The 64,526-nt window shown below is 40.1% G+C and overlaps 1 protein-coding gene across 2 annotated transcripts; it reads right to left on the bottom strand.

Annotated features, from left to right (window-relative positions):
• Nucleotides 1-27,508: 27,508 nt before the first annotated feature.
• SLC25A17 (solute carrier family 25 member 17) lies at nucleotides 27,509-63,467 on the bottom strand. 2 transcript variants are annotated; one of them, XM_026479574.4, is made up of 9 exons: nucleotides 63,279-63,467; nucleotides 43,570-43,630; nucleotides 41,070-41,136; nucleotides 39,501-39,652; nucleotides 34,176-34,292; nucleotides 32,934-33,079; nucleotides 32,750-32,845; nucleotides 30,609-30,691; nucleotides 27,509-28,888 (listed from the first exon to the last, which is right to left on the bottom strand). In XM_026479574.4, the coding sequence occupies exons 1-9, from the start codon at nucleotides 63,330-63,332 to the stop codon at nucleotides 28,741-28,743; spliced, it is 924 nt and encodes a 307-aa protein (XP_026335359.1). In that variant the 5' UTR covers nucleotides 63,333-63,467; the 3' UTR covers nucleotides 27,509-28,740. The 2 variants fall into 2 exon arrangements, with proteins under 2 accessions (XP_026335359.1, XP_044248254.1); XM_044392319.3 differs by lacking the exon at nucleotides 63,279-63,467 and adding an exon at nucleotides 49,925-50,080.
• Between the last annotated feature and the right edge of the window lie 1,059 nt (nucleotides 63,468-64,526).

Genomic DNA, 64,526 nt, shown 5'->3' with positions numbered 1-64,526 from the left:
AAAGAAAATCACCCAAGAACAGGGGGAGTCGGTAGGACTACATAATGACTACCACATAGGTGTACTGGTGACTATACGCCAGGTACTGTTCTAAGCACTTACATGTATTCACTCATTTAGTCCTACTAAAAACATTTTACAGAGGAGCAAACTGAGGCACAGAGAGGTTAAGTAATTTGTTTAAAGTCACCACACCTAGGAGTGGGCAAGTTGGTATGTCACCAAGACAGCCTGGCTTGAGGCTGGACTTGAGCTTGGACCTTTCAAGGAAGGGGAATGGGAAAGTCATGGAAAGAAGTTAAATGTACATAAAGAAAGGAACGTTATTATTTCTAAATGCACATTGATCAGTGTATCAAATAACGAGAGACAAGGTTTAAAACAATGGACATTTCTTCTCTTATGGTTCTGGAGGCCAGAGTTCAAGATCAAGGTGTCAGCAGGACCATACTCCTGGTGGTGCTAAGGGAAGACACTTCCCTGCCTCTCCCAGTTTGTGGTGGCTCCCAGTGTGCCTTGGCTTGTGGCAGCCCAACTCCACTCTGTCTCCTCCTCTGCAGGGCCCGTGTCTCTCCCCTAGGTGTGTCTCTTATAAGGGCACCTGTCATTGGTTTAGGGCCCACCTGGATAATCCGGGATGATATTGCCTCAAGATCTTTAACTTAATAACATCTGCAAAGATCCCTTTCCCAAATAAGGTCACATTCACAGGTTCCAGAGGTTACGATGTGAACATATCGTTTTGGTGACACCCGTTTAAACCACTATGGTCAAAGAGGACTTCATGATGTTGTAAGAAACAGAAAACTCATCTCCACCTGGCTGAACAAAGCAGATCTCTTGGCTCACTTGGCTGAAAGGTCCAGGGGAGGTCTAGCTTCAGGTCAAGTGTGCAGGGCTGGCTCCATTCTCAGGTAGGCTCTTCCCTTACCGTCTGAAAGGGCTGTCAGCGGCTCCTGGGGACACATATTTCCTGTTCAAGTCCACATGGATGAGAGTAGCTTCTCCCTCCCAGAAACCCCAGTCCATGTTCCCGTGCCTTCCATCAGCTCTGCCTAAGCTACGGGCAGTCGGTAGACAGTATCCCTGTGACTGGGGCAGGGGAGCTACATCGGCTGGCCTAAGACAACCAGGAACCACGCCTGGGGGTAGAGATGGGGTTCCCCACTCAGGATGCGTGGCTGCCAGTGGGAGAGTCCCCAACTTAAGGTACTGTTAGGAGAGGACCAACCAATGTCCACTCTGGGCCCTGGGTCCTTCCTTTGACTTTCTCAGGAGAGTGTGGCTTCTTCCATCTTACAAATGTTGACATGAAGATTCAGAAATATGGGCTAACTTGGTCAAAGTCACTCAGAAAAGGGGCCGAAGCAGGCCTGCCACTCCGCTCTGCTTGGCGGCAGGGTCGTCCCCTGCAGGCAGCCATTGCCAGGGCCGGGTCTGCCCTCCGCCGCCCGGCAAACCTCAGCTGGTCTCCTTGCAGCTGTGCCAGGATGGGTAAGGGCGGCTCAGCAGAAAAAGAAAATGAACAACTGTCAAGGAGACTGACAACGACCACATAGCTCTCCAGAGAACTAATGGAAGGGTCTGAGAGAGAAAACGAGAACCACAACCCAAAAATTAAATACTGCCTCACCTTTTACTAAGGTTGACGGCCACTGACAGGTTCATTCCCCAAGCTGTGCGTCTCCTCACGTTCTGACAAACTTCCTTGAAAAGCCGCGTGCAGAGAGCGGAAGTGTCCTGTCTTCCGGCCTCTGTGCTCTCGGCTGCGGACACGGGACGACGAAGGAGACGTGGTCGTGCGGAGCGCGTGGCAGTGAGACCCACCTGCTGTGCCGCCGCCGGGGCTCTAGCACCGTCGGGAGTCGGCCTGGGGCAGACGGGGCGCCGCTGCCGAGCCAGAGAAAGTGCGGCTGGAGCGCCCAGCCTGAGGTGAAGCACCAGGGGCGCCAACCTGCGGCGCCTGAAAACCGTGTGCGCGCGCATCCCCGCGTGGCGCCTGGGAGGGAAGAACCCCTAACTCGACCCGCAGCTCTCCGCATCCAGTCATCTCGAGGATTTGCAGGATCAGTCGCACAATAAATGTGCTGGTTAGAAAAAAAAAAGTGATATTCAGTGTATTCATTTCTGCCCTCCCCATGGTATCAGTGAGAAAATTCTCTTCAGGACCCGCGGAGCCTGGCTCCCTTGCCATTTGCCCTCACAGAGGCAAGCCAACCATTCTGGTGTCGCTGGGCAAGAGAAGTGACAGCAGGATGCGGTCCTGGAGAGGGTGGGGTTCGCCAGCACCAAGGAGTGGTGAGGTTTATCAAACCTATTATTATAGAAGGAACGCTAAAGGGTTTCCAGCTCAGGGGCGCCCGGGTGGTTCAGTTGGTTAAGGGTCTGCCTTCGGCTCAGGTCATGATCCTGGGGTCCTGGGATTGAGCCCCTCATGGGGCTCCTTGCTGCGTCTCCCCAGTGCTCGTGCTCTCTCTCTCTCAAAATAAATAAAATCTTTTTTTTTAAAGATTCTATTTATTTATTTAGAGAGAGAACAAGCAGGGAGAAGGGGCAGAGGGAGAGGGAGAAGCAGGCTCCCCGCTGAGCAGGCCTGGATCACAGGACTCTGGGATCATGACCTGAGCCGAAGGCAGCCGCTTAACCGACTGGGCCACCCAGGCGTCCCAATAAATGAAGTACAAATTAAAAAAAAACAACAACAACCTTGTCCAGTTCATCCATTTACATAATATAGGGATCCCCTTTACTTCAGGCCATGACATTTTGAATGTATGTAATACTACTGAACTGTACACTTAAACATTGTGAAGATGACAAATTGTTATGTGAATTTTACCACACACACACACACACACACACACACAAACCGCACAAAAAAACACGGAAAATATTTTTTTGTGGAAGTTTTCTTTCTGGGCCAAACCTGGACTAGATCATTGCCTGTTGCCTATGGCAAAGCAAAATGGATGTCATAGGATCCTTTAAGAGTGTGTGAACCAAAACAAGTGTCTGTCTTATTCTATTATCCTGGAGTTCAGAAGACACAATTACCTACAAATCAAAAAAATGGGGAGATGGGTGTGGCAGTTGAGGTCCCACATTAGCAGGTCTCTTTTCCAATGTCACCCAGAGGGCTGGGTGAGCTCACAATCACATGCTTCCGGGGAGCTATAGCTCCCTGCTCCAGGCACTTGGTATAGTGAGCTCTAATCGACTGTATAGTGCTCTGTCTCCCCTCCAGAATGGGAAAGGAGAGGGCAGAGCCTACCTTCAACCCCTGGCGCTTGGTCCACAGTAAGCACTTGGTATGTGTTTACTGAATAAATGCATGAATGAATATCCCTGCCCCAAGGCAGAATGTACTATTCTAGCGACCACAGATTTGGCATCTCATCTCCCTTGGTTATAGCACTGGACAGCTTTTTGTTGTCCTTTTCCTCCAGTGCAAGTAGAGAAGTTCCTTCCAGGCACGTAGTCCTTCCTCAGCTCACCAGTGTCATTTATTAGACCCTAGCTTGCTTTTTTTTACATTCTGTTTAGTCTGACAGAGACGACACTCCTATAGCTATGATTAATTCCAGCAAAGTTCTGCTTTGATTTAGAAGACACCTCTTCCCTGAAGGAGTGGGTCTAATCTTAACCCATTCGGTAATGCTTTCACTAGTTTAAATCCTCCCTGGGAACCTCGATCTTTCAGTTCCGAGGGGCCTCCACCCCAGGAGGAACTGAATGTTCCTAAGAGGAGCTGGCAGGGGGGAAGTGTTTGTGAGGCAAAGGATGGGTTCTCTGCCACCTTTGTCCCTGCCGTCCCTAACTCAAACCCTGGCCAGCACAGGTGTCATGTTGCCATCTCTGTCCCCCTCAAGAAGAAGGTGTGACAAATCTATTCATACTTGAGTGATAGAGAGTGTGTTACAGCCTCTTAAAGAGAGGCATTGTCATTTTGCAAACCTAACTAATTAATTAGTCTAGGCAATTACCATCAGTGGCTGCTAACATCACAAAGAGAGAGATAATCAAGCCGAATAGAAGAATAGCGCTACCCAATCTTGACAAAAGAATCAAACCTGAATGTGATCAGGCCTCTATAGCCAAGTAACATTTTACAGAAAATAAAGGGGACAGAAGAATACATTCAAGTGCCACCGTGGGGTGCAATCAGCACAGTCTGTACCATGGAAAATGCTACGGGACTGATGAGCTAGTTCCTTAAATAACAGGGAGAGAATCAGACATGTCAACCTATCACAGTGCATGGGTCTTATTGATTCTGATTCAAATAGTTTTTTTTTATTTAGGAGCTAACATTGATGGAAATTGAACACTGACTAGATATTTGATAATATTAAAGCATGACGGTTCATTGAGAGGGGTGAAAATAGCATTGTGGTTATTTTTCTAAAAAGAATCCTTATCTTTTAGATAGATACCCTGAAATATTTGCAGATGAAATGACGTGAAGATCTGAGATTTGCTTCCAAGTACACTGGGGCAAGGAGTGCGGGTGGGGGTGGGGGATGCCTACATCCAGTTAATTATTCATTAAGCCCTGTACATTATATCCTTCTAAATATTCCTCAAATTCATCTTTTCATTTCTCCTTGAGGCCCCTTCTAACAGGTTGCCTGATTCTAATCTTAAACCCCTGATCCCTCCTCCTCTAGCAACTAGATCCAGCTATCTAAAATGACCATGCCACTCTCCTCCTTAAAACCTTCCAGTGGGGGTGCCTGGGTGGCTCAGTCAATTGAGCATGCACTCTTGGTTTTGGCTCAGGTCATGATCTCATGGGCCGTGAGATGGAGCCCCTCACCCCCCACAGGCTCTGTGCTCAGCGGGAATATGCTTGAGAGTCTTTCCCTCTGCCCCTCCCTCCACTTGTGAGCACGTGCACATATACTCTCTCCCTCTAAAACACACACACACACACACACACACACACACACACACACAAACCTTTGGGATGCCTGGGTGGCTCAGTTGGTTAAGCATCTGCCTTTGTTTCAGGTCATGATCCCAGGGTCCTGGGATGGAGTCCTACATTGCCATACCTCCTGCCAGCACCACCCCTTTCCACCTTGCCTAGCTAACCCCTTTTCCTACCTCTCTTACAAGCTCAGTGTAGGTGTTACTTCCTTCAGGGAACATTCTTTGTCTCCTTTCCTCATCTTCACCTTCCACCCTAGGCTGGCTTGGGAGCTCATCCCCTGTTTATTTCCACACTTGAACTTGAACTTACTACATGGTAATTATTTGTTACACACTGTGAGCTCCTTGATGTGAAGGACCATGTCTTACTTATGTATTCATCTCTTTGTTCCAATAACTAACACAGGGCCAGGTGCATAGTAGGTGTTCAATAAGTATCTGGGGCAGGATGATACTTACTTAATACAGATGATTCAGCTTCTGGTGGGTGACTTTAAGACGGTAACAAGGAAAACTGATAGGAGATGTCTTCCTGGTGTCCTTCAAAATCCACAGGCTGTCACCAACCATGCCTAAGTGTACAGCCTGCCTGGCAAGCAAGTGTTAAACAGCAGAGGGGTCGCTGGGATCTGGAGGCTCAAGGACCTGCCCTGGTTTTATTTTTTATTTTTTTTTATTTTTTTTTTTAAAGATTTTATTTATTTATTCGACAGAGATAGAGACAGCCAGCGAGAGAGGGAACACAAGCAGGGGGAGTGGGAGAGGAAGAAGCAGGCTCATAGCGGAGGAGCCTGATGTGGGGCTCGATCCCATAACGCCGGGATCACGCCCTGAGCCGAAGGCAGACGCTTAACCGCTGTGCCACCCAGGCGCCCCTCAAGGACCTTCCCTGGTTTTAGTACTTGGAGTAGGAAGGTGCTTCTCTTGAATTAGTTGGGGAAACAAACTCATCATCTATGGGAGTTTGAGTATTTCCTTAGGCAGGTATCACCAGGTAACAAATGGAGTTTACAGTCGATTTCCTTTTATGAACCTGCTTCTTAACCCATATCCCAGCTCCTACAATTCCCCCGCACATTCTATTTATTCTTCATATTGGAACAAGAGTGACTCATTACATGTAAGTCAGATCCTGAAAGGATATTAATTACTTATACCATCATAAAATCAAGGCACAGTGTAAAGACATTATACATTTTATCATTTCACTGATACTCTTTTGATATATAAAAAGTAGTATAGGGGCGCCTGGGTGGCACAGCGGTTAAGCGTCTGCCTTCGGCTCAGGGCGTGATCCCGGCGTTATGGGATCGAGCCCCACGTCAGGCTCCTCCGCTATGAGCCTGCTTCTTCCTCTCCCACTCCCCCTGCTTGTGTTCCCTCTCTCGCTGGCTGTCTCTATCTCTGTCGAATAAATAAATGAAATTCTTTAAAAAAAAAAAAAAAAAAAAAAAAAGTAGTATAAGTCAGAAGACCAGGTACCAGTCTCACCCATTATAATCACTTTCCTGCTGGGTGACCTTGGATAGGAAACTTGGCCTCTCTGAGCCTTAGCTTTCTCGATAATAAAATGAAGCTGCAATTTTTAAATTTTTAATTAATTAATTAATTTAGAGAGGGAGAAGGAAAGAAAGAAATGGAGGGCGGTGGGAGGGGCAGAGGCAGAAGGAGAGAGAATCTTAAGCAGACTCCATGCCCAGCATGGAACCCATACAGGGCTCCATCTCAAGATCCTGAGATCATGACCTGAGCCAAAATCAAGAGTCAGATGCTTAATCCACTGAGCCACCCAGGCAGCCTTGTAGTTTTTTAAAAAGCAAACTCTAGGCCCAACGTGGGACTTGAACTCAACCCCAACATCAAGAGTCACATGCTCCACTGACTGAGCCAGCCAGGAGCCCCTAACATGAAGCTGTAATTTTAATTTTGATAACATTTTAGAGTACTTCCAAGTCTAAAAATTTAAGATTTGATGGCTTTGATTCAAAGTCGAAAGCTTTAAGAGCACTAATTCTTGTGGTCTTGAGGTATAAATCCCCATGTGGTACCAATCCAGAGAAATAGAACCAATAGCAATTGGTTCATGCAGTTACGGGGGTTGGCAAGTTGGCGATCTATAGGTCAGATTGGCAGGTTGGAAATTCTGACAGGAGTTAATGTTGCCTCTTGAGTTCTAAGACAGTCCAGAGGCAGAATTCCTTCCACCTCTGGGGACCTCAGTCTTTGCTCGTAAGGCTTTCAACTGACTGGATGAGGGTTATCTGCTTTATTCAAGGTCTCCTGACCGAAATGCTAAGCACATCTAAAATAATATCTTTACGGCAACATCTCGACTGGTGTTTGACCAAACAGCTGGGCACCCTCGCCTAGCCATGTTGACATAAGCTTAACCACTACACCGATACAGCCTTCAGGTAGAATCTTTGTCCTCTTCTTTCCATCCTCATGAAGACCCTGTCCTTGTCCTTCAGGATCTCCCAGTCCAGCTAGGAGAAGGCTCCCACAGACTCCTGCCACTGAATGGAGGAGTGCATTGGACTGCAGGAGCCCAGATGAGGGGCCTTGGAAAGGTGTAGTCTTCTCCTCTGCTGTCCCTCTTGGTCCCCCATGCTCCCAGGAAATGCAGAAAATGATTCTCTGGTTAATATATTATTCTCTTGTGAGTTTGGTTTGTGGCTCAGATGAGCCAATCCTCAAAAAGGGCCAAATTAATTTTGTGTTAAGCATATTGCTAAATATATAGTATGTAGTCAAAAATATGGAACTGGGCAAGTAAACCAACAATTTATTATTTTTTTTAAGATTTATCTATTTGAAAGAGAGCACAGAGGGAGAGGGAGAAGCAGACTCCCCTCTGAGGCAGACAGCCCCATGCAGGGCTCAAGCCAGGACCCCGAGATCATGACCCAAGCCAAAGGCAGATGCTTCCCTGACTGAGCCACCCCGGTGTCTTGCAAACCAACAATTTAATAGAGGGTTCTGAGGAAACAGGTTTGGGGGTGGGCAGAATCTCAAGAAAGCTCTCTAGAGAAGGTGACCTTTGAACTGAATTTGGAAGGTTAGATAACGAGTTATCCAAGTGGCAAATGTTTGGAAAGGCATCTCCTGCAGGGAACCAGCAGGTGCGAAAGAAGGGGCGAGGAGCACATGCCTGGCCAGCTAGACCATGGCTGTATGTTCCCACAGAGTTCTAGCATATCCCTGACCAACCCTTTCTTAGTCATTTGCTCCATGTCTATCTCCCCCACTGAATCACAAGCACACAGAGGTCATTTATTTCTGTATTCCCAGCACTTAGAGGGGAATATGCCTGGCACGTAGTTAGGATACCTAATAAATGCTGATCAAAGGGCACTGGGTTCAGGTTCAGATTTTGTCATAGTGTGGGTTCACCTCTAACCCCTCCCAGACTTTTGGCAAGTCCTTGCAGTCCACAAAGAGGACTGAGAGAGAGAGGGAGATCATTCATCACAGCTACTCCCTCTTAACTGTGAAAAACAAAGTGTATATTCTACCATTGGTGCAAAAGTAATACCAGAACAGTTTTTGCAAATATGGATATTATAAATATGTTTACACTCAACAAACTTTTAAAAAAGTGGGGGTGGGGGGTGGAGGGCCTGGCCATTTCAGTCAGAAGAGCGTGTGACTCTTGATCTTGGGGTCGTGGGTTTGAGCTCCACGTCGGGTATAGAGATTACTAAATCAAAATAAACTTTTTTAAAAAAGTAGCCTCCACATCCAGCATGGAGCCCAACGTGGAGCTTGAACTCTTGACCCTGAGATCAAGACCTGAGCTGAGACCAAGAGTCAGACACTCAACGACTGAGCCACCCAGGCATCCAAAAAAAAAAAAAAATAAACTTAAAAAAAATTTTTTTTTAAATGTGTTCACACTCATCTGAAAGCCATCCATTCAGTAAGTGTTTTTTGAAGACATAAATAAGCATATCCTGATGGCCACAAGGTGTAGGTGCTATGCTTAGTGCCATGGATCATTTTGGCACCAGGGTATTAAAACATGGAGCTCTCTCTGTGCTGTCTTCTTTAGTTTTACATCTAATGCCTTAAAAGGACAAAAGATACTGTTGGGGATCAGGGGAATCAGCTCTCAATAATCCCAGCACTGTCCCAGGGGATTCAGAACCACAGTGAAGAAGAGAGAAACCAACAGTCAGCACTGCCCCTGCCTTCTCCACGCCACGGGCCTGGAGGAGATTTCAGTTACTATAGCTACAAGCCTGTCTCTTAGGAAGCGCAGCACACCACGCGGTAGGCTCCCTAAAAAGGCCATGCTGGTCACATGAGCTGTAGATCTCTGCCTAAATAGAGACGTTTTCTCTTGGAACTTATAATTAATGAAGTGACACTCAGTAGTGTGCACATGACAGAACAAGATACAGTAAAAATAATGGGTCTGCTTCCCTCTGATGGAAATAAACAGGCTAGTCCATTATGAGAGCTGAGAGGAAACAAAACGCCGGACCCTGTAATTATCTGTTCATTGTGAAACATCTTCGGCTGTAGGACATGGCATGCTTCTGCAACGCGCGTGCAGGAGACACGTTGGGGGAATCAAAAAAACCCAACCCCCTTTCAGAACATGGTACTCCATCTAATAAACAAGAATGACATATCTATACAATGCCTTTTAATTTCTACATTTTAAAAAAACATTTTATGTATTTATTTGACAGAGAGATAGAGAGAGCCAGAAAGCACAAGCAGGGGGAGCGGCAGAGGGAGGAGAAGCAGGCTCCCCACTGAGCAGGGAGCCCGACGCGGGACTCCATCATGACCTGAGCCGTAGGCGCCCCATATAACATTTTCTGGAGCTACTGAATTTAATGTAACCCTGTAACATCTTTCTGGGGCTGGTAAGAACAACACCCACTCCCATTCACACCAGATGTCCCTTTAAACCCGAGCTTCGAAGATGCCATGTGGTTTGCCCAAAGCCACCCAGACGATCAGTGCAGGGACTGAGGAAGCAGCTGGGACTTGGACCCACATCTCCCGACCCTCCATCCAGAGAGCTTGCTCTTGCATCCAGGGATGATTCAAAAAATAACTCTTTCCCATCTGAATCCTTGGAGAAACAACTTAGATGAAATGATTTTCTAGAAGCAAATACCATGGATGTGATCACAGAACTCACAGAGATGGCCGCATGAGAGGGTTTTACAAACTGGCATCTCAAAGCTCTGTGGCGGATTTATCAAGAGGAATCAGTCTTTTGGCATTTTTGAGGGAAAAAATTAATCATAGCTAAGTTTGTGAAAGGATTTTCTTCCCTGACTCTATTTCTTCTCCTTCTGAATTAAATTTTAATATTCACACTGAAGCAACACATTTGTTCCTGAGTAAAATAAAGGGCCATCTAAAGGCATAAAAACTGTTAATTCAGAGCAGAGGCATACAAAATAAAAATACTGCAGTCCCCTAACTTCCCTGTAAGACCTCTGGCCATAGCTAAGAAAAATAGTCAGCACTTACATAACACTTAGCACATACCAGGCACTGTTCTGGGCACTTTACATACATTAACTCATTCAATCCTCCCTAAAACCCTAGAACGGAGGAACTGTTACCATCTTGACTTTGTGGATGAGAAAACTAAGGTGAAGAAGTTTGCCTGAGGTCCCACAGCCAGTCTGCAGGGTAGCTGAGCTTGGAGCCTGAGCCGTCCTGGGGCCAGTCCAGGTCCTAACCACAAGACCGAGTCTGAGATGTATTTGACTCTTCTTCCTGAGGGGAGCAGTTTGGACAGAAAACTTCTGGGTTTTCTCCTTACCCAGACACTGGTTCCTAGTTTGTGAGATGTGGAGAACGCCAGCACTCACTGGGCTACATTAACAATGCAGGGGGCCTTTAAAAATCATGCTTGCCGACCATGTCATAACAGGGGAAGCAGGAGTAACCTGATGTGCAGTAGTAAACATAAGATGCAAATTCTACACTCTGATGTAGAACTGTACTCATGTACATCTCAATCTCAGCTTTACACACACACACACACACACACACACACACACACACACACACGGATACGAAGACAAATAAATGAGAAATAGACTGAACATGAACACTGGCTGTTTTGTGAGGGGGGTAGAAGCCTGGGTGATTTTTTTTTTTCTTTATCCATTGATCTAATTGGCCCAAGTTTTCTTCCGTCAGGAAACCTGTATAATGAAGGTATAGAATTTTAAATCATGTCACAATTGGGAGTAATACAGGTAAAACTCCTCTGGGAGTAAGGAGTGTCGACTAGAAACAGTTTCAGGGATGCCTGGGTGGCTCATTTGGTTCAGCGTCTGCCTTCGGCTCAGGTCATGATCCCAGGGTCTTGGAATCGAGTCCTGCATCAGGCTCCTTGCTCAGCAGGGAACCTGCTTCTCCCTCTGCCTCTGCCGCTCCCGCTGCTTGTGCTCTCTCTCTCACAAATAAATAAATAAAATCTTAAAAAAAGAAGGAAGGAAGGAAGGAAGGAAGGAAGGAAGGAAGGAAGGAAGGAAGGGAGGAAGGGTTTCAAAGTTCAGGTTGCCATGATGGGATTGGTTCTTGAACTTGGCATTAGATGGTGGGCTAGCCTGGGAAGAAAGCATAATAAGGGGATACAGGGGTTGCACACAATCCCGCTTGCCATTCAGAGGACCACACAGGTACCACACTGGGGGGTGTTGCCAGGTGTCACCACAATCCCACCTGAGCCAGAGAACCCAGTTTTCTTTTCTGCTGTTCGGTTACACATGCTGAGACAGGGAGGTTTCACAGGCACCAGAAGGGCACATCTCTGACTCTCACAGCTGAATCCAAGGATTCCTTGTCACTTTCCTGCCTATTTGGCTGCAGTCAGAGGGAAGGGAAGAGGAAGAACATACCTATGCTCTGCAACTGGTCCCATTCTGTTCTGTTCGTACCACCTCCTGGTAGCGCACAAAGTCCTCCCAACAAATCTCTGACAACTGATGCTCTATTCTTTTTCAGATGAGCCCAACTGTTCATTGGAGAGACAGGCTTAAACTCAGGAACATTATCTTCTGTACAACTCAGCATCATCCTAATCCAAACGGAGCGCTTCTCCGTTGGAACATGTGATGAAACATAGGGTACAGTCTCTGTTCTCCTGGAGCTTACAGTTCAGCTGCATGAAGAAATGGCACTACAGGAAGATTTATAGATACTAATTTTAAAGTAAACAACCTTGTGTTGCTGGTTGTCTTCCACAATGTAAGCTTCTTGGGCACTGGGATTGTTTTGTGGTTTTTCACACACCCTGTGGTGTCTCCAGAATGCCTTGAATACAGTAAGGCTATTTCATAAATGTTTTGGACTAGAAATTATATGTCACTCCTAAATGTATAGCCGGCAGGTGCCTCTATCCTAAGGAAGGTGAGGTGCTTCCTCTCTGAAGATGACAAAATCAAGATGACCTGGCTACTCGTGGACTAGAGAAAAGCAGATTTTCATCACTCTTTGGAAAACAAGGACTCAACGTGAGGCGAGTCCTGATTGAAGTTAAAAGAGCAGTACCTTCCAGAAGCCTCTTCTAACTTAAAATGTCAGGATTCCTTTTCCTCAGAAAGGGATATTTTTTTAAAATGTGCCTTGAAATTCCTCAATAAAAAGGCTAGGTGAACATTATTTAGGGAATAAGGAACTGAAAACATTGGATGACTATGAAGAAAATAAGTAGATTTAAATTCATAGAAGGGAATTGTTGGGTCATATGGTAACCTGTTGATGGGAGTTATTTTTGGGTGGAAGGCATGTGAAAGGCGTACATTTGTATTGTTTGAAGCCTGTACAACCAGAATGTATTCATGTATAAGTTCCGCCAATAAAGAAGAAAAGAGAAGAGGGAAGAGGATAGTGGGGAGGAGGAGAGGCTACCATCATCGGTAAGGAAGGGCAGGAAATGTGTTATTTAACTGGGTACATGGTCATGATTCAACAATACAAGGGTTCTACTGCTAATGACGGAAGAGGAAATGCTCTTAGTAAGCAACTGAGCAATCTCTGCTTGGGGGAGGAAAACACATACGGAGAAAGGGAGTCATAGGTAGCACAGTGTAGCTGGAGGGTTAGTTGACATAAAGAAGCAATGCTTAGAGAGGAAGGCAGGGATTAGATGATAACCAAACCAGTAAGTCCCTGTACCCGTTGACCAGCCACTTTCAACCTAAGCCTATGTGATTCTGAATCTACTGGCCTCTGGTAAGTCTTAGGATTTGCTTTTTCTTTAAGCTTTCCAGGTGAATCTGGTTTAGATTGACTTGCTCTAGGGCAGTGGTTCTCAACTGGATGGTTTGTACCCTTCAAGGGCATTTGGTAACACATGGCTATATATTTTTTTTAAAGATTTTATTTATTTATTCGACAGAGATAGAGACAGCCAGCGAGAGAGGGAACACAAGCAGGGGGAGTGGGAGAGAAAGAAGCAGGCTCATAGCGGAGGAGCCTGATGTGGGGCTCGATCCCATAATGCCGGGATCACACCCTGAGCCGAAGGCAGACACTTAACCGCTGTGCCACCCAGGCGCCCCGTATATTTTTGATGTCCACTAAGGGTGGGTACTACTGACAGGTAGTGTGTAGAAGCTAGAGGAACTGCTAAACACCCTACAACACACTGGATGGTCTCCCCAACATGTCAACAGTGCCACTGCTGAGAAACCTTGCTCCAGGCCTTAAACTGTTAAATAATACCCAGTCACTTAAATACCTATAAAGTGGTTTCTATGAGCCAGGAACTGTTTTAGGCACTAGGGATACAGTGGTGAACTAAACAAAGTCTTGCCCTCAAGAAGCTAAAACTAGAGGAAATAGACCATGACAAGATAAACAAATAAATACATAATAAAATATTAAGCAGTGATAAGTGCTATGCAGAAAAAAAAAGCAAGCTAAGGGAATAAGAAGTAGCTGGAGCTATTTTATTTTTTTAAAAGATTTGTTTATTTATTTCACAGAGAGAGCATGCACGTGTGGGGAGGGGCAGAGGGAGAGGGACAGGGGGAGAAGGAGATAAGCAGATGCCCCACTGAGCAGGGAGTGTGACACAGGGCTCGATCCCAGGACCCTAAGATCACAACCTGAGCCGAAATCAAGAGTCAGAGGCTCAACCAACTGAGCCACCCAGGCACCCTGGTGCGATTTTAGATAGAGTGGTCAGGAAAGGCCTCTGAAGATGACACCTGAGCAGTACTGAGTGAAACAACAATGTAACAAAGTGACAGAAGGACTGGCAAGTGCAAAGACCCTAAGTCAGTAAGTTGTTTGAGTCTGGTGAATGTGGCCAATGTGGCTGAAGTTGTGTGTGTGTGAGTGTGTGTGTGTGTGTGTGTGTGCCTGCACATGTGTGTGCACAGGTGGGATGAAGCTAGAGAGGTAGCCAGGGGTGAGATCATGAAGGGTTTTGGGGGACATGCAAAGGATTCTGCACTCTATTCTGTTTGTTGGAAGTCATTGTAAGGATGAGAGAAAGAGAAAAACAGAGTCCAACTTACATATAAAGGGATCTTTCTGGTTCCAATATGGAGAAGAAAATTTGTGGGGAACTGTAGAAGCAGTGGGATCAGTTAAGAAGCTATTGTTGTGGTCTTAGGGTGCCTGGGTGGCTCGGTTGGGAGTCAGACTCTTGGATTTGGCTCAGGTCATGCTCTCAGGCTTGTGAGATCAGGCTCCACACTCAGTGGGGAGTTGGCTTGAGATTTGCTTCCTCTCCCTATGCCCCTCCCCACTCTTGCTCACATGCACACATACACACTGTCTGTCTCTCAAATAAAAAAAAAAGCTATTGTTGTGGTCTAGACAAGAGCAACGGAGGCTTGGACTCAGCAATAGAAGTAAAGGTGAGAAATGGTAGGATTGCGATATATTCTGGAAGGATTTGTTATAGTGGAGCAAGGAGGAGAAAGAATGGTTCCAAGATTTTTGTCCTGAACAGCTGAGTGAATGGTGATGCTGCTCATGGAGGTAAGGAACACTGGGAGAGCAGCGGATTCTTATGTAAGAATAGAGACCAATTTTGGACATGTTGAGTTTTAGAAGACCACTAGGCATCCAAGGGGAGATCTCTATTGCCTGTTCTGCCAGGCTCACCAGTGTTTTCTATTCCAATAAATGGCACCACCATCTACCTGGATGAAGTGGTCATCCCTCAATCACCCCATTTGGTCAAACCAGATATGTGACTCACTGGACACGTGGCAGCTGCCTTTAAAAATTAGAAGTGTTGTCACCGAAAGAGTAATATGTCTTTTTGGTTCCAATGGACAGAACTGGGACCAGAAGATAAAAACTTCAGTGAGACAGATTTCAGCTCAATATGTGACAGTGAACTGCTTTAAGTGTTCTATGTGTGCTTGAAAATGTATTTTCTAATTTGGGGGTGAATAATTACTAGATATGGTTCAAAAAGTCTTTAGCCTACCTAATTTTCAGGAAGGAGGTATATTAAGATCTCCATGTGCTTGTAGGATCTGTCAGTTTCTTTTTATAATTCTGATGATCTTATGCATTTGAGTCTACTATTAGGTGCACCTAGGTTTAGGACTTTGACCTCTTCCTGGTGATTTATCCATTTTACCATGACCTCATTACCTTTCCTATCCTGCAAAATGCTTTTTCCTTTAACATCAACCAGATTTCCATTGGTTTAGTATTTGCTTGGTATATCTATCTGCACCTCTTTACTTTCTACCTTTCTACCTTATTTTAGTCATGTCTTATGGCCCCTATCCTCCTCCCTAAAGGTAAAAGCTGTCTTGACTTCTAACACTGTTTTTGCAATTTATATAAATGTAATCATGCATTAAGTAAAATTTTATGTCTGGTCTCTTTTGTACAACGCTGTGTGATTCATCCACGTTGCTGAATATAGCTCTAATTTGTTCACTTTCATTGCTACAAAATATTCTATTGTACTAATTAATATGACAATTATTTATCTGACATTAGGTTGTTTTGATTTTATGGCGATTATGAATAAGGCTGCTATGAACATTCACATACTGGAGGAGTAAGAGAAATAGGGGAAGTTCAACTCATGAAAACTGACTAGGAAGAGGGATGAGGTGGGGGGAACTAGTACAAGCCTCTAAAAAATAATTTGATATAGAAATACCTCACACCTGACAATGATTCATTCAGAACAGAACTGAGCACCTAGGAAATGAAAGGCATTTAACGATATAGAAATACCTCACACCTGACAATGATTCATTCAGAACAGAACTGAGCACCTAGGAAATGAAAGGCATTTAACCAAACAAGGTATTGGAAAGTTCATGCACTTAATTCACAGAATTTATTCCTCAGTTTATTTACTCTTATTTTACAAAATCTTCTAAATATTTTGGTTGTCTGGCAGCCTGGTCCTCAGGAGATTAGAAATCGCCTATCAGAAGAGAATGTTCTCAGAGGCAGGCGTATAAGGTCAGAAAAAGTGCCAAATTAACAACTAGGGACAGGACAATCTGTATTTATAAAAAGCAGACACAGATACTCAAAACGTACAGCAGTTTGGATACTCTTTGAAGAGCCAAACTATCCAATAATCTCCCAAAGGCAGCCCCATGTTATTAGCTAGCACGGTAATACATCACAATTATGTCCAAGTTTTAAAACAACAGTTGAATTATATGTATTTATTATATAAAATATTTATTATATATATGTATATAATATTTATTATAAACATACGTATATATTATATGTATTCTATTATGCTTAAAGTAGCCAGGAACATTTACCATTTTAGAAAGATTTCTGCACAAATGATTAAGACAAAACAAAGCAATAAATGAAAACATTTTAGTTCATAGAGAAGTAGCATTGCAAATGATGCTAGAAATAGTGTTAGCGTCCTATCGCGTGTTTCTGAGAATAGCTAAAAGTGCTGAGTGCTCAGTCCAAGCTTAACGGACTGATTGCAAGTAAAGAAACAAAGAAGGGAATCTACAAAAAAACCACAGTTAACATCATTCTCAGTGGTGAAAAACTGAACGCTTTCTGTCCAATATCAGGAACAAGACAAGGATGTCTGCTTTCGCCATTTCTATTTGACATTGTACCGGAAGTTCTGGCTGAACAATTAGGCAAGAAAAATTATTTTAAAAAGGCATTCAGATTGGAAAGGAAGAACTAAAAAGTCCCATATGCTCAGATGATACACTCTTGTACATAGGAATCCACTAAAAACCTGTTAAAATCAGTAAGTTCAGCAACGTTGCAAGGTATGAGATCAATATACAAAAGCTAATTGTGCCCACTTTGTATAAATACTCTCTCTCTCTTATAGGGACACTGGTAACTAACATATCTGTTAAAGCATGTTAGGTGAATATGTTCCCTGCATTATGCCCTTTACAGCACTTATCTGTCCCAAAAATCACCTTACTGGTTTAGATGGTCATCGTCTGTCTCCCTCCATTGCAATTCAAGTCCCACAAGAGTAGGGATCTCATCTGTCTTATTCACAGTGTATCCTGCTGCTTAGCAAAGTGGCTAGCATATGGCAGATGCTAAAAAATTGTTGACTTCTCAATTAGCAGAGTATCCTTGGTATAAGCAACAATACTTCTCAAGCACCATTATTAAGTCTCACTGTTAGGTCCTGGAGTCACAAGAATGAAACCTGCACTCCAGGAACAGGAGCACTAGACGACCAAATAACATAATGTGATAAGGATGATGTCAGCCTTCTTGCTTTAATTACATTGTATTTTTTTTTGCTTACAAGCTCTTAAGCTATTAATTTACTTCTCAGCTCCCTTCTGCCTGGACACATCCCGCACTTTATTCAGTTCAGACTAAGGTAAGCGTGCATGTACCATATTGTATCTAATATGATGAAATTGCTAAGGCACCCAAATATTAGGGAAGTTATGTCTTACTTTTTGGTCAAAATATATATTATCATAGGGATTGCAACTCTAGGTACTCTGGTTTAGAAAAATCCAAATTCAATACTATGTCCTATCTCCCTCAATATATAAATCCATTGGACCAATAGTCACAGAGTACCATTAAGTCCTAGGATATAGTAATGGTGATGAGGATTTAGGGTTAGGGTTAGGGTTAGGGTTAGGGTTAATCTTAATCTATTGAGGGAGGTAGGTAAGTAGAGAGAAATACAACTTAGTGCAGAAGGTACTGGATAGAGCTCTATGCAGGGTATTATGTTCCAAAAACAACTAAAGAAATAAAGCATTTTGTGTGAGGGACAGCCCTACCCCAGCTTGATACCCAAATGTGGGCCTGCTTTTTTGTTTTGTTTTGTTTTGTTTTAACATGGGCATTACTACATAAACCATACCTCAGGGAAAGATGCGGGTACTCAGAGACCTGAAAGAGTTAAATTCTCAGCAAATATGTCAATCAAGTAGTAAAAAAGAATCTCCCTTTTTCCCCATTGCCTGCATACTGAACTTACCCTTCCATTTTTGGAAAAAAGAGAAAGAGTACTGGAAAGTTTTTGAACTTATTTTCTAAGTAGCTTATTTTACTAAACAACTAAAACCATTAAGTAGCTATAATACACCATTTTCAACCTTGAGTCCTTTGGTATATTATACCCCTCAAGTCCTCCCTGGAGAGTAACAGGCTCACTTCCTCCAGGAAGACAGCATGGTGCTGTGGGAAAGGATGGGATTTGGAGTCAGAAGACCTCTTTCTGTTCACATCCTACTCTGTCACTGGTTGTGTGTCTGTAAGTCATTTAACCATTCTGAACCTGTTTCTACCCTTAGAAAATGGAGATATCATCTGCCTAATTCATCCCAGACGTATGAAGTGAATACTAACTAAGATGGTAGATGCCAGATTGTTTTACAAACTACAAAGCAATATATAAGGAAGATTATCGTATCTGCATGCCAGTGCTTAGCAGGTGCCTGGTATGAATGTACTCCATAAATGTTTGTGAAATAAATTAATATCACAGATCAATGAGAGCTCCGGCTGGCTACAACTTAGAAGCCTCAGCAGTTACACTTCAAACAATGTGGAAAGATTTCCTTGTTTACATGAAAGCCCCTGTTTAGTAAGGGTTTGAATTGATTTTTGAAGTTGTGGGTTATCAAAATGCCTTTTACCTCTTCTCCCTCCTGCTGCCTTTTAATCACTTTCCTGCCTATTGGCACTTCCACCAGATGGTGGACAGAAACAAGGGAGTCAACTGTGGATCAGTCAATTTTGCAAGTTTTTATTAGTGTCAATAAAGACCAGGAAAGCGGTAGATGCTACTGGCCAAAAAACTATCCTTTGTTTCCTTGACTTCAATTTCTATTGATATTGAGAGCTACTGGCTTTATTATCTGGCCAAGAGAAGATTATAAATTATGGACGGCAAATTAGAAGTGTTAGGCTTATGCTTGGTGAAAGGAAAAAGTAAAAGAACATATTTTCAGCAAAATACCTCCTACTCCATCCCTTGCTTTTATAGATAAAAAAGGTGTTTCAAGGTAGAGGTCCACCAAGTTCAAGCCACAGTTCCTATTCAGATTGCTAAGTGGGGCTAAGAATGCTTCTTTTTTTGGTTTAATTGAGACCAAATTTCACTAAGCATCTCTTGACAGCAGTGATTTACAGTGAGGATGACTGCAAGGCCCTCTGGTGGCCTGAAGATTTTTTTGCATCTGCAATTGCAAAATGAAAAGAAACCCAGCCATTTTCTATCAAATAGGAGCTTATTTATAAATTAAAAAGTCAACAAAACAGATGGAGCTAGAATGTATTATGCTAAGTGAAATAAGTCAGTCAGAGAAAGACAAATACCATATGATTTCACTCATATGTGGAATTTAAGAAATAAAACAGATGGGGAAAAAAGGGAGGCAAACCATTAAACACTCCTAACTATAGAGAACACACTGAGGGTTGATGGAGGGAGATGGGCAGGGGGTGGGCTAGATGGGTGATGGGGACAAAGGAGGGCACTTGTTGTGATGAGCACCGTGTGATGTTTGTAAGTGATGAACCACTAAATTCTATTCCTGAAACCAATATTCCCCTGTATGTTAACTAACTAGCATTTAAATAAAAACTAGAAACATTAAAAGTCAACACAGATAACTTGAAAACTCGTCATTGATTTCAAAACTTTCATAATCATAAAGCGTTTCTATAGAGACCCCAGCCCAATGTAACCCCATGTTTATGGTAATTCACAAAATGATGAATAGCAAGTCCCTGCCCCCTGGAATTTGCCATCTAACAAAGGCACAGGAACTAGGATGCAGACGTAGAAACAAAGGTCAAAGGGGAGAACTATAGAAAGTACATGGGCTTGGGGCACCTGGGTGGCTCACCTGGTTAAAAGTTGGCCTTCAGCTCAGGTCATGATCCCAGAGTCCTGGGATTGAGCCCCAAGTCGGGCTCCCTGCTCAGTGGGGAGTAAGCTTCTCCCTCTCCCTCCGCCCCTCCCCCTGCTTGTGCTCTCTCTGTCTCTCCCTCTCTCACAAATAAATAAAATAAAAAAAAAGAATAAAGTATGTGGGCTTTGAAATCTTTGTAGGGTTCAATACGATAATAGATGCAAAGCATCTACTACGGCACCTGGTGCATAGTAGATGCTCAATAAATGGTAGTTATTATTATCGTACTTAAGTATGTGACACGTAAGTCATCTCAGCTACCTGCTGCAAGAACTCTAATTTTCAGCTCTAAACTCCTCTAGAACTTTTGATATACCTCATTTAATTCTGTATTTCATAGAATTAAAATGAAAAGCATCGAAAGCCCACCCTGTGGCATACAGCACTTCTTCCCTGTCATACTCCAAACGGAATTTCTCTTGCAGCTTGGCCAAGTAGAGGTGAAGGGAGACATAAAGTGTTTATATAGTCCAAAGTGACAATGAACATAAAGGAATAGATAGGTGAAGTTTTAATTTAATAATATAATGTCACAGTAGGTATACCTTTTGACCCAGTAACTGGATTCCTGGACATTTTTCTTAACAAAATAATCAGAAAAGGGCAAAAAGATGCATATATTAAGGATCTTATCACATTATATATAATAGCAAAAAATTAGAAACAACCTAAAAGTCCGTCAATAGGAGTGTAACTAAATAAGGATACAACCACACAGTACAATTCTATGAAGGAACTAAAATTATGACACAGATATTTGACACTAAATTTGAGATGAAATTTTACAAAATTAGGCAGTTTGATTTTATTAAAAAAAAAAAAAACAACCCTACCTATAATATATCTGTGATTTCATTAAGCAACAACAACAAAAAACCTATCTAGGGGCACCTGGGTGGCTCAGTCAGTTAAGCATCTGACTCTTGATTTAGGCTCGGGTCATGATCTCAGGGTTGTAGGATTTAGCCCCAAGTGGGGTTCTGTGCTCAGCACGGAGTCCGCTTGTCCCTCTCCCTCTCCTCCTCCCCCTGCTCATGTGTGCTCTCAAACAAATAAATAAAATCTTTTAAAAAAAAACTATCTAAACACATTTCTGTGTACATATATATACATATACATATTTAAACAAGACTGAAAATAGATATACTAAAATATTAGCAGTGATTTCTAGACATTGGGGATATAGGTATATATACACATATATATAGAAATATAGCTATATTTTCATTATTTTCTACAGTTTCTGAAATTTTTATGATGACTATGTATTATTTTTATAAGAAAAAACAAAAGAAAAAAGAAAAAAATTAAACCAAAATAGAAAATACGGTTATCTCAAAGCGAGTGAAAGATTGCTAGATAGAATATCAGGAGGTTTGAATTCCTGTTTCTGACTTCCAATCCTTTGCTATGTGACCTAAGCCAGATCTGTGTCTCAATTTCCCCATCTATACAGTAAAGAGGTAATTTAAACAAATCTCACAATAGAGAATAAAATGAGAATGAATGCGTTAGGAAAAACATCTGTAAATGTCACACCTAGTTGCAAATTAAAAAACAGAAGACTTCCTCAATTTTTAAATTCTCCTTAGGTCTTCACTGCTTTTAAATATATATACACACACACATATATATACATACATACACACACACACATATATTTAAATTTATTTTTTTAGTAATCTCTACATGCAACATGGGACTAGAACTCATGACCCCAAGATCAAGAGTCACATGCTCCACAAACTGAGCCAGCCAGGTACCTCTGCTTTTAAAGTTTTTAACACACTAACAAATGCATGAGAAAGCATTCAGGCTCCAAACTGTTTTTCAAGTAAACGTTTCCATGTTGATCAAGATAAAGAGTACGTCTATACGGTAACAGCAGTTCACAGTAAGCCTGAACTGCTCTTGCTGGCCTATCTTCACAGAGGTGGAACTAAATGATTCGTGTTATGTCTAATTTTCAAAGGACGTGTAAAATGACATTTTAAATTCATAGAGTATAGGAATGTATCTTCCTTCTTTAGATCCAAATGCAACTGTAGTCAAAACTGTCAAAAACTGGGGGTCATGAACACCTCTTCTCCCTGTTGCAGGCTCTCGGTGACCTGAGGACGCTCTACCCCTCCCCAATTCCAGCATGTGCTTAACTCCAAGATCTCGGTTGAGAAGTGTCTGGATCTAATTCAATGTACAAGGTACAAAGCATCATCGTGATTCTACTTTGCAAATGCTATTTATTTCCTCTGTCAAGAAGGTCCTTTACTCGCTTCGATGCTGCTAATTCATAGGTTGCCTTCTGATCACACAGATGAAGACAGAGTCAGCCCCAGCCTCTCCACACACCCGAAGCAACTCCTGAACACTTACATTTCTCATCGGAGCTCATCAGTGGTAAAATTCCAAGTTGTTTTTTGTCTGTCTCCCATACTGCACAATGAGCTATATGAAGGCAGAGACTGGATAATCCCAGCAACTGGCATAGTGCTTGGATATGATAGGTAGTATTTCTTGAATAAATGGATAAATTGTTATTCCTAGAATAGGAATCTGCAATTTAATAAAGGCCCTCCATAGGGAATCACCTACTTGGCTGGCCATCTACTCTGTCAATGGGTTCTATAGAAACTAAAGCAAAACAAGAATGAAGTGCACATGAAAGAATCTGGTGATACCACAAGGTAGATAATTTTGATGACTCCAATTAAAGCAAAGAAATAACGAAGGCTAAAGGAGTCAACTGACTAGCAAAATAAAGTATACTTCAAAAAAGTGTGAACTAATTAAGGAAAAGATATCTGAAAAACTGAAAATCAACAACCAAGAAAACACTAGAGTGCAAGAATTCTAAAAACATGTACGCTCTTTATTTTTATTTTTTAAGTAAACTCTACACCCAATGTGGGGCTCAAACTCATGACCCCGAGATCAAGAGTCTCATACTCTACAGACTGAGCCAGTCAGGCGCCCCTAAACACATGTAAACTTTTAAATTAACAGATCAATTTGATTAGAGAAAGGTCAGCACTGTCTTTAGCCAAAAACTCTCATGCAACAACTGAGTGCCTACCACGAGTGAGACACTCTGCTACTTGAAAGATCATTTCCTGTCCTGAAAGGACTCCTATCTAGGGGAAGACAGAGATACAGACGGACTACTGCAATTCAAAATCCAATGTCGTGGGTGCAGTAATAAGACATATGCACAAATGATAGGAGTACAAACATCTTTGGGGGTGGGGGAGAAGGTGGGAAGGAGTTCCAGAAAGTTCCAGGAAGGCTTCCAGGGAGAGCTGAGGCCTGATCTGGGCAGGAATTCACCAGGAATAGTAGGGAAAGATTCCTGACACACCGCAAAGCATAAACAAAGATACTGAGGCAAGAAATAGCATAGATTCAAGGAACCACCCTTGGACACAGAGGTCACAGGCTTCCCTTGAGTCATATTGGGGTACAGACAGTTCATTACAGAAAGAATTACACATCTTCACTTATATGCCCCTCTAGGTTGTAAAAGAGAACCACACACTGGCTTAGAAGCCTTACTTTTTAAGGACATCTGAGGAATGTGGTGTGGCAGTGTATAAAGTTCTGGAGTCAGCTTAAATTTTAAATCCTGAACCCCATTCACTAGGTATGTGACCTAGGTAAGTTACTCTTTAAGCCTTAACTAATTTACCTGTGAACAGGAATGAGCCTCATCTATTTATAGAGTTATTACAAGGTTATCAAGATGTACGTAAATCCATTGTGCCTGGCATTTTGTAGGCACTGAATGCATCGAAGTTCCGTTACCCATTCTCATAATTAATTCCAAACCAGGTTTTCTTTCCCTTTATACCTCATCACTGACTGGACCTCATTTGCTGGGCTCTACAGTTTGCTGCCCAGTCTGTGTGCCTGTCACCCAATTTTGGGCATGTCTTCTCTGAGGGCTGTGCTAGCCCTCCTACTTCCATTTCCATCTTCTAATTTCCTTTTCATTTTCTTTTTTTTTTTTTAAGATTTTATTTATTTATTTGAGAGAGAGACAGAGACCATGAGAGGGGGGAAGAGCAGAGGGAGGAGACTCCCTGCTGTGCAGGGAGCCCGACGTGGGACTTGATCCCAGGACTCCTGGATCATGACCTAAGCCAAAGGCAGACGCTTAACCGACTGAACCACCCAGGTGCCCCTTACTTTCTGTCTTTAAATAGTAACTTTCTTTCTTTCCTTCTTTTGCCCAGTCCGTGGAAAATGTTTTTTCTTGTCCATTATGTCCCACTGAACATACTCTTCAGGGGCTACCAGTATGCCCCACAAACAGCAGCACTAGCCCAAGGCCCTTTCACTCCTATGGTGGTAAAAACCTTGCAAGTCACAGTTATATTTACTGCATATGTAAATATTCTATAATTGAGCCTTTGTATATATGTGGTATCCTGCTGACATTTAACATTGCCAGGTAAGTAATTCACCGCCCAGAGGGAGGGCTCTCCTTAGACGTGTGGCATTGGGCTCCACAAAGGCACTCTTCTCTAGCTTTTCCAGAGAGCCAAGATGAGACACTAATTCAGCCAGTGACTTTCTGCTGTTTAGCCAGTTTGTATTTTACTGATTAACTGATGAATATTTGGGGGGCTTAATTTGAATATTGAACAAAACATGAAATTACTGGTTTTGACTTCTCTTTTGAGGAGATATACCGATAAGGCTCCCAGAAAAGAAATGGTCACAATTCAGGGCGCCTGGGTGGCTCAGTCGGTTGGGCGGCTGCCTTTGGCTCAGGTCATGATCCCAGGGTCCTGGGATTGAGCCACACATTGGGCTCCCTGCTCAGTGAGCCTGCTTTCTCCCTCTCCCTCTGTCTCCCAGCTTGTGCTCTCGCTCTTATTCTCTATCTCAAAATAAATAAATAAATAAAATCTTAAAAAAAAAAAAAAAGAAATGGTCACAATTCAAACAAATGGAAAGAGGAAAGGTTGCCCCAAAGTAAAACTAGCTGATTTTCTTGATTCAAACAGCATTTATCTGATGGCTGTTTTGGTGACAGATGTTAACTAGACTTACTGCGGTGGTCGTTTTGCAATATACACATACGTTGAATCATTATGTTGTATACCCAAAACTGATATAATGTTATATATATCTCAATATAAAAAATAGCATTAAGCACATATATATTTCATGTACTGTGCCAGACGCACATATATATCTCTCCATCTGTCCAATAGAAAGGATTACCTTGCAAGGCTGTTCTGAGGATTAAAGATATATCATCTCTATATAGATATCTGTACATATATTACAGCCTTGTGAGGTAATCATTTTAATCAGACAGATGAAGACACAGATTCAGAAAGGTGAGCAAGAATCTTATCTGTGGCCAGGATGCTATTAAGCAATAGAATGAAAATCTGAACCCAGGTCTGGCTCAAAACCCAGAATGCTTTCCATTCACTGGTGTGATCTAGTCAAACAGCCAGACCCCTCAGCAGTAATAACCATATTATGACAAAAGTTGTTGCTAACATTTATCGAGCTCTTCTCATGTGGAAAGCACTATGTTAAGTAATTTATGTATATGATCTCTTTAATCTGCACAATCACAGGTAGGTTTACCAAGACCTCCATTTCACAGCTGAGGAAAGTTTTATACAAGTTCGGTAATCACTCTCTTCTCACAGCTGGTAAAGAGTGGGGCCAGAGTTGAACCTAGGTCTAATTCCAGAACCCATTCTATCCATCCTTACACTTGACTGCAGGAAACTCAACTCTTGTCCTGGTACCAACCAGGCAAGTCATTTGATAGTTCCGTCTCAATCTCCTTGTTTCTTAAATGAGACATTGTTCCTTGTCCTTCACAGAGACATGGGTTATAAGACGAGAAAGTGCTAAAGCTTTAAGAGAAACTGCTACATAAATCTAGGCACGGTCACAAGTTGCACTCAGATTTTCCCTCTCTGGCGATCGTAAAGGGATTTAGTTGACATCATTAGCTCTTAAACATCCTCTCAAGTGGATAGTGAGTATTATCTTCACTCATCAGAAAGCTGAAGCATAAGGAGATGACGTAATGTGCTAGTCAGTCGGCGGTCGAGCTGGGAATAAAATCCCAGATTCTAGCTCCCACTGCTTATGTTCTTACTGTCAATCCTACTTCTGCATTTCAAACTTAATTGTAAAATAAACGAGGGTAGAAATATCAGTGTCCACTTCAAAACACATATTAAATACTTACAGAAATTAAATTTTCTACTGCGGTGACACTAATATAACCCCAAAGGCTCTTATCCTCATATTCTAGAGAAACTGTGTGAAGAATCAAAAACAAAAATTTCCATTTCTGCAGTACACACTTCAGCTCCTTAGTTTTCTCAAATAACTTATTATTAATCAAAGGTTTTACAAAACTGGGTGAGTCATTACCGAGCTTCAACTAGTGAGTCTGTAAGCTTCCGTAGGGAGCATAAAACCTCGGTATTAAATTGTTTGCTCATAAAATCAGAAAAAAGAAGCATCAAATAGATTTTCACATCATAAACATCTCATTTAACTATAATTTGACTTGGAAATTATTCTAACATACCAACCTGAGCGTAAAGTTCAATTTCCAAAGTGAACTGCATAACTAAAACAACAAAAGCACACACAGCACACCTTTATGATCATTGTCCTGTATAAAAATCAAAGTAAGTTTTGTGCTTCCCACCCAAGCCGTGCCACAGACACACACAAACCTTAAAGTAAAATAAAAAGTAGTAATGGGGCCAATTCTCCATCTTTAATAGGGGATGAGTGTTCAGTCTAGTTCGCAGATTATTAGTCCCTCCTAATTCTTGCTTTCTAGAACAACACAACCATCTTCCAATTACCAGCAGCCTGATAATCACCTCTTTTGAAATTACCACAGGGACCAGAAAGGAAATAAGAGAAAGAAATTTCCACTCTCAAACTAAACACTGGAGTTCATAGACACTTCATTGTTCCTCTCTCTCACTCCAACTGATTTAGACTTATAAATGAAAAACCTGTCATTTTGTTATAGGGACAAAAACTAAGTCACAGGAACCCAAAGAGCTATTCTCAAATGACCAGAGTTTGCTTTTTGGGCGGCCCAAGAGGCCTAAATTCACCCCTAGCTGCATAATAAGAGTCCAACCACCTTCACATGTGCTATAAAGTGAAAGTAAAGGATGATGTGGGACACTCAGTTTTCTCAGGGATTGTTTATTTAATCCATTAGTCCAACTTTCCTTTGAGAAAAATCTTTGTCTTGGTTTCTGTCATTGAAACCAATCATAGCTTCTTAGAGTCAGGGGCTCTAAGGTCTCTCAGACTTTACTTTGAGTATGAATCACCCGGGGATCTTGTTAAACTGCAGACTATGATTCAGAAGGTCTGGGACCGCGTGCCCAACGAGCTCCCAGGTGATGTCAGTGCTGCTGCTTGATGCATACACTTTAAGTAGGAGGACTATAAGAAATGTTTCCGAGTAGAAATTACCTCTATCAGATGTTTATTCTTGAAAGAGATAGCCTCCGCCAGGACTTTGTAAAGGAGAGAATATTCCAGCGCTGAAATAAGATACCTGCTCCTCCTCCCTGTTCTACGATTTTTACGAGCTGGTTGTAAACCCAACATGGTACCCGAATAAAGGGCAACTTTTTAAAATGTCTTTTGTGTCAACAGTTTATTGGGGCTTGACTTGATAGGGCTTATATGGATGAACATAAAACTTCAACCCTTTTGTAATGAAAAGGCTGATTCAAAATAAATATTTTTAATTATGTCAAATACTAATGAATAAGTGATGTTCACAAATAGTTTATAAGAGAATCATTTGGGATTAATCATTTTAATTTCTCCCACAAAATAAATAGCTCATGTACTAAAGAAGACATCTTTCCTTAAGCAGGAAGAAAAAAGCTCGACAAAAATAAAGTCATGCCTGCGGCACAATCATAATATTTTTAGTGAGGAAAATACCAAGATTAAAACATACAAAAGTATATGAGGAGAATTATATGCTATTAAATGTGTCCCTAGAATCTGGGGGGAGGGTTCAGAGGAAAAGAACAGCTGGTAAATTTAAGAAAGATTTTAACTGGAAAAGATTACACATGAGAGCAATAGTCCATTCCCCTTAAGAAAAACAATAAACGCCCACAAACTTTCATTTTCAGGTTTTCAATAATTTTTTTTTTTGTATGACCATTAGATTAACCTCCCCCACAAAACTCAACCAACAGTCATAAAAATTAAGTTGTAGACAGGTCCAACTGGCCATATTCCATGTTTACCCTTAGACGCTTTTCCAGCCAGTGAGGGTAAAACTCATGGTGCACACAGCAAGAGTAAAAAGAGAATCACTTCCCTTCGCACAGAAGGCACCCCCCATCTTGAGCATCTTTCTGCACTTTTGGAGTGTGGAGTGTGAGGTGTCTCAGTGCTTGTGGGCACTCTTCAGCCCCATAACTGTGAAGGTAGCAGCCGTCAGTTTCTCATAAACCAGGAACATGAGAGCAGCAGTGAGGACTGTCTGCAGCAGTTTGGCTTCAAGGCCTTTGTAGAGTCCCATAATTCCAAAACGCCTAAAAGGAAAGAGGTTTGAAAAAAAATAAAAGGTTTTCTTCATAAAAGTCAACTCCTGCATCAAAGAAGCAGGTTATAGTAGCCACCGCTTATCCCTGGGGGATGATGTTCCAAGACCCTCAGTGGACATCTGAAACTTCTTCGGTACTGAACCACCTATTTTTTTCCTATACATACACACCTATCATAAAGTCTAACTTATAAAACAGGCACAGTAAGAGATTAACAACAATAGCTAATAACAAAACGGAACAACAATATACTGTAATAAAAGTTATGGGAATGTGGTCTCTCCCTCTCTGTCAGTATCTAGGTATTGAGATGCAGTGAGGTGAATGATGCAGATATTGTGACTTGGTGTTAGGTCCTACTGACCTACTGACAATAAGTCAGAAGGAGGATCATGGGCTTCCAGACTGAGGTTGACTGTGGATCCCTGAAACCATGGGAAGGGACACTGCGGGTGAGGAGGGGAATACTGTATTTGTATTTTCTAAATTTTATATAAGTGGAATCATATGGTGTGAATTCTTTTTTGTCTGACTTCTTTCACTTGGCAAAATTATTTTGAAATCCAACCATGTTGTTGTATGTGTTAGTAACTCCTTTCTTATGAGCAGTGTTCCACTATGTAGATAGATAGTAACTAATGTGTCTACTCACCCAACGATGGGACATTTGTGTTGTTTCTGGTTTTTGACTCTTACAAATAAAACTGCTATTAATAACTGTGTACAAATTTTTGCACAGACATATTTCATTTCTCTTGGGTATACAACTTGAGAGGAAAGGCTAGGTCCTATGGTAGTTGTATGTTTAACTTTTGAAGAAAATACCAAACTTTCCAAAATGGTCAGACCATTTTATTTTCCCACCAGCAGCACAGGAAGGTTCTGGTTGCTCCACATTCTTGCTAATACTTGGTATGGTGAGCATTTAGTTTTAACTTTATACCAATTCTTTTTTTTTTTTATATATACCAATTCTTTATCTTTGATTTTTTTTAATCCCAAGCATATTCTGTTTTTGTAATAAATCTATTTACTTTCAAAATATCTTAAAACTAGGAACAGTAATAAAGTTATAGCAGCTTTTGCTTCAAAGGAGGCCCCTGACTTAAATTTGACACCTCTGAGATTCTCTAAATGGAATGATACAGGGAAATGATGAAAGTACCTGCCCTCATAGGGCCATAGTCAGGATTAAATGAGATTACCTGTTCGAAGTACGGAGCTCAGTGTCTGCCACAAAGCAAACACTCAGAAATGTTAGCTACTCGTACCATCATCAGCACTGCTGTCATCATTACAATAATTACTGTTACTCTTCCTACGCCCCTCTCCCTTTCTCACTATGACTACTGCTCTATATCTGTTTATGTCAATCTATGAGAGAGGTCACAGGATATGCCAGTGACAGCAGCACTACCAAGGCAGAACAGTCTCTACATTAGATGATAGGAGGCTTCCTTCTCTAAAGGAGTTCCGTATATTTCTAAGTTACAAAGAATAAAGACCTGAAGTTTTTCCATAACTTCCCCAAATGCTGCCATATTGCACTAAGCCCCTAAAATGAGAAATGTCTGAACACAGCATGCAAGGAGAGGTTTCTAGGCTGCCACTGCCAAGGGAGTAGTGCAAGTTAAGTAGATCCAGCCATTCCCTGGCAGAGATGGCTGCTGAAAGACAGGACAGAATGTGAAACATCTACAAAGCTCACTTTACTCGTTGGTGAAGAAGATAGAGAACATTCCGAAGACTCCCCAGTGTTCTGTTTTCTGGGTTTAGTCTGTGACGTCCAAACTGGGAAAGAAGAAAAACAGATCAATTTCTACCTGCGGAGGAAATTATGTTGGAGTAATGTCTTACAGTATACAGTAATAAAAATATCCGAGTATGTAGATTGCATGAATCTTCTCTTTTTTCAGTGAAGTAAGTGAAAATAAGAAATATTTTTCGAGGCACCTGGGTGGCTCAGTCAGTTGGGTGTTCGACTCTTGGTTTTGGCTCAGGTCATGGGATCGAGCTCCACGTCAGGCTCTGTGCTCAGCACAGAGTCTGCTTCAGATTCTCTCTCCTTGTCCCTCCCCCTCTGCCGTTCCCTCTGCTCTCTCTCTCAAATAAATTAAATAAATACATACATAAGAAATATTTTTCAATGCAGCGAGCATGAGAATTTTTACTTTAGAGAATTATGGGGGAAATACTACCCCAAAAGAAAACAAACATGCCCACAATTAAGATTTAGATACTGATGGTATGGCTTACCCTCCAGTCCTTTAGAAAGTTGTGATAAACACTAATCAATTAGAAACACTGCAGTCTAAGCTCTTCACATTATATATTTACATTATAAAAGTATCAAAAAACATTTATTTAGATGCTACTAAATTCCCTTATATTAAGGACCAATGTAAAAATAGCACATCAGTAGAAAGACTTTTTTTTTTTTTTTTTAAAGATTTTATTTATTTATTTAACAGAGATAGAGACAGCCAGCGAGAGAGGGAACACAAGCAGGGGGAGTGGGAGAGGAAGAAGCAGGCTCATAGTGGAGGAGCCTGATGTGGGGCTCGAACCCAGAACGCTGGGATCACGCCCTGAGCCAAAGGCAGACGCTTAACCGCTGTGCCACCCAGGCGCCCCCAGTAGAAAGACTTTTAACAAAAGGTAATAAATATTTTGAACTGAAATATTTTCACCATCACCACCATTTTATCTATCAATAAATACTTTGAATTTTTTTCTCCAAAATAGATCATGAATCTGTCCATGTCTTATCTCTCCTCTCCATGGCTACCACCTTAGTGTAGGCCACAATCACCTCTCACCTGTACCATGGAAATGGCCTCCTACCTGATTGCCCTCCCACCCTTATCTCTTAGCCCTAAAACCAATTCACCACACAATAGCTACGGGAATCTTCTCGAATTGTAAATCAGATCACATTGCTTCCTAGTTTAAAGCGTTTCAAAGGCTTCCCACTCAGGTTGAGAATAAAATCTACAGTCTTCACCTATAGCCTTCACTGCTACTTTTCCAATCTCATCCTGAGCCACTCTCTAGCCAGAGTGGCCTCTGATCAGTTCTCAGTTATCACCAAGCTCTTAGCACATCATGTTCCCTCTACCTAGAATGTTCTTTGACGGTTGGGTCCTTATCTTCCTTTAAGTCTTGATTTTATATACGCCTCCTCGGAGAAGCCCAATCCTTAATCACCCTGTCTAAGAAGATCCACACCATGGCCCTCTCTACCAAATCACAGAACACAGCTCACCTCCTTAATAGCTCTTTTCTCAACTTACAATTACCTCTTTATTTTATTTACCTGTTCATTCTTTCCTCTGTTACCTCCATGAAGACAGGGATTATGATTTTTACTCACCATGTGTACCCAGCTCCTCACAGAGTGGGTGCTTAACAAATATTTTGATGAATAAATAACTGAATGAAAAAAAAAAAAAACCCGGAAATTTAAAAGTACTTCAGAACAACTAAATCAATTTCTCCTGAACGAACTAAACAAATCAACTTCTGGATTTTGTATGGTTAACCTAAGCAAGTCAACTTAAATGAGAAGGAAACAAGCTTACACATTCCTGAAGTCATTAAAGGACATCCTTCCACATTTGGGTTTTCTGAGACACTATGTTGCCTAAGAAATCACAAATGTAAACTTTGTTCCAAACCAAATAGGAAACCAACTGACAGCCAGCCTGGTAAGCAATTATCAAACAAATGGAAAAATAGTATAGCCTACCAACTGACTACATTATTGCTTTATTAACATTGCCTTAAACAGAGAAACCATGTACTTTAGAATGTTGTGTGACCAGATGCAGGAAGAACCCCATCACTCACCCTCAGAATTGACTGTATTGTCTGCATGGGATAGGTGACGGTGGTCGCAATCGCTTTGGATATTGCACCAATGATGAACACATCCAAAGAAGAAAGCTGGAAAGCAAAGAAAGACCAAACCACATCAACCCAAATAAGAGACTGTCAGAGATTATTATTTGCTGCTTTCAAAATCAGGGATTACCTTCACTCGTTTCTTTAGAAGTTGCCGTTTTAAACCTTCATAGAACATGAACTGGATGGCAGGATTGAAGACCAACAGCAACGAAGGAAATGTGCCATTCCATAAAGCCAAGATTCCTTCATCTCGAATGATCTGGTGAAAAGCATCTAAGCAAGAAATCGAGGACTTTTGATTACAATCCCCTAACTGGAGAACACAATGTGAATTTTGTTCAAATGTACCCAGAACACAAATCATACTGGTTCTATTCAAATCTCCTTCTTGCAGGGCACCTGGGTGGCACAGCAGTTAAGCATCTGCCTTTGCCTCAGGGCGTGATCCCGGCGTTATGGGATCAAGCCCCACATCAGGCTCCTCCGCTATGAGCCTGCTTCTTCCTCTCCCACTCCCCCTGCTTGTGTTCCCTCTCTCGCTGGCTGTCTCTATCTCTGTCAAATAAATAAATAAAATCTTTAAAAAAAAAAAATCTCCTTCTTGCAATGACGGTTTGGGGCAAGTTCATCAGTTAACTACTTTTTGATAATCATCAGACCCTGACAGTCACATTTTTGAAAGACCAACTTAAATCACAGGCAACTCTTCCTGACAATCTGGCATTAGAACATCAGGTTTTCCTAAGTAACCACCACCACCACGACTGAGAACTCTGTCTTACAGAGAATTGTGAACTTATAGCCCATGTGTTTCACAGCAAAGTCCAGGACAACAACAGATAGTACCCAGGGACCCATTATTTAGGATGTGACTTATAAGAAAACCACTATTCTTATTACAAAGATGGACACATGGGAAAGGAGTACCAGGTAACGTAGTATTATTAAGCTCAAAGTCATCATATTAATGATAACCTTATCCAAAGACAACAATAAAAGAAACAGTGTAGATTATTCTTTAGAAAGACTGACCTCCTCCCACCAACACTCCACGGGAACCGCATACTTCTCTACCTCCCAACATTGGGTTTGGTCAAGAGGATGTCAGCAAATGAGATGCGAACAGGGGCTTTTACAAGACGTGTCCTCTTGTGCTTTTGCCATCACCAAGAGAAGAATATGTGTAGCCTGATCCCAGCCTAGATGAGTCAAATCCTTGTCAATCCACAGACACGTGAGCTAAACAAATGTCTACCGTTAGATGTGGAGATTTGAGGCTGCCTGATATGCAGCATTATCATGGCAATAAATTCCAGACACAGAGAGAAAATAAGCTCCTTAAATAGGAACTCACCCAATAAACACTTACCAATAATACCTTTGTAGTTGGTTGGTACAATGTCTTCATTCCTAAATTTTGCCCCTTGCAGCTTCAGTCTGGTGTTTACCACCCAGAGTGGAGTTGTTAGCAACACATTCACCACTCCTTTAAAAAGAAAGAGGAGACAAAGGGAAAGCAAAATGTAACCTTGCAAGCTTTGCTGTCTTATGTTAAAGCTATGTACCAATGTTTCATTTATACTTCTGCCACTGACCTACTGGGAGACCTGAGGTAAGGTGTCTCTCTGTGACAGGGTACAACACAAGCCACCACTGTTAGAAGCAATTAAGAAGCCTTGCTGATAGCAAAATGGCTGCCAGCAGTACCTTTCCACATTTGTATAACAGGAAATGATCTATTTGTCAATTGATATAGCATCCAAAGTAGCCATTCTGATCTAGTTCTAAGTACATTTTTAAAATAACAGTTTTAATAAGGTTTACTGATCACATGCTAAGTCCACGACAATATCCAATGAAACACAATCTGCAACTCTCACGTAAGGAGCTGACATGGTTGTAAGTGAGTATGGATTTGGTGCAATGGGTGACAGATGGAAGAAAGTGGTGACATTTGAAAGAGCTTCACCAGGGACTAGAGGATCAAGAGTTCCTCATCGCTTAGGGAATTAGGATAGGCAGGCAGCAAGCAGTAGTTATGAACCATCACAAAACACCTGAAACAGCTTCGCAAGCATCACGATCCTTACAAGCTTAAGGATGGGGATGTTGGCCCCCCAATGTTGCCTCAGAGTGGAACAATACAATGAGCCAGGTGCTTCTTTTTTGAAAACACATGATCCCAAGTTAACACCATCTTGAGATATTAAAATATTCCTCATCAGTCCTGGAATGATTAAAAAAAAAACACCAGATAGAGTTGTAATAAAGTGCCTGACACACAGTATACATGCTATAAGTATTTTTTAAATATTGAACAAATGAACCAATGAAAAAACTCAGCAAACAACCACACATCAAGCTATCTAGCTCTAGCCAGGCTCTGAGTAACCAAGAGGCATAATCCTAAGGAAGAGAAATCTTTTACTAAACGTCATTTAAATACAACAGGAGAAAGAATGTTTTGATTTAAGGAATCTCAAAACGCATCATTCGGAAAACACAAATCCAACCAAAGACAAGCTCGATGAAACAGCCAAGAGATTAAAATCCTATTTTTTCATCTGTTGTATATAGTTGCTAAAGTAAGATAATTTGTTACCTCTTTCTTAGAACACTTTTCTCAAAATAAAAAACATTATCAAAAAATTTTATGAGCTGTATTTATTATATTTTTCAAGAGTCACATAACACACCAAGGAGTCATCTTTAGTTATGACTCACTATATTCATGCATTGTCATTTAAGGCATTGATCATAATCTGGAAAAGCCTTACCTAGAGATTCTTGCTAGTCTCATTTTTAAAAAGTGCCAGTGCTCCAGAGGTCAAGATAGAAGAATATCAATACATGCCCACTCGCCCAGACTTTAAAATGTGTTCCTATTGAATGTAATGCACACATCACTTGACAGAAAAATCAACACCAAGAAAAATCAGACAGAAAGTACTACTGAGCAGTCTATTGCATTTTTTTTTTTCAGATGAGGACAGGAGAGCTCAGAAACAGAGATCACAGGCTTCTGTAGATAACGTAGACAGGCAAAGTGTACACACCTTTCCAAACAAATAAAACGTGTTGTCTATTAAACAAACTCTTTAGAAATCAAAATTCCTTTCATGCTCTATTCAAGAGGTAAGTACCCACAAAACACTTCAGAGGCAATGCAGCCTAGATTTAAGATTTAACCATCATTTAAAATTCTGCTTTCATATATATCTCTGTTTCAAACTGAAAGAGTGAGAGGATTCTAAGGACAATCTCAAGTACAAAACTGTACTATATCATTTAAAGAAGAGAATATAAAATCCTTGGGAAAACATTTGTATTCTGAAGCTTTTTATCTGAAAAGTTCAAGTACTTTGTTCATCCTCTAAGCCAAATAGATGGAGAGGTATTTTTTAACCACTATAATTTTATGAGTTCTGGGAACAGACACTCAAAATATTTGGGGATCCAAAACTTTACTGAAAACTTGGAACCTATATAATGAAGCAAAGGACATCATTTCACGGAAGAAAAACAAGCCACAGTCATGATGAGGGATTCCAACTTTACTAACATATGATGGATATGGCTGAAGGATAAAGAAAGTTGTCTGCTTATTTATAAGCCCATGTAGAAAGTTTTTTCAATTCTAAGCTGTGGCTGTTACTTCACCTCTAAGATGGGAAAACTAATACTTTACCTACTTAATGACAAGAAATTGTTTTTCTTTCAATTCGAATGATCCCATTTTCATAAAAAATCACTTATAAGAAAACAGAATCAAAATTAAGAGATGAACAGTAATTGAACACGTGCACGGAAATTATTCACTGATTCAAGGAATAATTGGGACACAGCTGTTTACTTCTGAAATCTTGAAAACAAAATAGTTTTATTAGCAGTGAGACTATTAAGGAGAGAAAACAAAAAAGAAGTATGCTAATCGTGTATGCACTTCCGGGAAATAAGTGCAATGACCACTGATACAAGAAAAAGGCAGATCGAGGTCATAAACTAACCACTTGGCTCCCTATAAAGGAATGCAACTTGATACACAACAGGAACAAACATGCCTTACCAGATTTAAGACTGGAGGTCAAGAAAGGAATATGAACTGTCAACAATAACACCACTGGCATTCAAAAACAGTTACTGGTAAAAATCCCAATTTCATAAAAATGTCAAGTATCTTCTTCATTTAAATTTTCTGTGAGATTCTGTTTCCAAATCCCTCCCTAAGGTATTAAGCTATATGAGCTTTTTTCCTATGAAAATACAATAAGTAATAAATTTCTAAGTCTCAAGCAGAACTTGAATAACAATTATACTGTTCCTAGTTCTCCTTGGAGAAAATGAAACTCATTTCTACGTGATTTTAACATATGACAAGGCTCACAGCAGGAAAAGAAAAAGTGGTTCTAATTCTAAGAATGCACAGGTATTAAGATATGAAAACATGTTATGAGGAGAAATTTAAAACTCACAAAAGTAATTTCCAAAGAATTTCTTACTTTCAGAAAAAAGAGAGAATCTATAATCAGAGAATCTCAGATTCTCAATCTCAGATTCTCAAATAAAATACATTTTGCCAAGGGTCTCTCAACTGTGATATAACTGACATTTTGACTGTGGGCCGGATAATCCTTCCTTTGGGGCAGCAGGTGGGGTATCAGACAGACACAGTAGCTAGATCAGAAAGACAACAGTAGCTGTAGAATGATGCAGTCATTAAATGGCTTGGCATATTCAAGGAATCACAGTATTCCAAGAGAGGATGGGAACAGTAGAGATCAAGCTAGAGGTAAGCAGTATCACAGCAGATCTTGTACGTTGGGCTCTTATCCTGTATATGGTGGGGGCCTTTTATGCTATGGGTACCATGACTTTATCCTATATGCAATTGGGAGACATCAAAGGGTTTGAAGCTGGGAATAACATTATTAGATTTGGCTTTCAGAACAGCAGTTCCTCACCATCTCTCCGAGAAGACCTATAACAGATGAGGCTCACAACTGACACAGACCCATTGCACCTTTCTTTCACATACTCAAGAAAACACTAAAAATATAAGTGAATGAGAATGCTACATCTTTTCTCAAACCTGCTTATGTCAGTTGAATCTGACAATAACAATGGTAGGCAAAACTTTATAGGTATGGGGTATGTACAAGAAAAGACACAAAATTCCCATCAGTGAACCAATATGCCTTGGCCATGTATTTAAAAAAAAAAGTATATATTTATACATCTTAAATTAAAATAAAATACAAGGTAAGTAGGCTATTTATGATACTCCCAATGTCAACTGACTTTTAAAAACTAACTGTCCTGGGGCGCCTGGGTGGCACAGCGGTTAAGCGTCTGCCTTCGGCTCAGGGCGTGATCCCGGCGTTATGGGATCGAGCCCCACATCAGGCTCCTCCGCTATGAGCCTGCTTCTTCCTCTCCCACTCCCCCTGCTTGTGTTCCCTCTCTCGCTGGCTGTCTCTCTCTCTGTCAAATAAATAAATAAAATCTTCAAAAAAAAATTTTTTTTTGAGCAACAAAGAACATAACAGAGTAAAAGGCAACATATTTGCAAATCATACATCTCTTAAGGGGCTAATATCCAGAACATATAAAAAATACCTATGGCTCAACAACAAAATATCAAATAACTCAATTAAAAAATGGGCAAAGGACTTGAACAGACGCTTCTCCAAAGATGATATACAATCGGCCAATACCATATGAAAAGATGCTCAACGTCACTACTCATCAGAGAAATGCAAATCAAACCACAATGAAATATCACCTCACACCATCGTTGGGATGGCTATTATCAAAGCAAACACCCAGAAAGTAACAAGAACTGATAAGGATGTGGAGAATTAAAAACCCCTGCTGGTGGGATTATAAAATGGCATAACTGCTGTGGAAAATAGTACGGTGGCTCCTCACGAAATAAAAAACAAACAAACAACAAACAAACAAACAAAACAACACAAAAAAACCCCTAACATATGATCCTGCAATCTCACTTCTAGGAATATAGCCAAACGAACTGAAAGCAGGGACTTGAAGAGCTATATTTGCATAACTCAAGTTCATAATAGCAACTATTCCCAGTATCCAAGAGTTAGAAACAACCTAAATGTCCATCAACAGATGAACAGATAAACAAAATGTGGTATATACATACAAGTAAATATTATTTAGCCTTAAAAAAAAAAAAAGAAACCCTATTACATCCTACAACATAAATGAACCTTGAGGACATCATGCTGAATGAAATGAGCCAGTCACAAAAAGACAAATGCTGTATGATTCCAGTTATATAAGGCATCTAAAGTAGTAGTAGTAGATTTATAGAAACAGAAAGAATGGGGTCAGAGAAGGGAATAAGGGGGAGTTGTTGTCTAACGGTTACAGAGTTTCACATCTGTAAGATGAAAATGTTCCGGAGATCTGTTTCACAATAATGTAAATAAACTTACTATTGAAGTATACACTTAAAAATTGTTTAAATGATAAATTATATGTTGTATGTTTTTACCAAACACACACACACACACACACACACACACACACACACAGAACCAAGTCAGGAAATTAATTATATTCTTTGTAGCATTACTTTGTGCTAAAATAACCTCTTAGAAAATATATGAACCACAAGATAATATATTAAAATATAAAAAAGTTTATACTTAGAAAACTTTGTTACCTGCAACAAATCCAACTACTAGATCTTTTCCAGTAGTAGAACGTTGACCTTTGACCCAGATTGCTTTGAGACTATTAAAAGTGTAAAAATAGACAAAATTGGAGCAGCAGAGACTGGAGATAACTGGAAACCACCCTCGATATGGTGCCAGGCTAGAGGAAAAACACAATAAGCAATGTAAAGATGCTGGACAAAAGCCAGTGGAAATGGGCAAAGTCCTAGGAAGGGCTGATGATCATCGTTCACAGATTCTCAAAGTTCACTCCTACACTATGACATACTCCAAACTGTACATACATCTCACATTCTGAAGGATGTCAAAACCAAGAAATCTTTTCTACAATTAATGATGCCAAAGAAACAATACTTTCAATGACTGATTTTAATGGTTTCCTACCCTTGATTTCCTTTAGTAAATCACTATGTAAAATTAGAGACAATTTCTTCATGGCTGTAAGTTAATATGCATCATTCACATTTTATTACAGGGTAACAACATTTAAAAATGAAGTAAATATAGACATAGTAAGTGTTAAAAAAAAAAAAGAAGAAGAAGTGATAGGGGCATGCTATTAGGGCACAGGAACCAGGCTGAAGGGGCTCCCACCCCAGACAGTTTCAACACGAAAATAATATAGTATAGTAATCCATTGTAAACCACTGAAAAACCAGGAATTTCTGAGTCTAGATTGATACTAAATAAAGTTTCTCTTCATAGGCTCCTGATAGATGCAAGAGAAGAAAAATTATTCAGCGGCTAACCTGAATCTGAGAAATCATAATTAACCAATGAAGGGCAGAAGGACAATATGTGACCCAGATGTGATATCCTAAGGACACAATATCACCTATGCATTATTCTGGTCAAGAACGCATAGCCTCAGTCAAATCATAAAGAAACTTGAGGCAAACTTAAAATGAGAAACATTTTATTTTAAAAAAAGGGGGGGAGGGGAAGTATATTCTTTTAAAATGTCAACATCACGGGGTAAAAGGCTTTGATGTATGGTGTGTAACTTATTCTTAAATAATTGTACAAAAAGTTTGTGTGGCATGTGTGTAATAAAGACAGAAGGGGGAGGGAGACAGAAAGTGGGGAGAGAACATAAGCACAACTGGGAAAATAAATGGGAAAAAAGTATTAATAGGTGGACCTGGGTAAAGGTAAATATCAGTAAAATATACTGATATTCTCTGTACTATTTTTAGTTTTGTAACTTTTTGTGAACTTGAAATTATTTCCAAATAAAAAGTTAAAAAAAAAAGAAGTACATAATCTGAATGCATCTGACAGGAATGAACTAAACAACTTCTTCGGTTCACTGTAAAAAACCAATAAAACATAAAACAAAGCACTGGTTTCATGGAAGACTCTATGACTAAGAATCAAAATGGCCCACTACAAAACTTTAAGGGGATGAAAACAATTATGTACTTACAAATCGGGCAATGAGATTCACAACTACTGCAAGGCTACAAGAATAGAAAGAAAGTGAGTGCCGGGGTGCTAGAGGCCCAGCAATCTAAGGGGCCGCTTTGTCTAACAAAGATGGGCAAGGTGGTACTCACAGGCCTTCTTCCTTAATGATCTCCAGGAGCACCATGTGTGTAGTTTTGGACTTTCTTTTCTCATCAACTGTAATATAAAAGAATATATGTTTAAACTAAATGCTTTGAGAATTATTATCTTCAGCATCAACAAGTTTCACTGAAATGCCATTTACCTCACCGAAGCAATCTCCCTCCCTATTCTTTGAGCTCCATAACTTGCCTCAGCACTCACCAATCCTCCTTGTTCCTGTGTGCTAAATTCTCAACTGTGGATTCCTTGGGTTTCATCTGTTATTCATAAACCGTAAAGCATTTTAACTCAACACCTAATTCCCAAAGCAAAAGATATGACAGGAATCTTACATTTCATAAGGCTTTCTTCTTTTGGGTTTTTTTTTTTTTCAGAGTTACATATCCTCATTTTTATCTTAACATCTTACAAAGTAAAGAGGAAATGAATTACCCATCTCTCTGTTAGCGGAGAGGCCAGGCACAAAAGCTGTGAAGGACACATGTAGTTGACAGCACAGCCAGGATTAAAACTCAAGTTTTCAAAGTTTTAGGCTTGTGCTCTATTTCCTAATCTAAAAAATAAAAAGGATGAGAACGGGGTGCCTGGCTGGCTCACTTGGTAGAACATGTGACTCTTGATCTCAGGGTCGTGAGTTCAAGCCCCACCATGGGCCTAGAACTTACTTAAACTAAAAAAAGGATGAGAACTCTGCTTTTCTTGGCATTCTCACTGAAAATCACAAAACCTCAATTAACTTCACATTTCCTACATTTGGAGGATATTTTGAAAACATAAAAATGTAATTTCCTAAGAATTAAAATTGATACCTATATGGTTTGTGGGATGGTGAATAGGAAACTCCCAGAAGGCAATCTGGCCATAGCTATCAAATTTACAAACAGGTTTACCCTTTGATCCAGCAATCTCACTTCTGGAAATTTGTCCCATAGAACTTAACAGAAACAAAGCAGCATATGAACAAGTCTATTCTACAAAAGAGAAGAGAGGTGCCTGGGTGGCTCCGTCAGTTGGGCATCCAGCTCTTGGGTTCGGCTTGGGTTGTGATCTTGGGGTGGTGGGATCGGGCCCTGCATGGGGCTTCACGCTCAGTGCGGAGTCTGCATGTCCATTTCCCTTTGCTCCTCCCCCTGATGACACTCTCTGTCTCTCTCTCAAATAAATAAAATCTTTAAAGAAAAAAGAGAGAGAAGAAAGCATCCGAGAACCTACAACAGAGGAAGGGGAAACAGGTTGTGGTGCATCTACGCTATGGAACCACTCTATAGCTAGAAGGATCAAGAAGCTTCCAAAGTACCGATTTGGAAGGCATCCAAAAGATGCTGTTAAGTGAAAAATGAAAGGTACAGAACAGTGTGACAAATATGCTTTTTGTGGAAGGATGGGGAAAAACTTCTATATTCTTATTTGCTTGTTATTCCATAATGAAACTCTGCAAGACTATTTAAGAGACTAATAAAGACATTATCTGCAGGGGACAGAAAAGGGGAAAGGGGGCAGATCAGAGTGAGATTTTCCACTGCACTGTGCATCGTTTTATATATTTTGGGTTTTGAGTCATATGAAAAAACTTATCACAAAACTCTAAAATTAATTTATAATAATAGCCATGAAGGGTTTTAACACAGGAATTGGTTTATTCAAAACTAATCTTATTCTTATCTCTTCAAATAAGTTCCGGCACAGGTTTATAATTTCAAGTTGAAAAGTACTGGGGAAAAAACAAGCAGGAATTATAGAGAATTGCCTAGTCCTATAATACAAAAGAGGCAAACTAGGACTACCTGCCCGATTTAGCAGTGACAGTGGGTGTTTGGCTCCACCATGTCTCCTATTCTTTGTTCTCTTTTGAGAAGATCTACCCCCAGCAAAAACTCTCCACACTGTGTCTTAAAAAAGCCATATTGTGCGGTCACTTGGCTGGCTCAGTTGGTAGAGCATTCAACCCTTGATCTCGGGGTTGTAAATTCGAGCCCCATGTTGTACATAGAGATTACTTAAAAAAAAAAATTGGGGCACCTGAGTGGCTCAGTTGGTTAAGTGTCTGCCTTGGGCTGGGGTTGTGATCCAGGGTCCTCAGATCGGCCCTGCATGGGGCTCCCTGACCAGTGTGGAGTCTGCTTCTTCCTCTCCCTCTGCCTCTCCCCTCTGCTATGCTTGATCTTTCTCTGTCAAATAAATAAATAAAATCTTTTTTAAAAAGTCATTTTGTTTATTAGAAAGAATCGTAATGATTCAAAATTATTAATGCAATCCCACTCAGGTTCTCTCAGATTAGAGAGCAGCTGAGACTATGACTCATCCATGAATGCTCCTCTATTAATTAGGAAACAGCAGTGATGACCAGTATTTAAAGGCAGCGGAAATGGACAAGGATAGATCGCTAACAAAACAGATATCCTTATGTTAACTCAGAATTTATGAGAAAAATATGTTTGCTTCCTGACACCAAATGAAAAGAATATGATGCCTGCAAAAGATACTCACCTTGAAGTCGGAGTCGAGCTGTATCCAAGGGAAAAAATACTGTCATTGCTGTCACGCTTCCCTGGAAAGTTTGAAAAGCCTTTAGCAATTACAGTTTCACAAAAACAAAAGGCCACAACTTTTAAGTGAATAAAAGTTCATTATTAACAAGGGGTCAAATCAGATTTTCAGTGAGCAGACATATACAATATTGGGATTATTATTGCTCAAGTTCTATAGTTATGTACTTAGAAGTATTTGATTTTCCAGAAGAAATCTTTTTCTCTCTCATAATGAAAAAGAAAATGAAGTAGGTCCCTGGAGAGGACAAAATTAGGGGTTTGCAACCCAGGACACATGTAAAAGATTGCAGATAAGTGGATTTTTAACCTTCTATAGGTCAGTTGCTGCTCCTATGCTCTCTCTGATAACCCCACAAACCAAAATACCCAGTAATCAAACAGATACATACTTCTATTCTCTTTGCTTAACTAATGTTTTTACCACAAAGATGTGTAAAAATCCTATTGTTCTTTAAAATAGTTTTGTTTGCTTGTGTTTTAAGTAAAATAGGGACAATCTTGGCTCAATATTCTATAAATTTATCCAGGGTAATGCAATGACAAAAGTATCAGGGACAGAAGCCAACACCATTCTTTCCATTCATAAAATCCTATGACAGATAGAGGCGCCTGGGTGGCTCAGTCGGTTAAGCATCTGCCTTTGGCTCAGGTCACGATCCCAGGGTCCTGGGATGGAGCCCCGCATTGAGGGGCTGGGGGAGGTCCCTGCTCAGTGGGGACCCTGCTTCTCCCGCTCCCTCTGCCCCCACCTCAAACAAACAAACAAACAAACAAACAAACAAACTCTTTTTTAAAAATCCTATGACAGATAAAAACCACTTGCATCAAGTTTGGGATGAAATCTTTAGGTGGGTTTATGGTTCTCAACCCAGATGGAGGCCCACTGGTGTATATTCTCAGGCATAAGTTCAAGTTTTAGGCTACTGATCTAATAATGGTTACATAAAATATTTTAATCGTGATAACAACTGGGAATTAGGTCAATCTTACAGATAAGAAACATTTGCCAGGTCTCATTATCTATTTAAGTAGGTCAGCCTGCTTGACAAGGGAGAATACTGTATTGTCCTATTAGTATTCTTCAAAACTCAGATTGAATGTTACCACCCCCTGCCCATCGGGGTATATTCCTCTATGTTGTTCGTTCCTCTGTGTTCCCACAGCACTTGCTTATGTCTCTTCTACCAGACTGTAAGAATATTTACTCATCTCTTTGTACGATATAGATTCTTAATGAAATGTTTACTCAAGTTACCCTTTCAGTTATTTCTGCTTTGTTGATGACTCCAACATAAATGTTCTTTTCTAATAAGGACTAGATAATATTTGATGTCTCAAGAAACATTGGACCCACAAAGTCTTACAGTTTACAGATCTATGCTTCCATCATCCTTGCTCACGCTACAGGCAATTTCCAAGAAAAATGGGGACTGAAAAGCTGGAGAATGCTTGTTGGATTATGAAGGCTGTGGCATTTTTTCCCCATCACATGGTACTATATGTCCATGCACGGTATTGCATAAACAGGGCATCTCCAGGCAGAAAAGTCCTGTCTGCAAACTACTTTTTCAAACAACTGGGCCATTTCCATCCCTCTTCCTTGCCAGCTTTAAACATATACCCAAAGTTTCCTAGGTTAGAAAAACCTGCCTATCTACCTTGATATCTTCCAGTGAAGTATAATTGTATGCCAGGATAAAAAGAACAGTCGGTACAAAGAGTTCAATGCTAGTCCTCCTCAAGGACTAGCATAAAATCAGTAAAACTTTTTAAAATTTATTAGTACTGGAAAGACTAGATCAAGATGGTGAACTCAAAACCCAGCATTGCCTCCTCCCCATTCCAATTACAGAAAAAGGTTTATGTGTAAAAGTATTGTGTAGGGGCACCTGGGTGGCTCAGTTGGTTAAGCGCCTGACTCCTGGTTTGGGCTCAGGTAAGACAGGTTTCTCCACACTCAGGGTAGAGTCTCCTTGATTCTTTCCCCTTCTTGCTCCCTCCCCATCCACTCCTCTCCCTCCTCATGTTCTTGTTCTCTCTCTAAAATAAATAAATAAAAATTTAAGGGTGAAATGAGGGTTTCCATTTCCAGCAATATGGTGGGCTAGACAACATGCTGCAAAATACCTAGCCCTGTTACATAAAATACTAAATATATGACAAACACCTTTTAAGTACTTAGCAGAGCTCAAAGTAAGGGAAATCCACTGGAGCCAGAAAGAGCAGGAACCCATATGATTAAGCAGACTCTGGCTTTGGTTGCCTAAGAATTTTTTTTGCCAATCTAAGTGATCAAGTGGCTTTATTATTATTATTTTTTAATTGAAGTGGAATTCACATAACATAAATTAACCATTTAAAAGTATACCGTTGGGTGACATTTGGTATATTCACAATGTTGTGCAACCACCACTTCTATCAAATTCCAACATATTTCCATCACCTCAAAAGAAAAGCAGGCACGTTTCACCTCCCCCTGCACTCAGCCCTGACTACCCACTAATCTGCTTTTTGTCTCTATGCATGTATCTATCCTGATATTTCATATAAAAACAATCATGCAAAGTGTGACCTCTTGCGTGTGGCTTCTTTCACTGATAATGCTTTTCAAGGTTTATCCACTTTGGAGCATATATCTGTACTTCCTTCCTTTTTATGGCTGAGTACTAGTCAACTGTGTGTATATACTACACTTTGTTTATCCATTCAAAATGTTACGGAATGAGGCATTAAATGTACTAAGTACTGCTGAACTGTACACTTTAAAGTTTTGTGGGGTTTTATGTTTGTTTTTGTTTTTTTAGTAAGCTCTACACCAACATGGGGCTCAAACTCGATTGGACTAAGCCAGCCAGGTGCCCCTGAACTATACACTTCAAAGCGGTTAATTTCATATTATGTGAATTACACAATTAAAAACAATAACAGGGGCGCCTGGGTGGCACAGCGGTTAAGCGTCTGCCTTCAGCTCAGGGCGTGATCCCAGCGTTCTGGGATCGAGTCCCACATCAGGCTCCTCCGTTATGAGCCTGCTTCTTCCTCTCCCACTCCCCCTGCTTGTGTTCCCTCTCTCGCTGGCTGTCTCTGTCTCTTTCAAATAAATAAATAAAATCTTCAAAAAAAAAAAATAAAAAATAAAAACAATAACAAACATTTAATCCTCACCACAACCTGATGAGGTAAGTACTGCTATTTTTTCCATTTTACACACAAGGAAAAAGATACTAAGAGGTTTTGTAACTTTACTAAAGTTACTCTTTTCAAGTGGCAGAATTAGTATTTGAACACAGGCAGCTTGGCTCCAGAGACCACACTCTTTTTTTTTTTTTTTTTTTTTAAGATTTTATTTATTTATGTGACAGAGAGACAGCCAGCGAGAGAGGGAACACAACAGGGGAGAGGGAGAGGAAGAAGCAGGCTCCCAGCCGAGGAGCCCGATGTGGGACTCGATCCCGGAACGCCAGGATCACGCCCTGAGCCAAAGGCAGACGCTTAACGACTGCGCTACCCAGGCGCCCCTAGAGACCACACTCTTAACCACTGTTGTAATTAAAACTTTTTTAAAATTTTACTAATGTAGTACTAAAAATTACTGACAAGGAAAAAAAGGTACTAATATGGGATCTATTTTATGTGTCAAATACTTTCTGTGTACTAGTCTGGAAACTCAGCATAGAGCCTGGCATAGCATAAGCCCTAAACTTGTTAATTAATGTATGACTGTACGCACCTACAAATAAACTTAATATCCATGAAAAATGTATTCAAAATGCTAAAGATAAATTTGGAACATAGCTGTTCTGTACATTGGGAACTTGCTATATTTGTCTCTTCACCAAGCAAACACACAGATGACTACTTTCGTTTTCATAAGCAGCTGTTACCTGAAGGAAAATATTTATTATCTATGCCAGTCTTATGCCAAGCCTATATAAGCACATGACTTTTTAGAATTTGAATTGAATTCCTCTTTCATAAATACTCAGTGTTTTTTTTCCTCTAGGTCTGTCTGTTCACTTATATAAAATTAGAAGGCACAAAATACCAAGAAGATAACCACAATGTACAATACTGTTGTGCCAGAGAGACATAAAAATAAATCCATTATTTTGAGTCCCACAGAATTCTAACCATCTGAGTGGGAGTTCTACTGCTGACATTAATTACAATTTAAAAGAATCCATTTCCAGAGAAACAACCTTCTGGTGCCTCACCAAAAACAAACATTTTTAGTCACAACTTTCTACCATACCCCTCTGGCGTTTAACCATTAGGTCTTGGGAAACAAATTAATTGCTATACTGCACTGTCACCTGGAGCCAGAAAAGCTTTTAGAAATCATCTTGTAGAGGACTCCCTTCACCTGAGAACTAAGCAGTATGAGCCAGTGTAGTGAAGAGGTCTGCCCAAAGCCCAAGGCGCAGAGGTAGAGTTAGAACCTAGAGCTCTCGGACTCCAAGTTCTACTGTTCACTGTTCTACCTGTGTTCTCCACCTTTTTTCAGTCTTTTAACTTGACTCTTCTCTTCCACTTATAAAAGTGTACACAATACAAACACACATACACAATCTGGGAAAATCACACACAAAAAACTTAACAGTGAATAGGTAAGGAGAGGAAAGGAATTAAAGGTGGCCCTATTTCCCTTGTAATGACTCTCCATATAACCATTACTTTTTTTTTTTTTTAACAACAAGCATGTGTTAGTTTTAGTTTTGAAGTGGAGAAAAAGCAAATATACTTTTTTAAATTTAATTTTATTTTTTTATTATTTTTTTTAAGCAAATATACTTTTAAAAGACATCAGAATACAAGAGCATATAGCCTAGAGAGTCTCAAAGTATGGCTCCTTGAAAGTCCCCAAACCCTTTGCAGGGGTCTGCAGGATTAAAACTATTTTCATATACTATCACAGTTTTTGCCTTTTTCATTCTCATTTTCTCACAGTAGTGTAATAAAGTTTTCCAGAGGGTACATGATATGTGATACTGTAAGACTGAATGTAGAGGCAGATAAAAGGATCAAGCTATCTTCTCTTAAGTTAAACATGAGAAAGATCTGCAAAAATATAAAACAATGTCACTCTTCTTATTATTTTGGAGAAAATGTTTTTTTTAATGTTACATGTTAACACGTAACAGGTTTAATATTGTAAACAAGAAATAAATGTTAACGATTTCTCAATTTTAACTTCTAATAAATATTGATAGTTACAACCACATAAACAAAAGCTTAGAGTCTGTGATAATTTTTAAGAGTATAAAGAAATCCTGAAACCAAAAAGTTTGAGAATTGCTATTATAAACATGCCATTAAATATGAAAACCATACATTGTTAACAAAATATGATTGGGGCTCCTGGGTGGTTCAGTTGGTTATGCATCTGCCTTTGGCTCAGGTCATGATCCCAGGGTTCTGGGATCAAGCCCTGTGTTGGGCTCCCTGCTCAGCGGGAAGCCTGCTTCTCCCTCTCCCACTCCCCCTGCTTGTGTTCCCTCTCTCGCTGCCTCTCTGTCAAATAAATAAATAAAATCTTAAAAAAAAAAAAAAAAAAAAAGAACCAGGGATACAGTGTGGTCATAACTATAAGTAAACACGGCAGGAGGAGAAATTCTGGGTCAGGAGATAATGATTTTGGCTTTCAATTAGCTGAATTTTAAGTCCCTCAAGGACTTCTACTTGAAGATGTCCAGCAGGTAGCCAGATACTAGTCTGAAGATACAGAGATTCTGAGATAGAAATATAAATTTGGAAGTCACTGAAATAAAGAATATTTCCTCATCTTTGAGGAAACAATAATTGCACCATGACGTACAGATTTTTGTTAGGGGTGGGTGGGATCATTACTTTACCAAAAACATAGGATTACATATTGCTTTGTTTTCATAATCAAATTTTCACTCTCAACAAATTATTACTGAAAACATTTCATTAAATTTTTTGTTTTATTACCTTCCTTTTCCTTTCTTTGGGGTAATTTTGATACTTTTATCTAACTTCTTGAGATGGGTGCGTAACTCCTTAATTTTAAGTCTTTCTTCTTTTCCAAACTTGATTTAAAGGCTACTCATTTCTAAGTATTTTACCTGCATCTGGCAGGTTCTTTTCTTTACAGTGGTTTTTAATATATCACCACTATCTAACTCCATTTTTATTACCCCAAAAAGAAAGCTGTAGCTATTAGCAGCTACTCTCCATTTTTGCCTCCTCCCACACCCTGGCAATCACTAGTCAATTTTCTGTCTCTATTTGCCTATTCTGGGTTATTTCATATAAATGGAATCAAATAATACCTGATCATTTGTGACTGGCTCCTTTCAAGGCTCATCCACGTTGTAGACCCAGAACTCCATTCTGTATTATGGTTGAATAATATTCTGTTGCATGGACACATCGCCTTTTGTTTATCCATTCATTAGTTGATGGATTTGGGTTGTTTCCACTTTTCTGCTTCATGAAAAATGTTGCTATGAACATTTGTGTACAAATTTTTGTATGAAAATATGTTTTCACTTCTCTAGGAGTGGAATTGCTGGGTTACATGGTAACTGTTAAACATTTTGAGGAACTACCAAACTGTTTTCTACTGTTGCTGCAGTTTTATATTCCCACCAGCAAATTATGAAGTTTCCAACTTCTCCATAAACTTGCAACACTTGTTATAATCTGTCCTTTTGACTACGACCACCCTAGTGGGTGTGAAGTGGTAATCTCGTGGTTTTGATTTGGATTTCCCTGGTAATTAATGCTGTTAAGCATCTTTTCATGTATTTATTTCCCACTTGTATATCTCCATTGGAGAAATGGCAATTCAAATCCTTTGTCTATTTTTTAGTCGGGTTATTTACCTATTACTGAGTTGCAGGCAGTCTTTATATATTCTAGATACTAGACCCTTAACAGATACAGGATTTATAAATATGTTGTCCCATTCTGTTGTCTTCACTTTCTTGATGGGGTCTTTGAAGCATGAAAAGTTTTTAATTTGAATGAAATCCAATCTACTTATTTTTCTTTTTTATTACTTGGTGTCATATCTAAGAAACTATAGCCGAATTCAAGGTCATGAAGATTTATGCCTATGCTTTCATCTAAGAGTTTTGTAGTTTTAGCTTTTTTTTTTTTTAAAAGATTTTATTTATTTATTCGACAGAGATAGAGACAGCCAGCGAGAGAGGGAACACAAGCAGGGAGAGTGGGAGAGGAAGAAGCAGGCTCATAGCGGAAGAGCCTGATGTGGGGCTCGATCCCATAACGCCGGGATCACGCCCTGAGCCGAAGGCAGACGCTTAACCGCTGTGCCACCCAGGCGCCCCTGTAGTTTTAGCTCTTACATGAGGTCTGTGGTTCATTTTAATTTTGTGTATGGTGTGAAATAGAGGTCCAACTTCATTCTTTTGCATGTGGATATCCAGTTGTTCTTGCAACATTAAAGGGACTATTCTTTCCTCCTTGATATATCTTAACATCCTTCCCAAAATTCAAATGAACAAAAATTGAGGATTTAATTGTTGGACTTCCAATTCTATTCCATTGATCTAACTATCCTTATGCTAAGGATACTCTCTTGATTACTGTAGTTCTGTACTAAGTTTCGAAATTGGGAAATATGAATCCGTCAACTTTGTTCTTTTTCAAGATTGTTTTGGCTGTTCTGGCTATTCATTTTCATATGAATTTTAGGATCAGCTTATCAATTTCTGCAAAAAAGCATACTGGAGTTTTGATAGGGATTGCACTCAGATTCTTTTGAGGACTATTGCCATCGTAATAATTGTCTTCCAATCAATGAACATGAGATGTCTTTCCACTTATTCAAGTTTTTAATTTTTTCAATGATAATCTGTATTTTTTAGCATACCTAAAAGTTTTAATATGCACTATCTGCACTATCACTCAATTCTAAATATTTTCTTATTTCTATTATGATTTCTTCTTTAGCCCATAGATGTTTCAGAAATGTGTTTAATTTCCAAACATATATGTTCTTTAATTACTTTTGTTATTGATTGCTACTTGATTGCACTGTGGTTTAAGAATTCTTTTCGTGGGCCGCCTGGGTGGCTCAGTCGTTAAGTGTCTGCCTTCGGCTCAGGGCGTGATCCTGGAGTTCTGGGATCGAGCCCCACATCAGGCTCCTCCACTGGGAGCTTGCTTCTTCCTCTCCCATTCCCCCTGCTGTGTTCCCTCTCTCGCTGGCTGTCTCTCTCTCTAATAAATAAATAAAATCTTAAAAAAAAAAAAGAATTCTTTTCGTTTCATTCTATTTCAAAAGTTTTTCAAAATTTAAGTTTTGCTTTACAGCCAAGTAAATGGTCAGTTTTGATAACTTTTCCATATTTGGCTTGAAAAGAATGTGTATTCTGTCGTCGTTTGGTAGAATGTTCTGTATATGTCTACTAGGTCAAATTTGTTAAATACATTATTCAATTCTTTATTTTCATAGTTCCCCCCAACCTGTTCTACCAATTACTGAGAGATATATTAAAATCTTCCATTTTGATGACAGATTGGTATATTTCTTCTTAAGTATTTGCTTTAAATATTTTAAGACTGTTACTAGATGAACACAAACTTAAAACTATTTCATTTTCCTTAAATATTGAGCCTTTTTTCTCTATGATGCCATTACTATAAAGTCTACTTTGTCTCATGTTAATAGTTCTCTTTTGGTTAGTATTTATCTGATAAGTCTTTTCTCACATTTTTACTTTTGAACTTTCTGTATCCTTTTCTTTTAGACACGTCTTTTATAAACAGCATTGCTCCCTTTTAAAAACCAATCTAGTACATTCTCTTTTAACCAAAGCATTTAGTTCATTAAGATTTATTTGGATTTAAAACTGCCATCTTATTTTGTGCTATGTGTCATACATACTCTATGTTGGTTTTTCTGCCCTTTCCTGTTTTCTTTTTCGACTAGAGTTTTTTTTTTCTTTTTTAAAAATTAATTTCTTACCCCTGCCATTTATTCAATTTTGTCCTTATTTCATGATAAAATTTTACAAGCTATCTAGTAATTATAACATACATTCCTAACTTATCAATGCTAAAAACATTCAGTAGGTTTATCCCCCTCCCAAACAACAGAAATTTAATTCCATTCACTCCCACTCACCTTCATGCTACTGTTATCTACTTTAATTCTAACTTCTTTTGCTTCTTCTTTAATGTCCACAAAACAGAGTTAATTTATCATTTGATAGTTAAAGTTTAGATTTAGACGTATGCAGTATTTACCACTTTTTCTACTCTTCATCCTTTCTTCCGTCTCATAACTTTCCATCTAGCAACACTTGCCTTCTATATGAAGAACATCCTTCAGAATTTCTCATGAGGATATTGCTAGTAGCAAACTGTTTTTGATGGTCTGAAAATGTCTCTATTTCATGTATGTTTTAAAGATTTTCACTGGATATAGCATTCTAGGGAGATGTTATTGTCTCTCAGCAAAATGAAGAAAACACTCCACAATTTTCTGACTACAATCATTGCAAATGATAATTAGGTGTCAGCTATCCTTTAGCTCATTAATCCCGTCTTCAGTTGTCTAATATATTGATAAACCTGTTTTGGATTTGAATCCACCACTCGGCTTCAATTATTAATTTACAGCTATGCACTAATTATTTTTAATTATTTTAGCTTTAAATTTTAATTTGACCAAAACGAAAGATGCACAGTTTTAAAAAGTCATGTAATATAAATGGCAAAATACAGTAGTTCCTGCCCACTCCTATTTTACCCAATCTTCCTCCCAGAGGCAATTATTTTAGCTTCTTTTAGCTGTTTCTTTTGAAATTTACTCATCTCCATAATTAAAAAATATCCCATTATCTTCTGATTCATCAATTTTAGACATTTACATTATGGACGGTGAAAATTTAGCTTTGTTATATTCCCCTCTGCCTTCTTGTCCTATCTTTCTAAGAGCTATGATTTTTATTTAAAGTAAGTTTTCAGGGGCACCTGGGTGGCTCAGTCGTTAAATGTCTGCCTTCGGCTCAGGTCATGATCCTAGCGTTCTGGGATGGAGCCCCGCATCAGGCTCCCTGCTCAGCGGGAAGCCTGCTTCTCCCTCTCCCACTCCCCCTGCTTGTGTTCCCTCTCTCGCTGCCTCTCTCTCTGTCAAATAAATAAAATCTTTAAAAAAAAAATAAAGTTTCTAGTGTTCCCAGGACTATCCTGCATCTACTTTCAAATTTCAGTTATTTTACTTTTCATTTCTAGACATTCTACTTGGTTAACTTTCAAATATGCTCGCCAATCTTAGTTTCTTGTTCCTCACACATATTTTCTAGCCATTCTTTTATTTTCTTAAATATTTCTTATACATACTAAATAGCTTTTTAAGATTATGACTGAAAATTCCATTTTCTGATTGTTGCTGCTGTCTGCTACTGTTCTTGTTCACAATGCCTTGTTTCTCTTTGAGTTTAGTTTGGATTGAACTGCTCATTTCCCTTAGAATTTTATTTTTGGGCATTCTTTTAAACTTTCTAAAGATAAGTACCACTGGAAAGTATTTCTACCAGACACTTTGCGGTCCACCAACCTGGAATCATTCCAAGTTAAACTATTTGCTTCACGTTTTCAAATGATACAAGAACTGAGAATTCAGGCTGCAACCTTAGAGAGGGTTTGTGGCTTCAAAATCTCAGTGGTGATTTCTCAGTGCCAAGGTTGTAAGGAGTAAGATCATTTTCCATTCACTTCTACAGCATATTCCTTTGGGATTCCAGGCTTACTGGATGATTGTATAAGGGCAGGTTGATAACATATTCACATTTCAAATCTATTACCTCATAATGTCTAACACCACTCTTTTATGTTCTCTGGATATTTAACAAGTGAAATTCTAACTTAATATCCCACCTCCAAAAAATTTATAAAATTTAGTAAACTAAACAAAAGAATATCAAAACAGACATAAAATAGCTACCATTTTACCCTGGATATGAAAATTAGGAAAATGACAAAATCAAGAAAGAAAAAAGCCAGAAATCCGAATTTAAATCCTTTCTACACAGGTATCTCATTAAAAAACATACATAAATACAGAAGCTGAGTATCATGTCTTTAAGTACAACGATGTTTGGGTTAGCTTACCAACCAGGTCACCAAATTCAACCATTTCCAAAATGTTAATTCACCACTGAAGGGTGAAACACAGTAAAAAAAAAAAAAATGCAATGCCAGTTTCAAAGTCAATTTTCAGAGAGGAGTCTAGAAATGGTGGTTGAGTCACAGCACCACTGAAATCAGTGTACGGTTTCTTCCGATAGAGTAGATGGCATTACCTGACAGAAGGGTTATTTTAAAAAGAAAGAAAGAAAAATAACTAAAATACATTTTCAGTGGTAGATCTGGAGCTAATGAAATTCCAAAGATTGAAAGCTACTTACTGTGGCATTGATATTCAAAAATGTTATTCACCTAATCAGAGTTAATGTAAGTCTTTCCCTTGATAAAGCCATCAAGCTAACTCTCACACTTATATAGAGAGAGATACAACAGTTTATAAATAAACCCAGTAGGTACAGAATATCCTTTAAGTAAACTTAGGAGAACCACCACCAGACCAGACTGGTATGACAGGACAGGGCTACCTAAGCATGTTTCAGGCCTGAAGGGAAGCAAACATGGGAGAAAGGTTAAAGCTATAGGAAAGAGGTGAAAATTAATGGAACAATGTCCCAAAAGATATTTGGGGATGGGATGAGGGGGGAGGATCAAGATCAAAGATAGCAGAGACTGGATGCATCTGTTTTTCCTGAGGCCAGAAGAATATAGGAAATACGGGTACAACTGCAACTGACTCTCTAATCAGAAAAAAATGGAAAAGTGAGAAAGCTCATCCCAGTAGCCCCTATTTTATCTAGAGAATAAAAGGTGAGATCATTTGCTACAAGTGAATGGGTAGAGTTGGCCATATGAGGTGAGAAAAAATTTCAGTTCTATTGAATTTCTGAAACTAGGTACAAATACTATATTTGCAAGAATATATTTGAAAAAGAAATAAATTATGGCCTTATTACACTTTTCTAGGCACTGCACTAGGTGCTCCACAAGTGTTTCCAGGAGACCCCAGTAAGTGAAGTGTTACTGTCCCCATTTTATAGCTCAGAAAACTCAGGTTCAGAAGAAAACATAAATGACCCAAGATGACAGGGATAATTAAGTTTTACTCTAAAACTTTTTTGTAGTTATTATACCATATTTACTTTAAAAATAAAGTTATAGGCTATTCTATGTATGGCAATAAAATTTTCTTTATTTTCTGACTCAAGCATAAAGCAGCAAAGTAAAGTTAGAAAAATAATTCTAATAAAGACTGCATAAGTACCTTTAAGATTAGGAGAACTGAAATGAAGTGACCCCATTAGCTATTAAGTCTATTAAGGAGGTCAGGAGGGATGAACAGAGAGAGCACACAGGATTTTTAGGGCAGTGAAAGTACTCCACATGATACTATCATGCTGGTTTCATGTCATTATACATTGTTAAACCCAATGTACAACATCAAGAGTGAATAAGCACTAATATACACTATGGACTTTGGGTGATTATGATAAGTCAATGCTGGTTCATCAATTTTAACAAATGTACCACTCTGGTGGGGGATGTGCATGTGTGGGGGCTAAGGGTATAAGGCAAATCTCTATACCTTCCTCTCAATTTTGCTGTGAATCTAAAACTGCTCTGAAAAATTAAGTCTTAAAAAAAAGTTTACTAAGAACTCAAGATATATTTTGGATGGGAGGTAGTAAGGCAATGAAGTCTTAAAGATTAAAAGCTACATAATAATTCAATCATAATTTAGCAGAAGCCCAAACGAAATAAAACAGTAGGCTAGGAAGCAAAGATAATACAACAAAGACACTCTAATCGCCACTTTTTGAGATGTTTAAACCAAAGTAACATAATGATGCCCTCAGACGGACACCGACCTAAGTTAATGCTATGGACATAAGAACTAGGAAGATCGGTAGGAGAAGAAAGGGATAAAGAAAGGGGGGGTAATCAGAAGGGGGAATGAAGCATGAGAGACTATGGACTCTGAGAAACAAACTGAGGGCTTCAGAGGGGAGGGGGGTGGGGGAATGGGATAGGCTGGTGATGGGTAGTAAGGAGGGCATGTATTGCATGGTGCACTGGGTGTTATACGCAACTAATGAATCATCGAACTTTACATAAAAAAAATAAAATTAAATTTAAAAAAAAGGTTAATGCTATGGGAATCTAAGCAACTAGATTTAAACTCTGGGTCTGGATGAATCAGCTGTGGAAAGGAAAACCCTTTCAAAGAGAACTGAACATATAAATTGTTAGAACTGTAGTTTAAAATACTCCCAATAAACAATCAGTGTCCAAGTGCCTCTAGTTTGTTTATACACCTGTATATTTAATATTTAAATATTAATGTCACTTGTTTTCTGATAATCTAAGGATATTAAGAGTCTGGTTCTGAAATACACGAAGGAATGGGACAAGAAGTGTGGAAGAGAAGACACCTAGGCACAGCAGAAAAAAGAGAGGGTAGCAGAGAGGGCAGACTTGGATTCTGGCCCTGTGCCTACGACCAACTTACTGGTAACCCTGGAAGTCATTTAACGTCCCTGTTTCCATTTTCCTGTCTCTGTGTGAGAATAAAGATACCTGTCCAAAAGCCTCAGAAACAACCCTGAGGTGGGTATTATTATTTTCCCCTTTTTACAGATGAAGAAACTGAGGCAAAGAGAGGTTGAGAAACATGCCCAAAGTCACAAAGATAGTAAATGGCAGAGTTGGAGCTCAAGCAGTCAGGTTTCAGGGCCCACACTTTTAACCACTTGTCATAATGCCTACCTGTCAGAGTTGTTAATAGATGTGAGAGGGGGTTAAGAACTAAGGAATTCTAGGGGTGCCTGGCTGGCTCAGTTGGTAGAGCATATGACTCTTGATCTCGGGGTTGTGAGTTCGAGCCCCATGTCTGGTGTAGAGATTACTTAAAAAAAAAAACAAAATCTTGGGGAAAAAAAAAAAGGGAATTCTAAGTACTAAATATTATTATTAAATATAACATCAAATTCACTAAATCAAGTTAGGATGCACAGAAAATTAGAAAACATAGCTGTGCACAATATGATTAGCTTCCATTTATTGAGCCCCTTTTATGTGTCAGATAGTATAAAAGCTGTTTTACTTATGTTATTTGATAATATTCACAAAACCCTATGAAGTTATAAACATTTAACAAATTAGAATCTGAGTTAACTAACCTAAATCTGGAAAGAGAGGTTTTTTGTTTCTAATCTATCAATTAATGAGTGACATTAGGGAAGTCACTTAACTAAGCAATTCCACAGATTCTTCATAACCGGATGTGGGAGGCCACATTAACATTTACATTGCACTAAGTGTTTACCACAGTGACAAGTTAGAAATGATCTATATGTCCATAAATAAGTTATGGAATACTCATATGATAGAATATTTTGTATTAAAGAAACAATATTTGGGGGCGCCTGGGTGGCACAGCAGTTAAGCATCTGCCTTCGGCTCAGGGCGTGATCCTGGCGTTGTGGGATCGAGCCCCACATCAGGCTCCTCTGCTATGAGCCTGATTCTTCCTCTCCCACTCCCCCTGCTTGTGTTCCCTCTCTCACTGGCTGTCTCTGTCAAATAAATAAATAACATCTTTAAAAAAAAATAAAAAAATAAAAAAACAATATTTGTTGAAATCTTTTTAATGACATGATATAGTGGATTTCTGATGTTTTGGGCCACACGTCCTCACTTCCTTTTCCTAAGCTCAGCCTGATCTTCTTTACCTCTTCCCACCGTGTACAATTTTGGTAGGACAGTAAATAGAGGTGCCCACCCTCCACTACACTAGCTGAAGAGTCCTGGAAGGTTCCTTTTGAGGGACCTTTTTCCCACCAGTTACAGTCAAGGACTGGGCATATAACCTTGAGTACAGCTATTGGGACTCTCCCATTGACTTTAATCTTGAGCAGAATGCTGTAGAGGGGGGCGCCTGGGTGGCACAGCGGTTGAGCGTCTGCCTTCGGCTCAGGGTGTGATCCCGGCGTTCTGAGATCGAGCCCCACGTCAGGCTCCTCTGCTGGGAGCCTGCTTCTTCCTCTCCCACTCCCCCTGCTTGTGTTCCCTCTCTCGCTGGCTGCCTCTCTCTCTCTAATAAATAAATAAAATCTTAAAAAAAAAAAAAAAAGAATGCTGTAGAGGGACAAAATCCACTGATTCCAGTAGTGGTGCCCAACACTCTCCAGTAGAGTGTGTTGGTTCTTTCCTGCTTCAAGTCTTCATCCTCCCCACTGATCCTGCAAACTCCCAAAGATTCTGCCAATAAACTTCCTTTTTTAAATTACCCAAAGTCTGTTTCTCCAGCTTGCAACCAGAGAACCTAATTGATTCACATGGGGAAATGCTTTATATTCTGAAACAAACACACCAAAAACCCCAGGATATGAAACTCTATAATACCAGTTATATAAATAAAAAATTTATTTGTAAATGCTTATTTGTATATAAACACAGAGAAAACACAATGAGGAAGGCACAACCAATTTTGACAAACACTGTTTCTGATAAAATTTAACCCAAACTTCTTTGCATAGTATAAGATTCCCCAACTACATAGATCTTCTACGCAGATCATCTCTCATCTTTTATACCAGCTATGTCAGAACTAACTTGAAGTTCCCCACATGCTGATTTACATATGAGGACCTCTGGCCATGCTTTTGTTGTGTCTAAAAGTCTCTTATTACCCTCTTGTTTCATTTTGCCTAGCAAATTCTTACTCTAAACATAAATTACGCAATTTAAAAAAATTAAAATTAACTATAGGGAGAAAAGAAGTCCCCTGATTAATATTAGCATTACAATTACAAAGTCTGTTTCAGTGTCAAAACCCCACTTAGGCAATTCTAACCAATTTCACTTTTCAAACTGTAGATTAATAAAATTTCTTTTAACTACAAATGAACATTTCTACAAATAATATCTACCTTTAAAAGCTAAAGAGAACCCAAAATATAAAATTATAAACCTAATTATATTCAAAATTTTGAGAAATGTTTATGAATGAGGCCATTAATTGTATCATGTAATAGTCATCCATTAGAGCTATAGCATTCTCCTGAAATAGTACAATTCTAATTTTCAAATACTTGAGATTATCTGCAGTTACCCCAAGGTGTACCACAAAACACTCAAAATCACTATTTGTTTATTTTAATTTTTAAATGTGTGGGTGTATGTGCATTAACACCACACTTGATGTGAAAATGTAGAACTTGGAAGCAAATAAGCAAACACGAACCATGTCAACTTAAAAAGACTGTAAATCAACATCTTAAGCAATGATCCAACAATCCTTTGGGGAGAAGCAACTACTCTAGGCAGCCTTGCTTGGAGTTTATACGAAGTCACGCAGCTATTGAGAGGCAGAGCCAGGATTCTGACCCAGGCTGCCTGGCTCAAATCAGGCACCAGGCACTCAAGTACTCTTACAACTATGCTAAGCCGACTCTCCTTGATCATCTCAAAGCTTTGGTTCAACACTATGCTAAGGACATTTAATTAAACACGAGCCATGACAATACTATACCAGTAAAAGCAATGCCATTTTTCTTATCAACTACAGTGACATTTTTGCGGTGAAATTTTTTTCCTTTGGTAGCAACCAGAAGAAATGAGGGCCTATGTTACATGGTTTAACTTTAACATAAAGGCTTGCAAAAAAAGTCTGAGAACATTCTTCAGTGTAATAGTTAAAAACAAAACAAAACAAAACAAAACAGAAACACAATGCAACTTCTCAGATACGTGCTAGGAACATTACTGCCCTGAGGGGAAGCAGGAGAAAAAAAAATTCTTAAAAAGCATATCTATTAGATAATCTAAAACAGCTTATGCAAGAAAGAAAACCTAATAGCAAATTCAGGGTGCATAATTTCAAACATTAACAAGAGAAAAATAGGCAACAAGGAGAGAAAAAAATATAGAAATGTCTTTGTAGGTTACACAGAGATATCACCTCTACCCGCAGTCACTCTCTATAGTAAGGCTCAGAAAACTATGGCCCAAGAGCCAAATCCAATCCACTGTCTGGTTTTGTAAACAGGATTTTATTGGAACTCAGCTTCACTTATTCATTTACTTATTGTCAATGGCTACTTTCACGCTAACATGGAGGTGCTGAGTAGCTGCACCAGAGACTGTATACAAAATCTGAAATATTTACCATCTACCTTCTCACAGAAAAAGTCTGCCAATGCTTTTCTTTTATAGCACTTAACACTATCTAAAATTATTTATTTTTTTGTTTATTCAATTATTGTCTGATTCCCCCACTGGAATGCACTCTTCATGAATAAAAAGACTTTGTTCTCCAATATATTTCTAGCACCTAGAACACTACATGGCACATAGAAAGCACTCTGTTCAGGTGCTGAATGAATGGCATTTATTGATAGAAAGAAAGGAAAACAAACACTTCCCATCTTCCCATTCTTCCTTAGATGCACTTCAACTATTCACTCCACCATATACCAAAATGTGTCTTGCCAATTAACCACTGGATTTATCATATTGATAAACAAGTTAGTAAATCTAATAGTTAATTCTCACTCTTTATCTTATTTGACCCAGTTGATCTTTACCCTTTCGCATGTGACTTTCAGAACACCACATTCTCTTAGTTTTCCTCCTACCCAGCAGGCCCTTCCTTAGTCTCCTTTGCAGGTGCTATCTCACTTCTGAAATCTCTTTGTTGGCATGCTCACTCAGTTTTCCAGACTTTTCTCCCAGTCCACAATCTAGTCTCATGACTACTCTCAGGCATTTCAAACTGAACTAGTCCAAAACCAATCTTTCTCCCAGACCTGCTCAGTTATAGTCTTCATTATCTCAGTAAATGTAAATGCTTCCAGTTGCTCAAGCCAAAAACTCTTGGGAAGTCAACCAACCCTCAATCTATTATACCCCATATCCAATCCACCATCAAACCTGGCGACTCTGTCTTATAAATATATTCCAGGTTAGGGGCGCCTGGGTGGCACAGTGGTTTAGCGTCTGCCTTCAGCTCAGGGCGTGATCCCAGTGTTATGGGATCGAGCCCCACATCAGGCTCCTCCGCTATGAGCCTGCTTCTTCCTCTCCCACTCCCCCTGCTTGTGTTCCCTCTCTCGCTGGCTGTCTCTATCTCTGTCAAATAAATAAATAAAATCTTTAAAAAATAAATAAATAAATATATATATATATTCCAGGTTAATGATCACTTCTAACCACCTCCACTGCTACTATCATGGTCCAAGCCACCATCATCTCTTGTCTGACATGACAGAACAGCCCCCTGACAACTTCCCTGCTTCCACCTTTACTCCCTTACAGTTTACTCTCATCAACCAGAGTGATCATGTTTAAAATGTAAATCATCAAGTTGCTGGATGTTCAAAACCTCCAAAAACTAGCTAGTTCTCTTTCCTACTCAGAGTTAAAGTCTCATATAGTTTAGTCCCCTGAAGCCTTTCTGCCTCTTTATTCCCTCCACTCCAGACACATAGGCTTCCATGACCATCTTAGAACCTGTCAAGCAAGCTTCTATTTCAGCGCCTTTGTAATGGCTGAAAGGCTGTTCTGGTTTAATTAAATGAATCAAGACTGCTGAATCAGGCACTTCCATGAAGTACTAGGTCAACAAACTCTAAAAACAACTCTGTGAAGTAGGCTTCGACACCCCTACTTTACAGATTCGGAAAGTGAAGGTTTACAGGTCACCTATCTAACAAATGATGGAGTTGGGGGTTCATCCCTGATTAGTGTGCACAGAAGAGCTCTCAGTGAAGTTTTGCTGGCTAAAAGGAGACCACTCTGATATTCCTCTGAAGTCACAGTCATTCCAACTGCTTAAGGTGCATCTTGACATCTGGAGAAGGACATGAGAAAGGGCAGTCAGAGAGTTAAGAGGACAACCAGAGGAGGAAGTTAACCAAGCCAAGAGTGGAAAGTGTCAAGGAAAAGGGAGTGGTGTCAATGGAACTGAGACATCCAAAAACCCAAGAGCCACGCACATACCTCACAGTAAACCACACCTGTGGTGGACAGCAACTCTCATCTTGATTTAAGACAAAACAAAACAAAACAAGGCATATCTTCTGCCTATATTGTTCAGAGATACCCTAAGTGCTGCCACTCGTCTGCAGCAAGAGTATGAAAACAGGCTACAGGTAAGGGCGTGACTAAGCAACACAGCTTCACACCTACGTTTTCCTGCGGCCCAGTGAAATAAAGTTTGTGTGTGCGGGGCCTTTAAGGGAGATGATTGGTCTTTAAATTTCGGAAGGCAAAGAAAACAGCAATTATTTTCTTCCAGGCTCCCTGTATGTGGGATCATCGCTGTCTATATCCCAGATATTTTCTAAGAGACCAAAACAGCCAGGGGCGAAGGGTGTGCTGGCCCTCACCCCAAATTGTTCCAGCATCTTCTCGCCTATGTTTCATTCCTCCCTGTCTCACAGTCACGACTGTAAATACCAACTCACCCTCCTCCTCTCATCCCCATCCCCCAGCCATATCCCGGACTGGCCCCACAGAAGCCCCACACCCCGCAGGGGCCCGGGCGTGAAGACCCCGCCTCACCACGGCTCCGGCCACAGCATGGACCAGGCTTTCGTAGGACAGCACGGAGGCCATTGCTACGGCTCCCCCACAGACCTAGCAACACTTCTCCCTCAGGAGCCGCAGCTAGCGAAGAGAGGAAAGAAGCGCCAGAGCCCGGGGCGTGAGCGTCACAGGCCCCACCTTCTCACGCCCGCCTCTTCCAGAACAACCACTTCCGGGTCGTAGGACGCCCGGTCTCCCCGGCAGAGGCCGCAGGGGCGGGAAGACGGGAAAGGCGGGCCTTGGCTCTGACTGGGCCCTGGGGCATGCGTGGGCGGGCCAGAGACGCGCTGGACCAATCACACGGAACAGCCTGACGGTCAGAAAGCCCGTAGCCGCCCCTTGGGTCTGACCTGAGTACCCTCGAGTTAGGGGACGTGGGGGTTTGTGCTTCAGCATTGGGGCTTGGAAAGGCTTAGGTGGCCGCCTTCCCTCCATAAGACAGGCTGGTAACCGGCAAGAGGGGGACTCAAATCTTCCCGTTTCTTTGCGATTTAACTCGTATTTTCTCTTGCTAGTATTTTTAAAGTCACATTTTATCCGAAAGGAAATGTTGATTGGTCAAGTTTCTCCACCCTTGAAAACCCCCGGGTGTGGTAGAAAGACAAAATGGAGCTTGAGATCAAAGTGGTCAGATGCAGGTGGGATTATACTTGTTAGCCACTAGAAAGTCATTTAACCCCTTTGCCCCCCCCCCCTTTAAGATTTACTTATTTGAGAGAGAGCACGAGCAGGAGGTGCAGAGGGAAAGGGAGAATCTCAAGCAGACTGCTGAGCGCAGAGCCCTATGGAGGGCTCCATCTCACCACCCTACACCAAGAGTTGGTCGCCAAACCTACTGCGCCAACCAGGCGCCCAGGTTTTCTCCTTTGTTAAGTGACAGTGTTAATACAACTCCACTGCTGTAAAGATTACAAAAGCTAATTTATGTAGACATCGTTTATGTTAAAAAAAAAAACAACTTCACATGTTCTAAAGCTAAGAACCAAACTACAAAGAACCACTTTCAACCTCTTACAGCATACTGTGAGACTCGAGGTCTCAGGACTCCCAACTTCACTCTACTGGAGTGCCGTTGCCATGTCTCCTCCAGTTTCAGTACCGTTAGTTTCCCCTTATAATACCCCCGTGATAATTCCTGAGTGTTTACTACATGCCGGGCTCCGTGCTTTATTATGCTTACCATCATATTTACTGCTCAGGAGAGGGCCCTAACAATGTTTACCT

Source organism: Ursus arctos, unplaced genomic scaffold (assembly GCF_023065955.2).
Source record: "Ursus arctos isolate Adak ecotype North America unplaced genomic scaffold, UrsArc2.0 scaffold_21, whole genome shotgun sequence".
In the NCBI taxonomy this organism is placed as follows: domain Eukaryota; kingdom Metazoa; phylum Chordata; class Mammalia; order Carnivora; family Ursidae; genus Ursus; species Ursus arctos.
Note: the sequence above shows the minus strand (reverse complement) of the source record. Positions and strands in the feature narration are given on the sequence as shown.

Excerpts from the sequence above, each read along its gene's own strand:
- SLC25A17 (XM_026479574.4), bottom strand. The coding sequence starts at position 63,332 with ATGGCCTCCGTGCTGTCCTACGAAAGCCTGGTCCATGCTGTGGCCGGA. Across the intron at positions 41,137-43,569 it reads AGCTCGACTCCGACTTCAAG|TTGATGAGAAAAGAAAGTCC; the intron begins GTGAGTATCTTT and ends TTTATATTACAG. Across the intron at positions 32,846-32,933 it reads TTCTAAAGAAACGAGTGAAG|CTTTCTTCTTTGGATGTGTT; the intron begins GTAATCCCTGAT and ends TTTGCTTTCCAG.